The 60,948-nt window shown below is 42.4% G+C and overlaps 2 protein-coding genes across 7 annotated transcripts; both read left to right on the top strand.

The window, feature by feature from the left end:
* The first annotated feature begins 557 nt into the window (after positions 1–557).
* On the top strand, positions 558–12,623 carry kiaa0232 (KIAA0232 ortholog). 3 transcript variants are annotated; one of them, XM_039823424.1, is made up of 8 exons: positions 558–888; positions 2,958–3,527; positions 3,943–4,083; positions 7,203–7,272; positions 7,370–7,454; positions 7,603–10,993; positions 11,183–11,291; positions 12,463–12,623. In XM_039823424.1, exons 2-8 carry the CDS (start codon positions 3,291–3,293, stop codon positions 12,477–12,479), a joined length of 4,050 nt encoding a protein of 1,349 aa, XP_039679358.1. In that variant the 5' UTR covers positions 558–888; positions 2,958–3,290; the 3' UTR covers positions 12,480–12,623. The 3 variants fall into 3 exon arrangements, with proteins under 3 accessions (XP_039679358.1, XP_039679359.1, XP_039679360.1); XM_039823425.1 differs by lacking the exon at positions 558–888 and adding an exon at positions 1,059–1,080; XM_039823426.1 differs by lacking the exons at positions 558–888; positions 2,958–3,527; positions 3,943–4,083 and adding an exon at positions 5,914–6,023.
* A 4,075-nt stretch (positions 12,624–16,698) lies between these two features.
* On the top strand, positions 16,699–57,184 carry tbc1d14 (TBC1 domain family, member 14). Of its 4 annotated transcripts, XM_039823420.1 has the most exons (15): positions 16,699–16,772; positions 17,118–17,283; positions 20,939–21,704; positions 33,209–33,332; positions 44,052–44,176; positions 45,398–45,480; positions 46,206–46,323; positions 47,899–48,005; positions 49,814–49,894; positions 50,039–50,127; positions 50,239–50,310; positions 51,869–51,997; positions 52,998–53,107; positions 53,848–54,106; positions 54,471–57,184. In XM_039823420.1, the coding sequence occupies exons 2-15, from the start codon at positions 17,235–17,237 to the stop codon at positions 54,525–54,527; spliced, it is 2,169 nt and encodes a 722-aa protein (XP_039679354.1). In that variant the 5' UTR covers positions 16,699–16,772; positions 17,118–17,234; the 3' UTR covers positions 54,528–57,184. The 4 variants fall into 4 exon arrangements, with proteins under 4 accessions (XP_039679354.1, XP_039679353.1, XP_039679356.1 ...); XM_039823419.1 differs by having other exon boundaries at positions 16,704–17,283; XM_039823422.1 differs by lacking the exons at positions 16,699–16,772; positions 17,118–17,283; positions 20,939–21,704 and adding an exon at positions 27,109–27,382.
* The last annotated feature ends 3,764 nt before the right edge of the window (positions 57,185–60,948 follow it).

Genomic DNA, 60,948 nt, shown 5'->3' with positions numbered 1-60,948 from the left:
ATTTAAATAAAAACAAATCAATCTAAAATCCGTTTTGGTTGCTTTGTCAAAACTATAACTGAAAAAGGGGCATTTTCGAAGGCCAATAATTATCGGTTCATGCAAGAAGTCGAAAACTCAAAGCTATAGTCATACAAATGGCGTTATTGCACAGGAATTTGATTCCTGTTGTGGTTTCATTTATAAATGTTGACTATGTTGATTAGGCTAAAATGGACATTATATGAAAATACCATCATAAACACATTGTAGAGTAATTAATAATGACACAGTAAATAAACTATTTCGATCAACTGTAACGATATTATACTATACCATTGTGTATAGTGTCCCTCTAGCCATAACATAGTGCTAAGACAAGTTATTAAGTTGGTGTTTTTGTTTTTTTAATAATTCCTAAAACTTGAACCCAAAGGAGAAGATTGAATCGCTTATTCATTTTTTAGTTTTGAGTGTTGATTTGCTCAATGTCATTCATCATATGACTTTAGTTTGAAGAGTACTAGTTGGGCTTCTGATGCAATACCCTAGCGGAGGAATCAAACCTGAGTAGGACAGGGGAGGTTTGCCTTGTTGCCTAGATACGAACGCGGATGGTGGCGCATTTAGGAGTCCTTCCCTGAACGAAACTGGCTTTTCGATAGCGGACATTGTGGTTCTGGATGTAATTGTCATCGAGGAATGACCTTCCTCCTGCTTGAGCCGGAATGTCGCCGTTTTCCTCGACGCTGTTGAAGAAGCACTGGATGTGAAAACAGCGCCATTTCTGTCGGCGTCCATGATACGCGATGCTACCGCAGCGGATTCCAGAGCTCGAGCTCGGAACGGCAGCGGAAGAGAAATAGCCGCTCCTCTTTCGCGGCTCCTCTTTACTTCAGCCCGCGGCAGGTTTGTAACCAACTGGGAGTTTTCTTGTCAAACTGTGGTGTTTTTGTCCCTGTTAAGTGTTACTTGTTTAGTCAGTTTACTCTTTCGCTGTATGACGATATGGCGTACATTTTGAAGAGAAAACGTCTGACAGTCCTCCGGTAGCCCGCCGGGGCAGCCGCTCCTCCTCCCCTTTCGGTTACAACAACAAACGTACGTGAAAGCTAACGTTAGTTTAAATCTGAATCGCACATCTCTGCAATATTGTGTTGACGTTTGGCCATTTTGGGTGCTACGTTTCCGACTGAAAGTTTAGACTTGGCCTAACGTTAGCGTGTTGCTGTTTGCTAGCTAGTTAACTATTTAATGGAGAACCGTCAGGGCTCTAATGTCACTCTGCAGCCTCCGTTCACTGTCCGACATATAACACCAACTTAACGTTAGCTAGCTAGCCTTCGCGGGACGGGAAGAGGTCGTGATTAGCGTTAAAATTAATTCACGCTAGACTGCAATGTAACGTTCTTGTCTCACCCGAATGACGAACGTTAGGTTAACGTCAAAATAATAAACTGCCTAACAGGAGACGAGCAGCTCTCGGTAGCTAGCTAACTTGGCTAACTTAGCTAGCTCATTGGCTAACGTTAAAGGTCGGTGGTCCAGCTAACCTTGCCATTTGACTGCAAAGTGACGCTAGCTAACCGATGTTAATACCACAAGTCGGTACAACGTTACTTGACACTTCAGCCGTTACCAAATCACCAATGACATTAATGCTTCATCTTAAATATCGTTCCTGGCTGGTTCTGTAGCTAGTTGCATTGCCGCACTCGATAGCCCAGCAGTGTAACATTAATGTCAGTAAACCATAACGTTAAACATTTGCACAACGTTACAATGCACCCGAAGTAGGCTAAAGTATGTAACTCTGTTAACACGGCACAAACTGCACTTTTGTTATTTTCCATGTCAGAGAAATTGCCATAAGAAATCGGTTGTAGGATAAAGTTGGTTTGTGGGCAGGGCAGTCAAGCGCTAGCCGGCCGGGGCTAGTGTGCATACAAGAAACAGCTGGGTTGTAGACACTGGTCAGCCATGTTTAGCAATTATCGATGAAGCTAGCTAACCTTTTAGCTGTTGTATCTGTATTTATTTAACCGACAATGTTATTCCACGAAAGGGTGATGCCTGCTGAAATAGTATGGTGGCATATTATATCGCATATTATCTTGCCCTTTTGACGTATCTAATGGGTAAACCTATAATATCCTACTGTTGAGTGACGACCAGGCCAGCCAATCAAATCGGCGCAGCCTCCATTTGCTCCTCACGTCTGTCCCCTAATCCGCTGCTGCTATGTGAAACACATGCACTTGACAGCCACACAGTCATTCTAGCTAGAGTTTGCTTGTTGTTTGTTATTGGCACAAATCTAGGAGATATTTGGTTGTATTACTCACAATTGAAACTATACAGCTGTTATTTTGTGATTGTAATGAAGGGAATAATAAGCAAAGTGGTGCTTCCTGTTTAATACGTTTTATAAAGCCTTGTATCAGGTGTTTCAAAATTACGTGGTCATGGCCACCTCTCTCATTTAGTTCTTTTGTTATGTCACATTTACTTAACAGGTGGGTCATTACACATACAAATTTGAATAGTGTTTGAGGTACTTTCACATTAATGTCAGAGGTCACTTTGTAGTAAATATGCTGTATTTTGAGGACATTACTTTTTTAACATGTTAATCACTTTAAATACTGTAGGTCTTATACTATCTCAATAAGCTGTCATGATTGTGAGTGCTATTTGCATTATTTAAAGAGCTTGTGCTCTCTCAGGAGCCATTAGCTTGCTAGTAATCGAGGCTATTCACAGTCAACTTGTATGCTGTGTGGTAGGATCAGTCAACATTTGTCTCCCTATTTCCTTTCCCATTTATAAAAAAAAAAAAAAAAAAAATGCATTTATTTAGCTGTTTGGCTCTGTGCTGTGGTTATGTGTAAGGTCTTTGACTATATCTTTGCTTTCATTCAATATTGAAAATATTTATGAGAAACTGAAGCATGTTTTTTTTTCCCCCTCTGTTTCAGGTTGTGCCGGTGAAGTAAGACGTAGCCCCAAAATGGACCCCTCCGACTGAGACGCAAACACATTCTGTGTTTTGCTCAGCAGCTGAGATCTATCAGCAGCATAAGCCATGCCTGACGATTAAAATCCCCCGTTTGCTCAAAGCAATAATTAAAAAAAAACATCCTACATGCCTCCCCATGTAGAGCCCCTTCAGTGCGTCCTGCTGGAGTGACTGCCCTCTCTTCCCAAGGTTCTGCTTCATCCTCTCTCTGTACCCTTCTCCACCGACCACCCTACAGTAACTACCCATCACAATGCTGCTCCACCTGAGAATGGCCAACACCTGAGGTCCCATGCGTCCAGTGAGCACCGATTCAGACGGTCCTGCTCCTCCTGAAAACCTCTCTTGCCCCTACCCCCTCGCGGGCCCTCTGCCTGCCTCAGAGATGTCCGTGCTCCAGTCGCTGGGTCCAGTACAAAGCTGGCTCTGCCAGGAGCTTGAGAAGTGCGGGATTGATGCCATGATTTACACCCGCTACGTCCTCAGCCTTCTCCTGCATGACAGTTACGACTATGATCTGCAGGACCAGGTGGGCTCCCACAACCTTAAAGAAATATTTCTAGTCAAAGTCAAAACGCTTACAAAGTTTTTGTTTGTCATTGTTACGGTCAATGTTTTGCATTATCACATGAGTAATCGGTGGGCTTTATACAGGAGGGGAAGTTAGTGTGTAAATATAATGGCCTAGGTAGAGGAAAACATCAATTTGCCAGGAGAGGCTTTTCTTTCACATCATGGTACTTCTACCACTGACTAATTCCTCCTTTTGATTCCTGTCATTTGTCATTACAGTCATTGACATGCAGATTGCTGTGTTAGTGTGCTAATTTCTTCTATAGAAATGTTTAGAGTGTAATGTAAATGAGTAATGTTTCTGTGCTTTAAAAAAGGTTGTTTTGTCCTTTTGTGAGTGACTTTTTGTCTTTTCTCGGTATGTGTTAAAGGAAAATGACATCTTCTTGGGCTGGGAGAAGGGAACTGGGAAGAAATGGGGCAAGAGTAAGAAGAAAGGAGGGACCGACTTGAGTCTTGAGGAAATGAAGAAGCAAGCTGCTGTGCAATGCCTCCGCTCTGCATCTGATGAAGTAAGCAGCATTGTCACTCAAGCTGACTGTTGTAATCCTGTGATTTTCATGATTTATGAGGATGGTGTTAATCAAGTTATGCTTTTATTTTTCTGTAGTGTAAAATGATACTTACTTGAATCACTATGGCTTTGTAATAATAATGCAAACAAGTCATTAGTAATGCGTTGAAGCGATAACTCTTTGCCCTGCATCGTCTTATATGAAACTTTTGAATGAAAATAATTCTGAATACAGAAGGCATGTCAGAAATGTTAGTATTCTTTGTTGTATGTTAAGGTGCAGTCATGCAGATATTAATTGCATAAATCACGGTGAATAGACACTGAATGAAGCTATGTCAATGTGGGTGGCTAAAGCATTGAACAAGAGAAGATCTTCATTCTACATGCATTGTCAGCTCATTTGACTTCAATTAGTCGTCACTGAAAAGGTAGTCTATATCCTTGACGCTCCACTTCAGGAATTTCTCCGTTGCAACCGAGACGATTATGATGGTTTAAAGAAATGCCAATAAACAAATGATGTCATACGCTCAATTGCACACATTTGTTTGCATAAAGCGTCGTGGTTGTGTCGATTACCCAAAGCCATATAAAATAATTAGCCAAATAAGCACAAACTCACTACACTACAGTTTAGCCTATTTTAATTAAGTTAAAAAAACAAAAATCCTAAAGGTATAGTGCATAGCCCCAATGAGGAATTCTAAGTAATGACAACCACACGGTGCATCCACATGACGCAAGTAAATGAAATGGCAATAATTCCTACTCCCTAATACATTACAAAACCCATTGCTAACCTATTGAAGAGCAGCGTGTCTGACCTTTTTCAGCTTCTTCCAACTAGGAAAAGCCACAACAATGGTTATCCGTGTTTGTCTTCGCTGTCTGTCAATTTATTTTTGGGGATTTGGTCACTTTCTTTTTGGGGTTTTAGTCCTCCTGCTGAACGCGTAAGTCTTCTTAGCAGTACAATCACTGCGAAACATTTTGTGGGCCCTTTTTCGGGTCTTCACTTGTTGCAGCAGTCCTCTTAGTTTCCAGGGCTGCAGTTTTCTTTTTTAGCGGTGACGTATAACTCATCACTTGAGCTGCTGCGCGCGAATGTCGCCGAACTACACCATTTTGTAAACATAGCCATACTGCGAAATGCAGAGAGTTTTGTGGAGCTGATAGTCTAAATTAGCTTTGTATCAACTCATTTGGCAACGGCTTGAATGTAACGAACGTTCATTAACATTGAATAGTCGCGCACTGGAACTTTAAAGGGAAGGAGATTTAGATTCAATAGAAAAATCCTCAACAAAACATTTGAATGGCATGAGAGCTATGGCGCTTACAGCAACGAGGCATTATTATGCACCCGTTTTGCTTTGTAGGCAAGACCCGCCCTGCTTAGCTTTCAAGCGCTAAGATTGGCCAGGCATCCTGCTCGCGCAAAGTACTGGGACCCCATTTGTTGAGGTCCTATCCCTAAGACCCTAAGCCGTATAATGGCAGGGAGAGCCCTGCCTTGATATAAAACAATGCTATCCTCACTTATAATGCATGACATTCGAAGGAGTGTCATTTGCATGTAAGCATATTCATTTGATTCCATACCTATGACTTAAAAAAGCTACAGATAGATTTACAGTACTTAAACTTTCTTCAATGGCCTGCAGTAGTAAGGGAGGTGTGATTTAGTTGAGAATGACACAACATAAAGCTGGAGGGAGGGTAGGGGGAAGGGTCTGCAAGGCAAGAGGAGGAGTGTTGCGCTCCTCTCTCGGGACTGGATTCTGCAGTCTATTTTTTAACCAGTACACACTGCACAGGATTGCAGCAGTGAGCGGCAGAGTCGGTCGGCTGTCAGCTGACCGGCATTAGCACAATGATGCAAGAGGAAACGCAGGGCAAGAGAAAACTTTGCTTTGCTTTTCATGAAGTGGCATGGTAAGGAATATTATTTTCCGGGAGAGTGATCAGGAAATGAGTGAGCTAAAGTGTCAGGAGACTCAGGAGCAACTATGTTGTGATTTTTTTTTTTTTTTTTTTGAGGCCATTTGCCAGTGCCTACCTGATCTAAGCTTGCATTTGAACATTGTTGTTTTGTTTATTTCAAACCCTTGTTATGTTTTTTACGCATAATATTGCTCAATGTGAGAAGGCAATAAGCTAAACAGGATATGTAGTAAATTTCTAGTGTCTTAGGACATAGTGAGGTAATCACTTGTACTGTTGCTTAGCCCCTTTTTTTTAATTTTAAATTTTTTTGAAAGCATTTCTGCACCATAGCTAAATATAGGACAGTCATGGCAGAGCATGCCTAAGCTCAGCCATCAGCTGGTTTGACTTGGGTCAACCCCATGCCTTTCATTCTTAGTTTTGGGTCACATTAAGGGTCAATGTAGCTTTTAGAAACTTTGCATTCTTACCTAAGACTACTGGATCTTGTCAGTCATGTTGTTTTGAAGGTAGAAAAAGAAAATGATTGTTTTGTGTACATCACGGCTTGCTTCTTTTTATCTTAAAAAAAAAGTCTAAAGCAGGTATTCAGTGTCCCACTTAAAATACCTGGGTAGGATTTTGTTAAGTAGTTAACTAATCCCTATAATACAGTATATCACTACAATGTAGTACCGGTACTCTACCATGATATTGACATTGACATCAGTCATTCCTGTTCTACAGTACCTGTAAGATATGCCTCTTTTTTTTTTTTGGTAATTTCAGCCTTTAATGGAAAGAACAGCTAGATAGGAAACAGGAGAGAGAGGGGGGAGGACATGCAGGAAACTGCCACAGGTCGGACCCGAACCCTGTTCATACACGAGGCATACACCTCCACACATGTCCGCCCGCTCCACCAAGTGAGCCAACCCGGCCACATTTGATTACATTTTTACTTTTCATTTCAGATGTGTAACAATGTTTTTCACTCCCATTGCTGGGCATACAACTTTTGCCAAATATGTTTTGTATGTTGAAATGTGCTCAGACCAATTCCAACTATTGTTCAAGCTCAAAGTTTTGTCGCATTCACAAGTATACGAATACATCATGTAATCTGCTGTTCACAATATTTAGTTTGAGTTCTCAAAAATCTGTTTCTGTTTTGTCTCATTTGTGCAGAACTCTGGAATTGAGAGCCTGGTTGAAGAGCTTTGCTCTAAACTAAAGGACATCCAAAACAAACAGAAAGGTTTGGTTGAAGACCATTATTATCATATTTTTTTATATAAACAAAAGAAGTTAAATAATAATTGCTCTAATAAATTGTCTTAATGTGCTTTTTACAGAGGAAAAACAGATTCAAAAGAAATCTGATGGCTCTCAGTCTCCGGAGCGAGCTGAGTCCCCCTCTTCAAAGGACCAGGTGGAAATGTAAGCTACATCATGTATATTGTGGACCTATGAATATGCGCATTTACAAAAAGTGGCTGCAGAACACAACCCGTGCATTTGTTTATTTGAACTCTGCTGCTATGAATGGATTTAAATCAAGTTTTCTCTCTGTCTGTTTTGACTGCAGGTATTATGAAGCCTTTCCTCCTTTGTCAGAGAAACCTGTTTGTCTCCAAGAGATTATGACGGTGTGGAACAAAGCTAAGGCCTGCGCGTATTCAAGTTCATCATCTGCGGCCCCACAGACCAGCACAGACACCTCTTCCCCAAAAGATTGCAACAGTGAAGGTGAGGCTGCGAAGGAGCGAAACCTCGAAGCATGTGGTACCATCACTACTGTGACCAACGAGAGAGGCCAGCAACGACGAAGCAAGAGGGAGAAAGAAAATCGATACCATGGTGGTGCAGGAGCAGAGGAGAAATCTACCGTCCACTCGAAGAGACAGACGAGACACAGATCTGAGGGCAAGTACAGACCCAGATCTTGGTCTTCTGGCTCTAGTGAGGCGGGCTCCAGCTCAAGTGGGAACCAGGGTGACTTGAAGTCATCCAGAAGCAAGGCAGTTAGAATAAGGCACAAATCCAGGGAGGCTGCAAAGAATAAGCGAACACGCAACAGTGGGCAGGTGAAGCTACAGGTGAAGTTAATCGACAGAGAGGAGCGAAGAAACACAGGAGGGAGCAGTAGCAGTGCCATTGGAGGCGCTGCCAAACAACCACAGCTTTACAAAAAGGGGAAGAGACCTCTGAAGGAGATTCGTAAAGATCCAGGCTGGAAGGAAGGGAAAGAGTCCGGAGTTGAGGCCAGAAACAAAAAGGAATACATGGAGGAGCCACTTTGGTACACTGAGCCCATCACAGAGTATTTTGTACCTTTCAGCAGCAGACAAAGCAAGCTGGAAACAAAATACAGAAACAAGGTAGACTCTCCTGATGGCTTTGCTTTGTCAGCAGACATGGAGAGGCTGCCGGAGAGAATCCAGGGAATCTGCATTGCCAATGAGAGCTACCATAGAGCTTACCTAGCAGCAGGCTCCTTTGTAGATGGGCACTTTGTGGAAGGGCCTGGCGAAGCAGAAGATGAAACTGTTGAACTCACTGGGACCTCAAGCTGCCCTCAGCCAGAGGATAGTAGAGATTTAGATGACGAGCATCTGTCTGAATTCACTCACTTCTATGAAGTTGACATTTATCAATCCATATTGGATACTAGTGCCTCAGACTCTGTACAGGAAAGTCGAATCTTAAGCATGATTCGACAAAAAAGCAAAGAGCAAAGAGACGTTGAGGCAGAATGTTGTTTAGTGTTAGATGGCCTTGAGCAGCAAGGGAAAAGTGCAATACGGGCAGACTCGCAGGAAGCTTCGGGATCTATTGGATTCTTAATGGAGGATCTTGAAAACATGGCTCAAGTGTGGGGATGTTATTCGCCATCTACTTCAGAAGATATAGACGGAGAAAGCTTCGTAGGAGACTCTCCCGTTCGACTCTCCCCCCTTTTCGATAGTGTTTCGTTTACCCTGAGCACACTATCTGGAAATCTGGAGGAGCCACCTGTCCCTGAAGCCACCAGTGAACCGTCTGGTTTGAACTCGTCCTGCTTCTCTCTTTTTGAGCTGCAGTATGACAGCCCCACTTTTCCTTTTTCCCGTGACTCACTCACCATTGGTCATGAAAACAACACAGATTCTAGTAGCTGTCTTGACCCCCATCCGCATAAACAGTCTCGTTTGCTAATATGGACCAAAAATAGTGCCTTTGACGAAACTGAACACTGTTCGAACCTTTCAACACGAACTTGCAGTCCGTGGTCACATTCAGAGGAGACTCGTTCAGACAACGAGCAAGGAAATGTTCCAGCGGAGGATGCTGCTCAAATTGGCAACGAAGAGATTGTTTGTGTAATCCCTCCTCTCTCTGGTACATATCTGGAGGAGGAAATCTTGGATTTTTTGCAAGAAGACCCTGGCCGTAAGTGTGAGGATGTCAGTATTAGTACAGCATCCAATCAGACCTTCACCAAAAAATCTAAATTGGAGTCCATTTGTGGTATAGCATTGGAAGAGGATAAGAGTGAACAGTACAGCACTGGCATGTTTTCGGACAACACAAACCAACACAGTGATGACTACAGCTCAGGGATAATAAAGGATATTTGGACTGCAATAGGAGATGACAAATCTGTAACGTCAAAGCAAGGAGCAGAAAAACCAAGCGAGGGGCTATTCTCCGATGAGTCAGGCAGTTACTGCTGCAGCTGTCTGGAAGTGCAGGCAAAGGGAGTTCCAATTCAGGGACCTCAGAAAAAAGCAGTGCAGCGCTCAGAGTATCACCTTTGGGAAGGCAAGAAAGAAGAACAGGACTTAGCCAAAAACAAACTCTCCAAGGTAGATGGTGCCGGGGATTACATGACTCCGTCCAAGCCCTGGGACCTGAACTCTGACAAGGAGAATACATCATTCATCCTAGGAGGGGTGTATGGAGAGTTGAAGACACTAAGTGGTGATAAGAATTGGGCTGTTTTGCCGCCAAGTGACACCCAAGATAGCCTGCTGCAGTGTGCCGCTGCAGCTGCATCTGCATCTGCTTCCGCTTCCAGCTCAGATATGCTTACCATCACTGGCACAGATGTGTTCATGAACACTGGTAGCTGCTTTGCCCCTGGGCACAGGCCCCTGTGGAGGCCTCTTGTGTCCTTTGGGCAGAGTGACCAGGCCATTAAAGGAGGCGGAGATGGATTGAATAAGGGATTTTCTTTCATCTTCCATGAAGATTTGCTCGGATCTTACGGAGGCTTGCATGGTGAGGAGCAAGGTTTAGATTACCCGTTTGCATCCTTCAACCTGAACAATCCCTTCTCTCAAGTCCTCCATGTTGAGTGTTCGTTTGAGCCTGAGGACATGGCATCATTCAGTCCAGGGTTCAAGCCCAAATCTATCCTTTGCTCGGACTCTGAGAATGACGCCTTCCACCCACGAATATATGGCATCAACCGGACGCAGTACAGGGCAATTCGCATTTCCCCCAGGACTCATTTTCGACCAATCTCGGCCTCGGAGTTATCTCCTGGAGGAGTGAGTGATTCTGAGGCTGAAACTGACAAGGAGGAGATGAGTTTTCCCGTCCTGGCGCCGGTGGACGTCTTTGATGATCCTCAGGCAGACCTCAAACCTCTGGAGGAGGATGCAGAATGTGAGGGCCCTTATTACGGGAAGTCAGAACTGGAATCTGGTAAATTCTTACCCAGATTAAAGAAGTCTGGCATGGAGAAGAGTGCCCAGACCTCTCTGGATTCACAGGAGGGCTCCAGTACCCTCCTGCCAATTGCGGAGCAAGAGATATGCTTAGACTGCAAAACGGCAGCAGCTGCACCCACTGCAGGTGGACAGACAGATGTCTCTGTCGGCAAGATTCAAAAGGAGGAATCTTCAGGAGAAAAGCAGTCCTGCTTATCTGCACCAGCAGGTCAGATCCACAAGTATGGGATTGCTTATGACTTTGTTGGAGATGTGCCAGAGGTGAGGTTTTCTTAAAATGATCTCCTAAGAAATCAATATATTTTGTGATCTGTGTGCCTGAGAGTTTTTGACAAAAGTGTTGGCCTAACCACACGGTTTGTCATCAGCTGTAAAATGGGTTCCACCTGTGACGTCTCAGGCAGCGGTTTGCTAAAACACACTAACCACTTCTCCATTTGTCTTGTTCAGTTCCCTCTGTTAAATATAAGTGGACAGGGAGGAACTGGCACCCAGCAGGACGAGTGCTGGTGGCAGAGCACACTCTGTTCCCCCCTTTTCCCTGGATCTCAGTGTACAGGTAAACCAGTTTTCATAAACGACTTTCATTTTTTTTACCATTTTATTCACATAACATTCTTGCAACACATCAAACCAGTGAATTTAAACAGTTAATGTTTCATTATTTTATATTCTATTATTATAACAACATATTATTTGTATTAGTTCGTTATAGACAAATGTGTGGGCAACATCCAACACATACATATTGCATGTCTGTGCCCACAGAGTAGTGGCTGAAAACGGGTTCTGAAAGTGAGAAATCTTGCACCATGCATCGATCAACTCATTTAACCCTCTGCAGACGATATTTATTATTATTACTTAACATTATTATTATATAATATTTACATTTTTTTAATTGTATTCACTAGTAGGGCTAGGTCCCAATTCAATTACATTTCCGGAAAATGTCAGTTACAATACCAATTTTGCATGGATATAAAAGAGATTCTCAGAACTTCTGTTGTAAATTGTACAAGCAAGAAGCAACCCTCAAGTAGTTTTCATAATGCACCATGTTAATGTTTCCTTAAGAATTGACGACCACCCCCCCCGACCCCCCACTAAATTGGATCATTTCACCACATCCGTGGTGAAAAGGCAGATATTAAAAGAACGATTTGGGAATTTTATTAATTGATATCCAATCAATCCAACAAAGATCGATTTTCCTAAACCTTCCTCCCACAACCGATCCACACTGACACTCCACTCTTCATAGATGTTAATCAGTGCTATAGCGCTACATGAACAGCACATTCAAATACTTCATGAAATGTGTTGCTGGCATTACACTGAAATATGCAACCTCCCGACTATTATGACTCAAAAGGAGTTTCTCATGGGGAAGGATTGACCAAATATTGACAGGATCCTAGAGACTGACCTGTACACTACTGGCCAGCAGCGTCCCCTATAACAACCATCAAAATATGTGAGCTATCTAAATAGTATCCCCATTTTTGGTTAACTGCTATCAAAATCCACTGAGGGATTTTGAGAAAAACGTTGTCGGTGGCAATCAAGCTGAAATTCCTCGCAATGTCGCTTCGCCGGAATCTGAACCGTCAGTTGGAAAATACAACAGATGCCGGCGGTAAAGAAATCAACAGGACAGTCGGTCAGCTGCAGCATGGATATTCACGCGTGCAACAATCTAACCATTCTGCTTGACTTCTTTTCTCCAGGGAGCAGCAACATTTGAATACTCCAGTTTTGCAGAGGACACCTGTCATAGAGAGGAAACCTTCCTCTCCTTTTTGTGACTGGACCTCCTACCAGCAAAGATTCAGGGTCATCTCAGAGCTGGAAAAACCTAATGTAGGCTCATTTTCTGACACCCCTTCAAACAAACCTACACATAACCCTGCTGGTTTTCATTTACTAACTTAAAAACCTTGTGTAATCAACAATCAGATCAACAAAAAAAAAGCGAGAGAAAAATAGGAAAACTCAAAAAATATGTTCAGTCTTTGAGTGATGCAATGTGCAGACATGCATTTTAGGCATTTTAGAATGTGTTTAATTTGATTCTTCTGTACAATGGTCCTCATTCAAGTCTCACAGTTAGGTAGTAGGGACAATCTTTTGTTCTATTCTCGTCCGTTTTGTTCCCGCCATTTTGCTTTTGAGCTAGGATACTGGTTGTTGGTGGTATCTGAATGGTTGTGCATGTGTGTTCGTCCAGCCAGTCTCTCTCACTCTTTTCCCTAGTTGAACATAATCTTGTGTGAAACGACTGCTAGAGCATCCTCTACTTTCCATCTTGTGTTCAGAAAGACAATATAAGGATGTTGAGGTTTTTGAGTTGTGTAAGCATTTGAGAGTTTAATTTAAATAGTTTGTTTTGGAAGACTTTCTGAATGTGAAGTAGAGAATGTGTGCAGCTTTCTTCTTTCTATCCCGAAATTCCCCATGTGTGAAAAGTTATCATAAATGAGTCTGATTTTTGAATGGTGATAGTCCTACAGAAGCTAGTAGTAGAAATAGTATGGTTTGTGAGGCTAAAATAATAATAAAAAAATCCTTTAAAAATAAAAAAAACAGGAAATCAAAAGGAGTTTTGTTGGAAAGAATACTAATAATCTACTTGAAATGCAATGCTGTAAAAGAATTGGGGGATAAAAAGAAAAAAAAAAGTTTGTGTTTTGGGTTAAAACATCATAAAAAAAAACATGACTACAGCCATTTCTGCAGACACCTGTGTTGCAACTGAATGAAACCTTTTTGTTTTTAATTTTTTTGTAATTTCTATGGTACAGACTATTGGTGCTATGAATATGTTCAAAAACCTTTTTTGAATTTGCAGTTCCACAATACGGCTGTGAGAAGTAGATGGCATAGCCTAGTTTTGTTTGTAGTCCAGACAGTCAGACTCCATGAATATCTTTTTGCGAAAAATTGTGAAAAGAAGAAAAAAAGAGAGGAAAAAGTTTAGCCTGATCGCGGCTCTTGCTTAATGTGTCTTTTTTTTTTTTTCTCTTAATGTCAGGCCTGTAACAGCAGAAATAAGCCGAAATAACGTGCAGATAATACATCTCACGTTGCTACCCATCTTTTCAGTTACTTGTCCCCAAAGCAGAAAGGACAAACTCAGCATTGACTGATGGTTAATTGTCCATGCTGCAACTAATGTAACAAATGTCTAACAAAACCAGTGGCCGGGGTGGTGGTCAAACCAAAAACATGGCATAATTACACTAAGGTACAAAATGTTTGTTTGTTTATTTTCCCCATATGAGGTGTGTGTGTGTGTGTGTGTGTGTGTGTGTGTGTTTTTTTTTTTTTTTTTGGTTTACAATATATCTTGTTGAAATATTGAGTAATGTCTCACTGTTTGTGTGTTGGCAACAGAACTTGTAAAGGCACTGGTTCAGAATGAGTGCACTAGACCTTTTTATCTCCGAGAAACCTGAATGTATGCAGAAACATACAGTACATTCACGTGAAAAAATGCAAATGAGTAAGTGCCCCCCCCGCCCCCCCCTAAATTTGAAACAGCCTGAACAAATTAGCTATAAAACGATTGAGGTGTGGTTGGACTGGCCCCTCTTGTGACCTGTGCTTTGAAAATTAAATTTAAGTCCAAGCATCTGCAGAGAAATGCATTGTGCAATTTGTAATACATTTTTTTCTTACCTTTCGATTTAACTTTCAAACCGGTTACGAGGACAGTAGCAGGGTGACTTATTTGTCACACCATGAAACTGAAGCACAGACAACTGAAATCATCCCTCCTTTAGTGGGCAATGAAAAACCGGTCAGCAGTGTGAGCAGACTCTGTAATGCACTGTCGCAGGTAAAGGTGTCTCTATTGCGGGCATGGCTTTGGAAAATGGCTTCCTCATTTAAAAATGCAAAGCTTGTATGTATGGTTTGTTCAATCCAATGCCACTTCAATTGAAAAAGAAAAAGAAAAGCGACTCCCCCTCCCCGAAGTAGCTGAATGAAAGGTACTCCAACTTCTGGGTCTTGTCACCTTTCTTTGACAGTCATCAGACACTCAGGAATTTTTTAATATAAGCATTACTGCATAATCTACACTCAGACCTGTGACAGTGCATTGATGCATCAATGTAAAACCTTTCTTTGATTGTAGAGCAGAGATTATTGACAGGAGTAAACCACAGAGGTGACTGTCATTAACTTAGAGCTATAGCTTTAGGGAGAAAAAAAAAAGAACTAAGCCATTGTAGATTGCATTCGCAATGTGGAGGGGAATTAAAGAGCCCTGAGAGTCCTATGCAATACCTTGGCGCATGTAAACATCCAAGAATATATGGAGAAAAAGTCATTCTGTTCATTTTTGCATGTTGATTACTTTTGCGTGAGGGACGCCTGAGAGAAAACCGAAACCAATCATTGACGGTCTCTAAAAAATGCAGCATGCAAACATCACACTTGTTTTTTTTTTATGTTGGATTTAACAATATTTTGGTTGAATAAAAAAGAATAAAAAAATACAAGTGAGGTTAAATCGGTGATTGAAAGAATGTTGTGAGTGTGAATCTGTGAGCAAATGTGTGCAAGTGGTTAAGTCCCAAAAAGCACTTAACATGGGAGTCGAAAGGAATGCATCCCACCTTTCTTCATTTAATTCTTCCATTTTAATAGGCCATGTTGGGGGGGGAAAACAACAAAAACACGTATGATGAGAAAAATGCATTCAGTGAGGGTATATGCATTTGGAACGACACTGACGGGGTCAATCGCACCGTGGTCTGAAGAACATATCCAGCACTGAAAACTTCCTCATCTTTTCATTCCCACCTAGACGGTCCTTCACCCCCACCCCCCTTTCCTCCATGTCCCTAAATCCATCTATCCTGAGTAGATGTGTTCTAATTTCATGTACACCCTGAGTAAATTATTTTGTTTCATTGTGGATTTTTCTTAACATCTAATAAAGGAATAAACCAAACCTCAGCCTATGAATTCCCCTGTGTTTTTATTTTTTATTATAATTTTGAATTTAGTGTATTTTTGTAAGTGGTGACAACTTAGACAGGAAGCAAAAGCAGCTTGACATTTTCAAATCCACGACCTGACGCTAACACTAGAGGGCAGGGTGACGATGCTGTAGGAGGATCAGCCAGCTCATTTCTCATATCCCATATGATGCTTTAGTTAGGATTGGCTGCTGATGCGCAATAATATTGTAATGGAAGCATTTTAGGACATATCCATTTATTTTTGTTATTGTGGGTTGCCATTGGAGAAATTGTTCTATATATTGTTTAGTGGACACCATCCAAAAGGTTATAATGAAATAATATTAACATCACTTTTTCTTTTATCAGGCAATACATGTTATTTTTTGGAAACATTTTCTAGTATTTAAAATAGGGTTAGGAATGTGGTTATATATCTGATAGCTTGATACTCTTTTTGAAACACATTTATAAAATATAATAGATATAAAATTCAATATATTTTGTGTAATCTGGCAGTAATTATTGTTACAAAATAAGTGAAAGAAATCAATTATTTAATACCCGGCATTAAATTTCCTAATCACATTTGGTATACTTTATTTTTTTTATGTTTCAGTCACCAGTAAAACAAATTGAACTGCACAACAGGCGTATACAATCTAGATTGATTGATTGAATGGGATTAAACAGGTGGACATGTTTCATCCAATAATAATTATAATAATAATTTTGCCGCCCAATAATGTAGGCCAACATTTAGGAATAATATTCCTAATTTCTAAGAATAAAACTATTTTGAAGCCTTAAAAAGGAAACACACAATATTATACAAATATAATATATATTTTTTAACATTAACCAAAGTTATAACACATTGAAAATCTCGCGTAACAGTTCGAGTTCTTTCTTTCCAAAGTGTGTAGGTTGTCAGGTTGCGAGGTCGATTATTAATGCCTTCAGTCCCAGACAGGTGAATCTATCGAACGGTCAACATTCTTGACTCGATTACAACGCACTCAACGGTACAAGTTTGTTTTAAAATGGCGGCGGAAGCGTCAAAACAGGTACGAAATGTTAACGATACCGGATAAACTTGTGAAATGCGTCGGTTTAAATAACACCGGAGAAGCGGTTCCTCTCCTGTAGGGATGCTGTGAGAGCGGAAAAAAAAGAAAGAAGAAAAAAAAAGTCTCGCATTTGAACTTCATTTGGCTGCATATATGAGGAAACGCTGCTAAACCCATCGAGTTGGCGTCAGCAGCAAGTGCACTTTGCGAGCAAGTGTGCTTAGACGGGGTGTTTCTTGTTTACAGCCTCATGTCCCCCCTCCCACCCGTCCCGCTGAGGTGAATTTATGCGTTTGTCCCGACACATTGCCTCACACTGGTGCTGTTTGTGTGTGCTCTAAGCTGCGTTGAGGCGAAAGGGAGGTAGGGTGGTGCAGCAGCAGTCCCAGCATCATCACCACCATGCACCGTTCCAGCCGGCGGCTACCTGCCGCTCACCTGTAGCATCCAACCGGCATCATGGCGAACACGAGACACGGTACCCAGGACCGGAGAGACAGCCGCTGCGGTAGGTAACCGTGATGTGATGTATACTATCACTGTTTACATACGTAGGCTACCACATGAACTGTGACCCGATACTGGATGTGCAGTGTGCCCCCCATGGTAACATTACAAGTCACACCAAACTGCATTTTTAAATGACTTGGGTTAAATACGGCCTCAAATGTTGTACATTTTACACAGTTGATAAACCATGACGTAGCATTTTGTGATTTTATTTAACCCTTGTGTTGTCCTCGGGTCTAATTTGACCCCTTTTCAAAGTTTTTTTTATATCAGAAATATGGGTTTCTTAACAACCAAATTGCCCCAAAATAACTAGGATGCATCCATGTTTTATTTCATTTCACAGCATTTGAAAAAGAAAATGTTTTTAAATGCTTTCAAAACCGCATCCTGACCAAACTTTGACCAGTCTGTGATTCACTCAACATCCTCTGATCTTAACTATTCTTTTAGTCAAAATAATTCATAATTTCTGCTCTTTTTCAAACAAAAAATTCATTAAAGTCATTTAAATTAGGTTTATTTAACCTGGAATAAAAAAAGTGCTGAAAAGAGGGACAAAACGTTTACAAAAAGAACCAACGGCATTAAAAAAAAATGTTCCAAAGAGAGCGCAGTTTTCAGTTTTGACCCAGAATGACAAGTTCATGGCCGACGGTGAAGACAACACCAAGGGTTAAGCCGTTTTTTTTTATTCGGCATACATTTAATATACCAAAGGTTTCTGAGATTACATTTTAACTTTTAATCGCACAGTTAAAGGTCCAGTGTGTAACGTGTATAAGTTGTTCATTATCAAAATCGGTGTTGCCCGTTCACCAACTTGTCCTTTTTTCATGAATATTTACCTCCACCATCAATTCCAAGTATTCCTATTGGCTTGAAATTTTACATTTGCGTTTGCATGAACTGGGGTAGACGCTCCATATTCATGCGCCATCTTGAAATATGTAAGCTGGTAAGGGACATACAGGACATACTGCTCCGCCTTTCGCATTTTCGCTGTCACGTGATGAACTCACAGGTGCTGCTAATGCTGCTAATGCTGCTAATGCTGCTAATGGGTATCGTAGCTTCCAGGCCCGCGATATTACGAATCCCACTATGGCCACGCCAAGACCCGCCCTTCAATAGCATTCACACACTACTATTGGCCAGGCGTCCATGCTTACATGCACAGGTCCTATCCCCTGACCAATCCCCTAACCCTAACCACTCGAGGTGAAATGCCTAACCCCAACCAATCGAGCTGCTTCGTAGGGCGGGTCTTGGCGTGGCCATAGTGGGATTTGTAATTTTGCTCCCGGCCCCGGCAAGTAGGAAGAAGGAAACATGGAGGAGCACACGTATTCAAAATCCAAATTTCCTCTTCGCCCAGAAAAAGGAGATTGAAAAGAGCAAGAGACGGCGACATAAAAAAGCGTGAAGGCTACTGTAGCTGTAATACCTACTTTGAACCGCGTGGCGCGAGAGAGTTGATTGGGATATATGATCTCAACGTTGGACCTTAAAACGCACACGAGAACGTGTTGTGAATTGTTTAAAGCCAGTCATTAATTCAGCCAGAAAATGGTATTCATTTTGGCATACATTTAAAGTATCAAGTGGCACTTGCTGAGATTTAAACGTTTAACCCCCAAAGCTATTAAACAGTGACTCGTAACCTTTTTGTGAATTAATTGCTAAAGCCAGTCTTCCTTTCGGCATGTAAAAACCAATACAAAAACCAAACACTTGCTCCAATCCAGTTTCAACTTTTATCCACTAGGACTTTGTTTGCTCATCATCCTCCTGCAAGAAATGCAGCTGAATTGAAAGAGTCATGTAGGCTGGGGGAACGGGGACTTCTCAAATAGTTTTTATGTCATGTGCCCTGTATTATGTACGCATCACACACCATGCATTCCAATCTTTGGCTGAAGGAGTGTCTTAACCCTTGTGTGGTCCTTCGGGTCCTGGTGACCCGAAGGACCACACAAGGGTTAATGCAGCACCTTGGTGCTCGTTTGTACAGCATTTTGGTCAGCTTAAATGGTGTTTAAGTGTGTTAGGAAACAAACTTTACTTACTTACTGTACAAGAGACAGGGTTTAGAGAGCAATTCTCAACAAAATAAACGGAAGTACATCATCCTTGTGTGGTCCTTCGGGTCCCGGTGACCCAAAGGACCACACCCAAACCCAGAAACACTTTCTTAGAAAACCACTTAAGCATTTCCCACATAATTCAGAATTTGTGATGGCATAGTGTTAACCTTAAGTTGTGACCTAAGTTGAAAATAATTCTAGTGATGATGATGTCTAATAAGACTCGCAGAACAAGATTGCTGTGTGTGCTCAACCTGGGTGTTTTCAAGTTGAACAGACAATAAGAGCCACCCTTTGCTTTTATCATGACTTATTAAAACAAGAGCATACATGTCTATGCTGGCGTGGCCCTAACAGTTCACTGCTAATGCATTTAAATGCTGAGTGCCATTGCATTTATATTTTAAATCTAGATTTCAAAACCGTGCCCGTTTTACAGCAGCACGCGGCGCTAATATTAAAGACTCAGTTTGTACAGATTCAGACTTTTTATTTATTTATTTTTTTTTTTTAAAGTGACCTCTGGTTGTAGATGATTTCCACAGTGGCACAGGACCGACCTGTTGCTGTGTTTTGTGACAAAGTCTACCAGGCTCACATGACAACCCGCAGGTCAGGGTTTAGAGCTTGGCTAAGAATCTGGCTTTGTGTGTGTGAAGCATTTGGAGAACATTAGGCCCTGCTGCCGTTTAAAAAAAGAAAAAGTGTGTTCATACAGCTACAACAACGGTGCTGTGGTGCTTGTGTGCTCTCTGAAGTCATGGGGATTCATGACATTCTAAGTGTGAAACGGGAGCGGTACGCTCGTTTCTGTCCATGAGCGTCGCAAGCTTAAGGCCAGCTGCACCCTGGCTGCGTGGCGTGAGCGTGTCCGTTTGTATTTCGGCTCCCATGGTAACAGGTTAGAGCTCGCACACTGCCTGCGTGACACGCACGTCTCAGGCGTGGCTCGAAAACGCGTGCCTGCTAGAAATGGGAGCGACGCCTATTTTTCACGCGACACGCAAGCGTGTTGGAAACGTTTGCAGGCAAAATAGAACAGGAAAAGATGTTTATATGTCATTTTGACACAAATACATATTAATAAATGACGTAGCCTATAGCCTATTTTGCCGTCAATGCATTTTATCAATGGGAAACATAGATGTGTACAGATGAGGCCAGCAGCAGCAGCAGCGCCCCGTCCGACACGTTTCTGGTGTGTAAAGACATAGAAAATGCCACGCAGCTGACACGCAACAGAAACGCCATGCTAACGCCACGCAGCCAGTGTGCAGCCGGCCTAACGAATGCAGCCCGAGAGCCTGGCGCTTTAGCTTCCCAGCTGGTGTTGAAGCATGATGCTGCCCTACTGGGGCCCTGTTCACGTTACAGTACAGACTCCAGTTACAGCCTGGCTGCTGTGGGATTAGTTTTCACCTCTAAAGGCTTCCACACATCCTTTCTGATGCCCTGGTCAATCAGAAGAAACACTGAGTAATATTGAACTCAGTATAGCTGGTGTTCTCAATGTGAAAATATATCTCTTCAAAATCAAACTAATTGAATCTGCTGTTCTTTTTGAAGGTGTGTCTGGAGAGGCCATAGTGGAGAACGGCTGTGTAGTGACGGAGCTGACTCCCTCTGACCTGCACGATCACACCAACCACCAGGGCCGCGAGGCCAGCATGAACCCGTACAGCCAGCCCGTCCTGCCCAGCTACAAGCCGTCCTGCTCCTCCACCCCCATCTACTACTGCAGCCCCCAGAAGAGCTACTCCGACCTGAACCAGGACAGCAGCAGTTTGACTTCCCAGGACTCGGGCATCCCGACTCTGGAGATCAACCCTCCGGAGCCCATCCTCCACGCCCACCAACACCCAGGCGACGGGGACTCCAGTCACTACTCTCCTGCCACTCTAACTCTGGACGAGGATCCCTCCGATGGCGGCGCCATCCGCAAGTCCTCCACTTTCCCCCGCAGCGGCTACGACTCCATACGCCTCTTCAGCCCCGCCCTCAGGTTATCCGCCACCGCGGGGATGGGTCTCGGCGGCGGCGCTTTAAACCGCAGCGATGACATCTCTGTGTGCAGCGTGTCCAGCATGAGCACCGAGCTGTCGGCCTCCAACGAAGACATCTTGGATTTCACGGTCACGTCGAGCTCCAGCGCCATCGTGAACTTGGAGACGGATGACAGCGGCGGCGCTCATTTCTCAGACGTGACGCTGTCGTCGTCGTCGTCGTCGCCGGGACACCCCAGACACTTCTGGAGTCCGGGGTCGGGTGACGCGCAACAGGAAGAGGATGGCAGGCAAAAGAAACTGGGCCCTCTAGCAAGCTTATTCAACAGGTATGTTCAGAAAGGATCCCTCTTACTGTGTTTAGGCCGTTTTAAACTGACTCCACACACTGTAGGGGTTTGTTAAAATAGGTCTCAATCATGTATGGGAATTCATCTTCATTCATAACCAAAAATTATTTTAAATAATGCCCTTCCATTGAGTCATACGCACAAATATTTAAAATTCCATCCCTATCTACCATTTCTTCCACTACAGTGTTTCCTCTAGGATTTTTTTTACCCCCCGGACACTTCACTGCAACACAAACAAATATATTTATTCACCTCTATTCACACACAATGAGGCATATTTTCATTTCGTTTTGATTGAACTGTATTTTTGAGGAACTGTAGGTCTACAAAATGAATTTTACAAGAACTTCTTCATAGGGAAACCAAAACCGAAAGTAGGCTATAGTATGGAACCATTCATAATGAAACTAATTGCATATTTGCCTCAGTGGCAAAGTTGGCAGCCTTGCAGTGTGCATCAGATTTTTCTTGGCTTTTGGAAAAAAAACCTCCAAGGCTCGGTTACACTAGAACGGCCAGGACGGTCATTTTGACCGTTTTGAAATTTATATGTGTAATAACTTTGCTAAATAAAAAAATACAATCCTGCTGGTACCTGACTTTTCCTAAAAGAGTCTGTATTTTCATTTAAAATAGTTTTTATATACTGTACATTACACAAAAGGCAAAGAAAATACAATCACTTTGACCTATTTTGGCCATACACTGTCATAATGACCGCTCGGATTTTCGCAGTTTTGTTTGTGGTTGAAGATGCATCTTGGTTGTTTAGTAATAATCATAGCCTCTGTCAGAGAAACGTAACTAGTGGTCTCGAGTAACAAGTGTGGGCAATGCATCACCGATGGGCCGAAGGCAAAGCCAGAGTCGGTAACGTAGGCTACGGCGTGGATGGTTCTGAATCAGAAGAAAAGCACCGGGCGATCGCTCTGTGAAAGGCGCGGTACACGTAGACGGTAGCTGTCTACGTGTTCATATAACTTTATACATGCTACAACTGGCTGGAATCATTACACACATCCTCTCCAAGGAGTGCACCAGCTGTAAATTGTCCAGAGGAAGTTCATGCAGCGACTGGCAGAGGAGCTGAGAGCGGAGTTTATGGAGGAAAAAAAGGGCAGCGGCGCACGGTCCAAACAGCGCTGCGCACCGCAGCAGACACCAAATCAGAGGCAGTGCCTGCCAGGTTAGGTTATAAATGTTCAAATAACATACTTTTAATTGTTATTTGGCTGTGAATTATGTTGAATGAATTTCCCCCAATATGTTTCATGAATGTATGAAATAATCACGGTTTAGCTTACTATGCCACGATATGATATCAAGAATCAACAGCCACGTGCAATTTAGCTAGCAAAATGTGCAAGAACTATAGACTAATACAGATATTAAATAAACTGAAAACATAAGTTATACGACTTACAGTTGTAAAGAATACATGCCATCTCAACCGGGTCCTTTCAACCGGGTCTCTTTTTTCTTTCTCCCTTTTCTCCGAGGGGCACGCGTGCCCACTCGCGTTGTGAAGGGCGTGTCTGCGCGATTCTCCGTCGACGCGCTCTTTCCAATCACTGCTGATAGACGGCTTTTTGTATATATATTTCTGATACCGTGGCGGGAGAAATCTAACCGTGGCGGACCGCCACTTGCCAATCAACATAGAGGGAACACTGCACTATATAATTTGTTTGCAGGTTAAAGTAAAGTGTAAGAAGCAAAATGAGTAAATTGAATTGCCGGTAATCAAGAAATATGACAAAAATAATCGTTAGGGACAGCCCTGTGTTACATTTGCATTTGTCTTTTTATCCCACTGCACATTCCATCATTTGGATATAACAAGAAAAAAAGCATAGATTATCCTTCATGTTTCGGTGGCCAGCAAAAGAAGCATTGTGGTCAGCATCAGCCAGATAACTCTACTGTCTGCACTTCCTCTCATCACAGACTCTTTGTCCATGGCATACTTGTGTGCTTAAAGAAGAAGGCATTGCTTAAGGTTGCGTTACAGACCTCGCTTAGCCGAGACATCCCTCACCCCCTCCCACCACACGTGCATATTACAGCGCACCAAGAATGTGACCCTCTTTAAAACAAAAAGCTGCCTATTCTTGCTCCAGTATCACTCTAGTGGACTTCTGGCGAAGGAGTTTTCTCGAAGAAAGGACAGGAAGGCTAATAACAGAGAGCAACACATGAACACACCAATGGAACCTGATTGACGAGAAACGGAAAAAGAAGAGGGAAAAATAAGAATAACAGCTTGGCCTTTTATACGTTAGGGATTGCCCATTAGGGCTGGGCTATATATCAACATCGATACATGAGGCTAGATATCGTCTTCAATTTAAATTTATCGTTATTTGACATTTCCTGGTTTTAAAGGCTGCATTACAGTAAAGTGATGTCATTTTCTGAACTTACCAGACTGTTGTCACCGTTCTATTATTTGCCTTTACCCACTTAGTCATTATATCCACATTACTGATGGTTATTTATCACAAATCTCATTGTGTAAATATTTTGTGAAAGCACCGATAGTCAACCCTACAATATGGCCACAATGTCGATATCGAGGTATTTGGTCAAAAATATTGTGATATTTGAGTTTCTCCATATTGCACAGCTCCATCGCCCATCGTGTCCCAATACCCCAACCCCACCATCGCCATCTTGGCTGAGGACGTTCCTCAGTGCAGTGCTGGGTGATACAGAGACAGTCAAATATCACGATATTTTGGACCAAATACGTCTATCAATATCGTCACATAATATTCACACATTTTAATTGATAAATAACCATCAGTAATGTGGATATAATGACTAAGTGGGTAAAGGCAAATAATAGAAGAGCTACCACAGTCTGGTAAGTTCAGAAAATGACATCACTTGACTGTAATGCAGCCTTTAAAACCAGGACAACACTTCTGCCATATTATGATATGCAAAATCTAAGTATATTATTATATATAATATCTAGTCTTGTATGGACGATATCGATAAAATATTGCCATGTTGCCCAGGCTACAACATTGCAGCACTACACACTTTGCTTAGAAGTTCATGATTGGCCCATAGGGAGACTGCATCATTCTAGGGGACCACACCACTGCTCTGTTTGCAAAGAGGACACTGTCATGCTGTTGCATGTAGAGTGTTACTTCCCAGTTCTGTAGGTGTGGTGTTCCTTTCTCTTGCATAGCTACATGTATATTGCAGACAAAGCAGCGGGGGGGGAAACAGTAGGTTATCTTTCAGATGTTGCTGCTGCTGCTGCTGCTGCTGCAGCCATTGGCCACCCATTGATTTTAAAAACCTCTACCAATAGGGCAGGAGCATACGCATAACCACGCTTTAATGTATTGGTCTTTCTTAGATTCTCCGTTTGGTATCCTTAGTCTTTCAGTATTTTGTAGAGCTGAAACTGTTAGTCATTTAACGGATAAGTCATTTGACAGACAATCTGCAACTAGTTCGTTAACTGATCAACTGAACTGCGTTGTGTCTGAGCAGACATAATGCTCTCCGCATTTGGCAAAGTAATGAATTGGTAGTAATTCATTTTCTTTTTGAAGAAACTTTTCCCGAGGACATAGTCAAGAGAGCATTCTTCAAATAAATGGGAACAAAAGTAAAGGACAACTAGGCCTGTAACAATAATAGTCTAATTTTCAAAAAGTAATAAGTTTAGAGAAATTTGAAAGAAAAGTCAGCACACCTAAAAGCAATCAGCCAGGAGAGCAGAGCAGAGCAGCAAGCTACTAGGTCATGAGCCAAACTATTAAAAGGGATCAAACGAATCCAGAATAACTTGCAAGTTGCCACACGGTCCTTCGTTAGCAGTTTCTATTTCCCCTGAAAGACTCCTCCCTAGTTTTAATTAACATAGAGCAGTTAATGCGCTCTGCTCTGGCCGTTGTGATGGTGAATGATGATAGCTGCTGATGACTTTATAGTACCGCCTATGAGTGTGTTGAAATTGTATTGAAAATTCAGCGAAGTTAGTTTGGAGTTCCTCGAAGTGGTTCTAAAGTTGGTTTCACACTCATTGGCCTTGATCGCATCACATGTAGCCAATAATCGCCCAGCAGGCCTTCCACTTCCTCTCACTGCTTTGCCACATTCCACTTTCTATTGAGGCCCAGAGTCTCCTTTGAATGAACAGGGAAGGAGGTTACACAGCACCTTGTCCAACTTGGAATTAATATTATTTTAATTAAGTTTTAGACCAGGCTGTAAGGTGTGTGTGTGTGTGTGTGTGTGTGTGTGTGTGTGTGTGTGTGTGTGTGTGTGTGTGTGTGTGTGTGTGTGTGTGTGTGTGTGTGTGTGTGTGTGTGTGTGTGTGTGTGTGTGTGTGTGTGTGTGTGTGTGTGTGTGTGTGTGTGTGTGTGTAAAAAAATAACCTTAGTATTCGATGCAGGATTATTACATATTACTCACATAAATAAATACAATATATATAAAATGTAATATTAAATTGCATGCAGCAATATCAGGGCCCGTAATGACAACCCGTCTGGCCACAATAGCAGTGTGACTCTATGGATTGGTTGTTTCAACACTTGGTCCAGATTGAAATATCTCAACAACTATTGGATGGATTGCCCTGGAATGTGGTACATACCAGGGCTGCACAATAGATCGTCATCGCAATATCAACTGGCGCAATCAAAGCATCGCTAAAGGCTGGGACACATCACTAAAGACGCTCAGACATTTTGTATTAGTTGAAAGAGAGTATGAGTAGAAAATGACCTTTTTAAAATGGAACTGTCATTCTTTTTTATTAGTGCCCAATATCTGTTTATTTATCGCAAGTAATATCGTTATCGCTATATTTAACTTTACCCCATATCGCATATTTTCCTCATATCGTGCAGCCCTATTCCATATATCTATTAAGCCCAGAGAATGAATGCTAATACATTTGGGGATCATCTGAATTTTCTTTTGACGCCACCAGCAGGTCAAAGTTTTTGTCCAATATTTAAATTTTCTGACCAAATACTTAACGAATGATATTCATCTTCAGCTGTACTGTGTTCAGTGCTAATAAGCAAACGTTAGCATGCTAAAATGCTAAACTAAGATTATGAACATTATACCTGCTAAAAATGAGCATGTTAACATTGTCATTGAAAGTACAGCCTCACAGAGCCTCTTTTATGTTTCCACTGTACCTGATTTTTAAATAAAAAAAAAAATTTGGTCATACATCATACATACACGTTAAATAGCAGTACCTGCCTTCTCCATTCTGCCCACTTTTCTCTGTTATCCCTCCTTCCTCACATGGAGAAGTTACTCATTCCTTCAGTGCCCTTCAGACTCCTTCTTACACCCATTCCTCCCCTCCCGTTTCTTACGTCAGGCCTCTGTGCCTGTTCCTCCACAATCTCACTCTGTCTGAACATAGTGGCTGTGCAGGGCTTTTTTTCCCTCCGTGTAACTGAAACTATGGAAGATATGAGCCTGTAGCTTGACTGAAGGAGCGCTTCAGTTTTTGCTCAACTTTTTATTTACTCCTTTCTGCTCTGTGCGCTCAACCTCCCAGGCGCCTTTTTGTATTTTTGGGGGAGGAGAATTTTGATTCGGTGTTTTTGTGGCTGACGGAGCAGGATGGCAACCCCATCACTTCTTCTGTACATCGACAGGTAGGATACCAGCAGATGACATGTCTTCACCACTGTGACACGTAGTTGTTCATTTCTCTCTGTGTTTTGTATGCAAGCAAGCAACCGAGATGGGATCAGAAGTTAACGTGGCTTTTAAACGAGACGGCCTATGTTCTGTTGGACTAAATGCACACTGGTCTCTGGATTTAGTGTGTTTGACTGTCATAGAAAAAGAGCTTGGAGCAGCTCCACGTCCTGCTCACTGATGTGTTTTTCTGGAAAAACTTAACTGTATTTCTTCCTCTTCTTGTACAAGCTTGTTTGCTATTTCCATGCCAGGTGTGCTCATTGTTAGTTGAAGCGTACCGTGTGAACCACGGGGGACACCTTATTACCCAATTTGCACACACCAAGACTGAACACAAGCGTGTTGAAATCTAAAATTCTTTGGAGACTTAAAACCAGTGCCGTGCAACGCAATGCAACGCCTCAGCTCGAGTTCAACATGCAAACAAACAAGCACCACTTGCCCATCCACTTGAGCACTCGACCATAGCCGCAGCCATTCAGCTGTCCCGCTGACGCGTACTTTGCCTGGACCGAATGCAAATCCTGTTCCTGCTTTGTGAACATTTGTTTGGTGGCATAAACATGGTGCAAAAATCCGACCTTTTAAAGGTGTCACTCAGTTGGCCTCTGCACTTTGATCTAGTATGCGTCGTTTTATGGCGTAACCCTGAAGTTCACCACTCCCCCATAGTTCAAGGCCTGCTGGCACTTTATTTTTCCCCACCTCTATTAAACCCTGCTTTGCTGATGTTGATATGCTTGGATGATATGAAGTTCTATTTGTCTTGCACACTTCAAAACACTGGTTCGGCTTGAGAGTTCTCCATTGACCTTGGAAATGATTGTTTGACCAAAAGAGAGGAAGTCTTCGCACAAGGTTTCGAGCTTTTTCCAGAGCTTTCATCCGTGTTTCATGGTCTTCTTCAGCAGATGGAGGTGGTTAATCCCATAACCTAAGTATCCGTGCATGAGAGCATGGGTCATGAACGTATCTAAACGCTGATGAAGACCGTGAGAAGTGCAGTTAAAAGCTCTGATTAGAAGCTAGTAAGTGGACCTTGAGTTAATATTTCTTTTGTCAATGTATGGGTCACACTGTTCTTTCTATTATCAGCCTCTCTTAAGATCACATTTTCAGATCCTTTTGATTCTCCCATTGCGGTTTTGTGAACTGAAATCTGACGTTTGCTTCATTTTTATTTCCTCTGGCTGGAGTTAGGTTACTGCGATTACAACAGATAGTCCCGTATTCAGATGTTGACTTCCTTATCAGCTCAGTAAGTGGTGTAAAATGTTGCTCTGCAAGTGTCTAATGGCTCGTGTCTTCCAGCATTTGTCTGTTATCTTTCTCAGAAAAGAAACATTGTTACAAAGCTGGTGGATTTCCGTTCTGTTTCCAATGTGTGCAGCTCTAAAAAATAGCTGAATAAGATGAGCCCAAATGTCACTGATAGAACACTGTCACTACATGTTGCACAGTGCTCACACTCCGTACCATAGCTCAAATATCTGTTGTTATGCAAAGATTCACCCGCACAATGAAGAAATACCTTCCGCTTCTTGCGTTATCTTTGTGTATCGGTTAGCAGAGTGGAAATATGCAGGACTGACTTGCAACGTGCCAAGAGTGAGTTGTTATCGCTGGAGAGTAAATAAAGGTAAAGGTGATGTGCTGTCCCACACAGCCACAGGCTTGTTGACTGTGACTAACCTTTGGTGGAATTCAAGGATTTGGTCGAGGTTATTGTGGGACAGAAGAGACAAGGTTCTTGTCCACAGGTTGACACATTACAGATAAACTGGTGTCCTCCCATACAGTAGTGGAATGTGGTTAATGTACAATTTGTGGTTAGTGGTAAGTCATTGCTGGTCAGGATAATTGACTTTGACCCGTCACACTGGAATGGAGCCATTGCTTTATCGGCTCGTTTTGGTCAATAACTTGCAGCTCGATTGTTTAATGCTCCTGGCTTAGTTGGTCCTGTTTTTACATGGCTGCAAATGGCTTTGCAAGGGTTGCAACATTCAACAAAGAGATATTATTGTTTACAAATAATTATTCATTGAATATTTAGTTATTGACCATCTTTTGACAACAATAATGACCTGCATCTCTTGTGACTCTAGCATTAATATAATTTATAATTGATAAATAACCCTGAAGCAGTAACTGCTGCTGAGTTTCAGTGTTGATCAGTGAACATTCTACAACACGGGCAACATCTACTGCAAGGTGAAGCATATTTTAAATATGCCTCAGGTGTTCCACACATTGCCTTGTAAACTCTACAGCACATTAGTCTGGCCGGGATAGAAATACTCGGGTTTTGCTGCAGGTCATACCCATCTGTCTCCTCTGTAACTCAGGCATAGATAGATATCTATGATCTCACGTGTCACTACTAAATAAAGGCCAAAAACAATCTTTACAAAATGGGGGGGAAAAAAATACAAATGGTAATTTAAGAGTGATCGTATCTCTTTGTACATTTTTCTTCATTGTTTTGTAGCCATTTGTTCGGTAATGGTTGTTTTTATGACTAAAAGTATTTTCTGGGCCCCGAGTGCATCCAGTCACCTGCAGTTTCACTGTGACCCAGTTGCCAAAAGTGGTCACACAGCCTGGTGCTGTTGCTGTGCGATCGGTGCTGATAGTTGTGTAACGGGCGGTGTGGTTTGACTGGTGGCTGCTTGGCGGAGCGCTGACCAGAAAGCTGCGATGATTGATTGGCAGGGAAGCACAATGGCCGTACGTGGGATTTGGTGCAGCGTCCCCAGCGAAACTAAAATGACATGTTTCAGTATTCACTGAAATGTGCGGCATTCTAAACCAATCAGTAGTTCAAGTGTCATAGTTAAGCCAGTTGGTGTCATTTTGTAGCCTGACGGGGTCATACTCAGATTCTAGTCAGAATATGAGTCTGATACCGCTCCACTGGGCTGTGATTACGGGGTGTGTCTCAACCGAACCAGGAAAGAAAACGCCTCTGCACTCAATTGGATAGACCTACAACCAATCAGAGCAACGGAGACAGACGTCCCAGAAGCTGCGAGTCAAAGGCAGGCTTCGACAGCGCAAAGGCCGAGGCGGCAGTTTCCGCGTCGTGCAGACGGGTGTGGCGATGTGTATACATGCGTGACCACGGTTCTCTGTTGCTCTTTTTAAAATGAATGCGCTGTCGATATCTTCTATAACGGATGCGATGGTGGCCATCTTTGTTGTAAACAAATTCAACCCAAGCGCGCTTTGTTGACGTGGTTGATTACGTTACTGATGATCATCTGTCCATCATCGTATAAAGCCCGCTCTGACAATTTGATTGGCCCGAACAGCTCTGGTTGGAGCATAGTTGCTGCACAACGGATCAAGTCCAGACCGAACTTCCCGACCTCAAATGTTAATTATTTTAACATTTCGTCAAAATGTGATTCCGAATTCACAGTAAGAAACAAAATGGACCCGTTTTGTATTGTTCTCCATCCATCACTGCTGTGGTTATCCGTATGGAAATGTATCACGAGGAATCATTTTGCCACAAGTCATTAGTGAGCTCAGCAGAAGGCCTCTCGTGTCTTGATGGCAGCTGTCTCCAAAACAAACAGAAGCCTGCAGCAGACCGGGTCAGCTGCAGCTGTGGCTGCTCAGTGTTTGGAAGGCGGCTTCCTGTCCTCACTTCCCTGGAGGCGACCCAGAGAGGTCGACGCACACGGTGTAGCAGTCGGCGGCCAAAAAAACAGCTTGATCCAACTGAGACAGCTTGTGTAGTCAGACCTCCTTTCCACCTCTCCAGGGTCCGCTGGGTTAGGCCTCATTAACTGTCAACGCAGAAAGGTTGATCAATTACTAGAGCTGTAACAATTCCAAATTTTGCTGTACAATTAATTGTCTCAGAAATAATTGCGATTAACTATATCATTGTATCTTTCGCTCAAATAAAAAAACAAAAAGATGTATTAATGTATTACTTTATTAAACAAATAAAAGTTTTCAATGAATTCCAGGATACATCCTTTGGTTATATCAATATCATGTGACCCTAATAATAATAATAATAATAATAATAACACAAAACGCCTGTTTATTATCATAAAACATGTTTTCTAACTGTATCCACCCTTGTCATTTTTGTTAAGAACGTGTATGTGGTCAAGTGCGAACAACAATTGAAGTAATAATAAAAATATATAGTCCGACCATATGGATGGATGGATAGATAGCTAGATAGCTAGCTTATATAATTATAATTTGGCATATCTAAACAAAATCAACAATTACCAGTCATACGCCTTAAGACTTAGCTAATGTTAGCAATTAATTGCGGTTAACAAAGAAACCACGATTTAAAAAAAATAATAATAGACAATTATGTAATAATTGTTACAGGCCTAGTAGTCAAGACATCCTTTCCACCTCTCCAGTGTCCACTGTGTTGGGGCCAAGAGGTATCAATGCAACTTGTTTAGCAGAAAGGTTGAATAATGACAAATGTTGAATATAGAAAATGTCATTAATTGATGTGTAAACCTCATTAGATAAGGCAGTTGCCTCTCGATGAGATTCCACCTAGACAAACAGCAGAATTTGGACTCTTTGATGTTACAGCCCTTTATGTCAGCCCAGATTTGTCATGTGGGCCTGGTCAGAAGAGGCTTTTTATTTGACCACTTTATTCATGTCTTTTCACAGCAGACTCTATTCAGGCTTTTAACTAAAGCCCCCGCTAACAGCTCTGCCACCATACCACACTGATCAGTGAAAGGAATAGCTGGAGAAATGATCCGCTGCTGAAAAGAGGAAGGCTTTTCAGCAGCGTTGCAGGTGGTATTTAAACACCAAGTGGATGGAAGCTCTCTCTTCCGTTCAAGCATTCAGGTGATTTTTTTTAGTTTAGAGTGTTGAGCAAACGGTCCAGTGGTTATTTCAGGGTTTCCACGGGGTGTTAAAAAAAGTCTTAAATTTGCTGAAGTATTGTAATGCTCTTTTTTATTATTTATTCCGTGGTGTTATAGTTCTTTCTGTCGCTAGTCCAAAATATAATTTTGCTGTATTATGACTACAAATGAGACCAACGTGCAACTTAAATTGCAGCAAATCAGCTTTTGTGTTCTTGGCGCGAGTCTCTCTCTCGGATTGTACCACAGACATAAACAGATTTTATTCTTCAGCTATGAGGAAGTGCAAGTTTACCGATACTTGGCTTGCTTTAAACTCAGACTCAGTGCTCAGTTGTTGTGATGAAGGACTTAAATTCCATTCATAATGGTCTTAAAAAATCTTAAATTCTACTTGGTGAAACCCTGTTATTTGAAGGAGAAATATGAATAGAATATTCTTCAGTTAAAGCCACAAAGATGTCTTTTTTTTTTTTTATCACCTTTTTAGCAGCCATCATGGCTGTGATGATTAATAAAAGGCAAATTATGGTTGATTATTGCCACATTTATCATGCTGGCGTCTCCAAATGCTGCTGTGTCATGTGTTCCATGTCTAGTTTTATTAGTCCTATGACCGTGACCAGCCTGCCAGCTCACATGATGTCCCACAGGTTGTTAATGTTTTTTCTGTGTGGCCTCCATGCTTTTGTTCTTCAATCCACAGATTCCTTTTGTGAGCATATCTCAGTAGGGAGGTTGAGTAGTTGCGAGGACACAGACACTTATTGCATCTCTGGGGGCCCCAACAGTGACCCAGTGAAGACTGTAATCACAGCTTGTGTTACTACGTTTGGCTCTTGTGTTCTAATGGCCTAATATGTTAATCCCACCCCCCACCCCCCCTCTGCATTCGTCCCTCAGGAGCCTGTTTGCCAGGAGGGTGAAGGACAGTCGGCCAGTGGAGCAGAGGGATCCAGGCTGGAAGCTGTTTGGGAAAGTCCCACTGCGGGAAGGCCCCATTAAGGACCCTAAGAGAATACAGAAGGTAGAATCTTAATTTTGGGGATCACAGCATTGTTGCATTGTAAATGAATACAGGGTTTTTCCTGCATAAAGGAATTTTTGGCACCCCCCAAAGAGGTTTTAGCCTGTCCTTAGCCTGTGTTTAGACTTCTAGTGCTAAAATGATAAGAATTGAGAAAAAAATTACAAATCCGATCTTCTCTAAGTGTGTTTATCACCAGTTTATCCAACAACTGTTGAAATAGCAGAACATAGACTTGAATAGGAGCCCAAATCTCAGTTTTATCTCCAAAGTCAGGCTGTACCGGACTCTCAAATGATTTTAGTGGCAGTATTTAAATGTTATTTTTTTTTAAGCGGTTTTGTTAATTGGGGCTTAATTTACTCAAGCATAATGAGCATTTTTGGTTTTGAAATTGTCAGAAAAAACAGGCAAATGCATGTAAATTTCTGTCAAATAAGGTAATACAGACTCATTGCCTTTACTGTACACAAACCAATCATGCTTGCTGTGCGTAGAAACCCCCTGTGGAAGAAACTTTGATAAATTTCTGTTATCTCCCCGTCTTTTTTTCCCTTAGTGTCGGTACGTTTTATAAAACAAAATACATAAAGCTCCAGGATCTACTCTAATTTTCACTCAAGTTAAAAGATTTTCTTGTGAAGTTGCGTCTGCGTGTCAGTTTGCGTTGCTATGGGCAAGTAAGCATCTACTTACAGCTTTCCATTGACTTTGTACGCAATTGCACTGCGTCTGAAATTCACTCTGCATTCTGTCTGAACACACAGTAAAGCTGCACTGGTCTCTTCCTCTTGTCTGTTATCTCATCCAGCTCAAGTGTGGTTTGACTCCAGCATTCAGAATTTCTCACAAAAGCAGTAATATGTCCACTTAAACTTTAAAATCAGCCGGATGCGGCCCTCATAAGCATACTTTGTTGTGTTTACATAGCAACATCTGAAGCTCCGCTCAGAGGCGCTTTGTGTTCTGTCCTAGATTAGATATTAGTCGCATGAACCAACAATGGGCTTGCTTGTTTTACAGAGCATGTGTTTGCTTTTCTGTGTATTTAGTTTGAGTTCATAGAGAACATGGCTTTCCTGACTGATAGAACAGAGGAGCTGTCTCCTCTAGGCTGCTGATCCCCTCTGACTGGGGTATAAAAGGAAACTATTGGATGTATCAAAATACTGGAAGAGAATCCAACTGTAAAGAAAATATAAAAGCACCTTCAATCTTTACTTAATTACCTTTTTTTTGATAGTTTTTTTTGTGATTAACAATTTTATTAATTTTTTTAAACGTACAAAACCTACCATTTGCAACATGAGTACTGGCAAACCGTTATATGCCTCTTTTTTTTTTTCAAACGCAGCCACCCTAGCCATCTCACAAGCCCACTCCTGGACTGACGGCACCCCTCCATTCTTCCATCCCCTTAAAAGAATCTGTCTGGCTATCATTAGACTAGTCTGGACCCAGCTTCTTATGTGCTTATCCATCCCATTTAGGATTGACCCATCTCCAATTACAAATAATCTTGGGCTGAATGGAACCTGGGTCCCTGCAATTTGACATCGGTAATCCTGTATCCTGGTCCAAAATTCCTGGACCTTATCACAGGACCACAGGACATGAAGTAATTGGCCGTCCCCTGTCTTACATTTCCCACAATTTGGTGTGTCTTTCAGACCAGTTCTAAACAATCTGGAGGATGTCCAATAAAAGCAATGCATATTCTTGAACTGAATGAGGCGCACCCTCACATCGCGTGACATAGTTTTAATATTCGTACAGATTCTGTCCCACTCCTCATCACCTGATAAAGACATTGTTCCCACACTGTCCGCCAGCCATCTTTTAAAACAAGCCCTCCACGTGTATTATATGAATTGGATTTATCTGGCCTTGTCAGCTGTGGTTTGTGGTGCTGCAGGTGGGCAGGTGAGCTCAGGGTCAGGCAAAAATGTACAGCTGCCGGGTCAATTAAACCACCTGCGCTATGTTGAGAAACTGCATGGACAGCATCATGAACAGCAACATTAGCTCGGTAATGCAGGCTTCTATTTAAATGGACCGCTTTTGGATAATGCAGTTGTCTTTTTATGATTTTACCACATTCATTAGCTATCTTAAAACAGAAGTTTTAGGCTTCTATGGTCTGTTTTTATTTTGGATTTTAATAGGTATTCAATTATTATTTATTCTGAAGTGTTACATTTAACTTCCTATTAATTTAAAAGGTATAATATGCAGCGCTTTCCTCAAAAAACAATGTATAGACCAAAGCCAAACTAATCCCTCATCACTTATGACCCACTAGAAGTGTGTGTGGTGGTGTCTGTATCTGCAGAGAGCCTGCCTTGTGCCTGTGTTTTGTCTCTTCTTCTTTGAAAAGTGTGGGACGTTTATGGGGGTCAGCAAAGAGCCTTTGGCTCCTATGTGGGTGTGTTACCCCCAGCCAACTAGCCATGCTCGCAACATATTCTGCCTTTTAAAGTGTAGTTGACTTCAACATTGGATTTTGAACTCCATGGAAATGGCCCTGCAGCAGTTTGTGCTGCAGAACAGCTGTTCAAAAGTCAAACGGATGAGCCACTGGCTTTTGATGCAATAATGCCTTTTAGCAGAGCTTATCACTGTACCATGGGACAATAAAGACCACGAAGTACAACATTATGACTCATGCTTACATACCAACTGATGGCTAAGACTCTGTTACGTAATGGCTCTGTGGTCCAGGACTTTTAAAATATCAGGAACAAACTGTAACTGAGTACAATCTCAGTGGTGTTTTGAATACCAAGAGCACAATGCCCTGAGCAACAACCCTACCCAACAGTGACCTTTAGGTTATTTAGCTATTTTTAGAATGCTGCATGCTAAAAAGCAAACAACCACTCACAGTTCTTAGAAACGTAATGGAAAGGACAGGGCTGAATGTTTACTAAACCACAATGGGTCTTTGGAAAATTTTTACTTAAACTACTTTCCAATAAACACTTTATTAGGCGAGTCAGATTAGGATTGCGATTCTACACATAGCCGGTAGCGTTGCTAAATGCAGTGATACCAAAGTTAAACTACATTTCCCGGAAGCCGTCGACAGCATAGCTATTTTTAAAATCATGTAGCGGTTTTCATGTAGCCATTTTCAAAATTGTGTAGCTGTTTTCGTGTAGCCATTGTTGTTTTCAAAGTCATGTAGCCATGACTGACTGGTGCCAAGGCAGTCAGGGAAGTGTCTCAGAGCCAATTGAAGAGCACGACATCTCCCCGACTGGTAAAATGAACCAACTAACACGATGGCAGGTTGTAATTAGAGCCTGAAGCAGCCTGTTACTGTACTATTATTTACCCTGTGTTTAACACCTGGGAAGTACAGTTGCTCTTCTCTGCTATTTGTGCTGTTGAAACCTGGTTGAAAGGCCTGTTAACGTCCACTTCCTACAGTTTACATATCAGCCCTTTTGCATGTCACACATTGGCTTTAAATAGCGGATGTTGACTAGCTTGTTGTATTGGTTAGAAATTAGAACCCTAGGATTGACATGCCGTCTCCTACACAATTGCAGGTGCACACACACACACACACACACACACACACACACACACACACACACACACACACACACACACACACACACACACACACGCTTCCTATCTGAAGTCCATCTCATCTGTGGTTGTAACCCTATATTGAACCTTAGGAATCGGTTAACAAGGCTAGGTTTTCAAGCCTTTGTCTTGCCACTGACGCTGCTGTTCAAAGGCGGGGTCAGTAAAGTGTGTGTGCGTGCGTGTGCGTGCGACGCTTTATTTGCCATTGTTCAGTTGCCAAGAGACACACTGTTCCAGCCAAATTTCCACCAGCAACATTTCCCCTTTGAGAACACTGAATCAAGTTTTACATTGTACTTTACACCTCTTCAGTTTGGGGACTTCAGTAAATCTGAAGGCTTCAATACAATGTCTGGTCACAGTGAACTGTTGCCTGCTGAAAATAAATAAATGTGAATGTTCGGTTACCTGCTGAGTCTCTAAATCACATTGTGTAGCAGCCTAGGCATGTCTGAGTTACTGACATTTGGGAGTGGGGCTGAATTAAAATTGGACAAAGTTCCCAGCAGCAGTTTTATTATAAAGCAGAAAGTAGGCCTAGCAACAGAAATAAGTTATCGAAATTATCGTCATGGGAAAAATACGTCGATAACAGCTTCAGAATTTGGATGTTGATACATTTTCGATTAATCGTCCAGCCCTAGTAGAAACTGCCGCTACAGTGCCGTTACAGTATTTTCCAGGCTGCAAATACAGTCCATAGACTCCAAGAGTGCAGATGCAGAAGACCCGGAAACACTGACCAATCAGAGCAGACTGGGCTTTTCGGGAGGGAGGCTTAAAGAGACAGACGCTAAAACAAAGCATTTCAGACATAAAGTGAATACAGGTATATTTAGAAAGAACATTAAAGCATGTAAACATGTTCTAGTATAAACCTGAAATGTATGAACCTGAAAATTAGCATAATATGGGAAGTTTAATTTGAATGGAAAGTCATTTAAATCTATTCCAATAAGGGATTTTGATGACCAATAATGCTAGTTTTGCATAAATTGGGCTGACGCTGAATGAGTAAAAACTTGTAATGCTTCTTGGGAAAGCTGTACATCTCCTACAAGTCTGATTGCTGTGTTGGTAGGCATCATTTAATAAGCAGGAAACCAGAGGAAACCTTCTCCCAGAGCACAAGATGTGTAACTTATATCAGCACTTGAGCTGCGGCTGCTTGTTTAGTCCTGACCGGATTAAAGTGGCTGAAACCTGATCCATTGCTCTGGGATTGACTAGAACGGCTGCCAGGGCACAGCAGAGCGCAGAGCTCCTTTCAGTGCAGCGATGGTGACTAATAACATACGGCGGTGCTGATTTGCTGACACACACGCACAGCAGCAGCAACAGACCTGATGCAGAGCTGTACAGCGTAGCGTCACTGCTCAGAGAGAGAGAGAGAGAGAGAGAGCGAGCGGGGGAGGAAAAAAGGGGTATCATGCTGCTGCATCGTTTCCAATGCGGGGTGTGTCCCTCCGTTGGCAGCTTGACTGTCCCTCTGCCCTCCTTTTTGATCTGCTCCTCCTCCTTGTCTTCTCGCTCCTGGGTGTCTTGTTGCCAGGAGTGATCCCCCCCAGGAGCGGTGATGACGCTAGGCTAAGGTTTTTGGAAACAAACCCCCACCGGAGGACTGGCCGCCTGTAAGGAACAGCAGCGTTCATGGTGAGTGAGCATTTGCACTGCGAGGACAAGCGGGCGAGCTCGGTGACCCACTGTCTCTCTCCCCTTGTCTGGCAGAACCAGAGGGCATTGGTCGTCGGAGCGTGAAAGAGACGCAGCAGAGGACGAGAATGGCTCGGGTTTCACATAAAAGCCTCTTTCAGCTTGTCGAGCTCTGCGCTTCGTAGTGGGAAGCGGGCTGACGGTCAGGATGTCTCTAGAAAGATGAAAATGTATTCGTTTCCAGAATGTGTTGATGGACTGAATGTCCACCCAGGAAGGGGACCCATCTTCATTGTATGTAACTCGGCATAAAGCCTTCACTTTAGTACAACAAAAGCACGTGCAGCGGCGACTTTTTATTTTGGCTTTATGGAGCATGTCGAGGGATATCCTCCTGCTGTTGTCACTGATGCAATCAGGGGACTCTGTTTATTTCCGCTTTCCAGTAAAACATGCTTGCATTTAAAAAAAAAAAACGCTGGATTGTATCTGAGCGTTTGGTGCCAGTGCTCATGATTCCATCTGTTTGTCTGGATATTGTACTTTTTCTTCAATGTGTCTCAACAAAGCTACCAGATCTTTGCAGCCTTACCAACAGACTCCTCAGCTCCCCTGTGGTAACTACATTATCATTCAGCGGTCTGTGTGTCGGCTGCTGTGTGCCAAGAATACTACAAATTTAAATCAGTGTTTGAAATAGATTTATATATTACCTAAAAAATATTGTATCAGCTCTCTTCATTTACAGTTTTCTGTTACTATGAATAACCAGATATAACTGAGTGACTAAAGCATTTGCACACTCTGTATTAAGTGGATTTGGTTGATTAAGTTAATTTCTCAAATGATATGTGTAAAATTTGACAGTGTCAGAAGTTTAGGAGTAAAATCCCACAATTGGACTCCTGCAATGACCCACATTCACAAGTCAACCAGTCCGAATCTGCCTCAAGCAGTTTCCAGTTAAAAGCGGTGTGCTGGGCATGTAGTGAAACCACAGCAACTCGACATCATCTTCGGAGTGCTGCTTCCTAGCTTCTATAGTTTTAAAGCATAAAGGCCATTAGCAGCCAGCCAGCCAGTGCAGCCAGCCAGCCAGCCAGTGCAGCCAGCCAGCCAGCCAGTGCAGCCAGAGAGCTCTTCACACCACTACCAGGAAATTTGAGGGCAACTGATAGTACGGCTGTGCAATTAATCAAATGTTGAATCGTGCTTATGATTTTGGCTCCTAACGATCACAAAAACAGAGTAATCGAGAAAAATTATTGTTTTTGCACATTACCTTTTGCTAGTAATCTCTTATTTTGTCAGGCAAAGTATGTAGGAAAATGTCAGTTAAAGTTTTTTTTTATTCAATAATTGCAACATCTTTTTAAAAGTCAATTAGTAATCATGTTCAATAATCGTGATTTCAATATTGACCCAAAAAATTGTGATTATGATTTTTTTTATTTTTTATTTTTCATACTCTAGCAGCCCTAACTGAAAGCCAGCGTGACAGAACTGGTTGCCGTGGAGGCAGGTTATAGGATACAGTTGCTATTCCAGCAGCTAAAAGCTACTATCCCATATACAGAAAGAGTTAAGTTCCACCCTAGAAGTGAGGGGATAGGAGTTTCTTACCATGGTTGAAAAATATAGAACATAGTAAGTTTTTGGGAAAGTTAACCGTGTGAACTGTTTTGCAGAATATATGCATGCATTCATTCTGTCGAGTAGATCCGGCCGCCGCTAAATTAAAGGGAGAATTTCACAGATATTACACATTAAAGTCTGTTTACAGGTCTACGGAAGTACTAATGCATAGTGGAAAAAGGTGTACAGTATAAAGCCTTTTGTGTTTGTGGCTCCAGAGGGAACTGTGTGATGAACTTGATACTCATCTTAAGTGCTGATTCCCCAGTAGGACTAGTTGTTGAGAGCTAGAGGAATGTACAGTAATGTGGTTAGCCCTTACTGGAGTTTGCTGTAGCACCGTCATTCAATTGTTATTTCATTAGTTATTATTTTACCTAATCATTATAGGTCGTTTTCAAACTCACATGATACTTTTACACCACTCCTTTCACTATCTGCACCGTACGTTTTCTCACGTACATACCTTCCCTTCCATACACACCTCTCAGGACAGCTTCTCATGCGTCCTGTCTTGTGTTTCACCTTGTTGGTAGCACCTGCATTGCTGCTGCACAGAGCCAAAATGCTCCTTCCCTCCCAATCTACCTCCCTCTTATTTTCCTCCCCCTCCCTCTTTCTGCAGCCTCCATGTAGTCTTCTCAGGACCAAAACTCTGGCTAACCCTTTTCATCGACCTGCAGTTGTTCCTTCGGGTACACACCGCAAGCAGCAGTACGTGCATGTTACCTGTTCATTAAAGCACAAAGCAATATTGACTAAAGGCAAACCTGACCAGCCATATACATAAGGCAAATATTGTTTTGTGAATCTGTATTTTTTGCTTCACCTATAAATGAAAAGGTTTAGATCATCTGGTTAAACTGGGGATTTGTTTACTACCTTTTATGAGCCCAATTTCACTAAAACTGATGAACAAATGATGGACAAAACTACAAAAATAAGTGTTTAAATGTTGAGATAAACTGTCAGTCATTAGTTCTTATTCTTATATCATTACCTCCTCTCCTCTCTTGAATAAACCGTGCAAGCTTAGTGTCCTGTTAGTGAACAACGTGTTAGCTTTCTGGCTAACTGACCATAAACAAGCTACCTATAGGGCTATTGTGACTGACTAGTGCTAGCATGTCCCCAGCTCACTAGCTTGATAGAGGTTAGCTTGCCAGCTACAGTAGTTAAACTACTGGCACCACAAGTAGTCAATAAGTCGCAACGCTTCTATGGGATTGAGGGAAGTATAGAGCAGTTGGAAAAAGTGAGGATATGGACATGAGAATGCTGACTCAGCCTGTGTGTAGCGCTCCACTCTCTTCTAAAATTTCCCTCGGGATGAATAAAGTATCTATCTATCTATCTATCTATCTATCTATCTATCTATCTATCTATCTCTCATCCCAATGCTGAGTGCAGTTACCCATGAATCACCTCTATAGCACTCCTAACTTCCAGCCTCACTTTTCCTCCATCATTGCCCTCATTTGTTTGTCTTCTGTGTCAACTGCTCTCCCTTAATGCCCTATCCTATCGAGATGTTTTAGGCATTCTACTCAAAGGCAGCTTATTTGGACCTGAGTAGCTTCCCTGCTGTGTGCAAATAAGATGCTGCTATCACTTTGAAATGTGGCCACCTTCATCATAGCGAGATAAGAGAAGTACTTTGTGTTGACTTCCCCCTTTTTAAAGCTTGATTCTCTGCATTCTTTGCTTTTTTAAGTTTTTCAGCTATTTAATTCACTCTTTTTTTATGGTTCTTTGAAAGGAGTTGGATGAGAAGCTTAATGCCAATCTCAGATCTCTGTCCGTTAGATACAAAGAATGTCCTGCACCTGCCCACCGTAAAGCCACAACTTGTCGTTTTTAAACTTTGGTTTTTGTACTGATGGACAAACTTGAATATACCATGTTAATTAATAAGCTTAATGTGTTGTTTTTCTTCCTTTTGGACAGAGTCAGCCAGGCTAGCTGTTTTTCCCTTTCATCCAGTTTTTATACTAAGCTAAGCTAATTGTCTCCTAGCTTTACAGAGTTTGGACTTTTAATGTACCACAAGTCTTAGCCAGAAAGAAAATTAGTGTATGTTCTACATGTCAGACTATTCCTTAAAACTAAGAGACCTGCTCAACATCCGAATGTTAGCATTGTCATTGTGAGCATGTTAGCACACTGACGTTAACATTTAGCTCAAAGCGCCATAGTGCGTAAGTACAGCCTCACAGAGCTTCTAGCATGGCTGCAGACTTTTGTTACTGCTTTTTGGCATTTCTATTGGTCTTGTAAAGAACTTAGCTTTCTGGTAGACACTCTAGGCCAGATGTACTAACACATTTGTGCCCACTTCAGGCATATTTGTTTGGCAACGTGCGAACAGCATTCAAATTCCATTCCAGCAGTTGTTAAACTCCTCGCTACATTACAAATATTGGCATCAGGATCATTTCAAACAGTCATAGCATCAGCAGTGATCCATGATGGAAAAATGTGCGCAATTTACGGTATAGTGGGTGGGAAAAGGCGGCGAATAGCAGTTGAAATCTGGATGTGCGGCAGGTTTGGTAAACTCGACGCCATACATTACAAATATGGCATCACTATACATTCTCAAATTACATACATACATGGCCCCCCCCTGAGTAAACTAAGGTTATGGTTATTAGTTATTGATGGTGGCTTTACATCTTTTTATGTTTCTCCTCTTACTTTTGCCCTCCTGAAACTGATTCAATTACTTATTATTTGTCCCCCAGGCTCTGGAACAATGGACAGGAACCCAAAGACAGATTAATAACATGAGCTGCGACACGAACAGTCGCGCATGCACACTCGCATACACTCCTATTGTAGGAATAGATTTTCCTGTCTGTAATGTGGCCTGTGCTGATCGATGTGAATGTCCCTGGGGCAGCACTGTGTTAAGCTTATTGCTTTCCAGCCTCAGCCTGCATTATTAACCAGCCCAACACACACTGGAGGCCATTTTGGTGTGTGTGTGTGTGTGTGTGTGTGTGTGTGTGTGTGTGTGTGTGTGTGTGTGTGTGTGTGTGTGTGTGTGTGTGTGTGTGTGTGTGTGTGTGTGTGTGTGTGTGTGTGTGTGTGTGTGTGTGTGTGTGTGTGTGTGTGTGTGTGTGTGTGTGTGTGTGTGTGTGTGTGTGTGTGTTGCACTTGCCCTATTTACAGTAGCTTCCTAATGAACTAGTTAGACAATGTAGTATCTTCCAACGGTTTCCTCTGAAGGTCTTCCCTGAACTATTTGTGTTTTATCAGCATCTAATTCTGGATTTAAGCTCAGAGCTGCTACCAAACACATCACCTGTCAATCAGCTGATAGTTGGCCTTGTGGTAAACTGCTCTTTGGCTGTAACAGACTGAGAGTCACATGGCCTTCTCTTTCTATAGGCCTGTATCATACTCCCGGTGGTGGAGCAGAAACCGCACACTCCTTAGACTCCAGCTGACAAATGCTCTGAGGCCAAAAGAGCGTTGTCACACGGTTGTCAAGACATTCCTCAGGGTGACTTAATGTACACATAAAGTCCCGTCTCGTTATTTTTCAACTCTTATTTTCCTCTTCCTAACCATTAAAGCCTAGCAGTCTGTGTCGTACCTGTGTCGTATTAGTTTTGATGTCAGCTGTGGCCCTTGTGGCACTTTTCTTTGGAGCCGCGTTCATTCTTTCACGTTGAATATAGAGCAACTAATCCACCAATTCTCCCTTTTCGTGTGAGTGTTTAAATGTTGCAGGACTCTCATGAAAAGAAAAAGAACTTGGTTTCCCTGTAACGCTGTTGTAATTCAAACTAGTTTCTGTGTCTGAATGTGCGTTTGTGTTGCCAGGAATATGAAACAAAGAGTGGCAGAGCTGGACCTGGCAACCCGACATCTCCCAGGCACAGTGTGAGGAAGAACCTGGACTTTGAGCCCCTCTCCACCACCGCACTTATACTGGAGGACAGGCCTGCGTATGTAAACGCACACACACACTGTCTGTCTTCAGTCTTCGGGATATTTAGACTATCCCACATTTTTCGTTCTCTCTCACTGCCAGTGGAGTTTACTTATCGGACAGTAAAGCAAGTCAGTTGTCTTCCTATCTTCATCTTCCCGTCATTCCTTCTTTATCAGTCCTCCTTCCTCTGTCATTACACTCCATTCAGTATTGTTCCAGCTCTCCCTGTGTCCCTGTTTGTATCACAGGCGGTGAAAGAGAAGTGCTGCTGAAAGTTTAATGGCCCTCCTCAGACTGGCTCCATTACCCTGCTTTTTATTTTAGCATTTTTTTTCATTTTGTTAACATGCATACAGGCATACAGACTGACCAGACATATGCTGGACAAGATTAGCACTTCTGTTCTGAGAACATGGTGAATGAAAACAAAAGTATAATTTAGCCTGATTTCCTGTGTTAAACACAAGGAAGTTTATTCACCATGACTGGCAAAACTGTGAGTCCAGCCACTGCATGCAACCTCCCACCTCTTTTCCTTCTTTACTGTCACCCCCTACTGGTAAAAAAAGAAAGAAAGAAAAGTGCACATACTTTATATTTAAAAGTGCTAGTGTTATTGGCTTAGTCAAATTGGAGTGCACCGTGTATCTGTACTTGTAGAATAGAAGAAGAGTACTTAATTTAGGTGTAATTAGCTTTGGAAAGAACAAGCACTGGAATCATGTGTCATTCATACACGACCCAAGTATTCCACACTGAGATTTAGCATGCTGAAGCAGAAAACCCTCTAGAATCACATGAACCTCTACTGACCCAATACAACATTTCATTGTAAGAAGAGTAAAAGTAGATCCTATTTGCAGTAAATAAACAAGTACTAAAATTCCTTTCTGTCACCTAAATTCAGAGCATGAGCATGTTATAAAATGACAAAGGCAAAGACATTTTTTTTTTAAACTAGTATTTCCGTTTGACAAAGTTCTATGTTGTCTAGTAGCTGTTCTGGAGCTTTCACTCATGTGACATGATCTTCAACAGCACTAATGGCCCAGTTTTCTTACAATGTGTATTATGATCTGAGCACATTAGGGTTGCGAGATGAATGAAAGCTCCAGAAAAGCTACCAAATGGACCTTGAGGACTGTTATACCACACGAGCTTGCTCAACATGAATAATGCAGGCAACACATAGTTGCTAATCCATTTCCTTGTGTTTGATGTATGTGTGTTACAGCAATCTGCCTGCCAAGCCAGCCGAGGAGGCACAGAAACACAGACAGCAGTATGAAGAGATGGTGGCCCAGGCCAAGAAGAGAGGTGAGGTCATTCGACAAAGTAATCGCGGTTCCTTACTGAACCGACTCTGAATCTAGAGTCCCTTTCACACATGCACTGCAAACCTAAAATGATTTAGACAATAACCCGGCAGAGCTGTATGTGACAACGCAAATGTCAGAATCAGTTGGATCAGACATCAAGCCCAGGGCCCAAGCCCCCTCAGTTACCCTGCCAGCTCCCTGGTAAAAAGTTGTGTGTTCTCCGATTGCGCCCAAAGTGTGAGAATTCACAGCGAGCGAGTGGGCGTGTTGATGACATTTCATGCGCAAACATCCAAGGGTGAAGAAGAAGGGTCGCTTACACGAAGACGCAAACAAAAATGGCTAACTGAAGAGTAACACTTTCTGTCGGGAAGGCTGAAGCCAAAGTCTTCAGACAACGTCAAGATACAGACAAGATACTCGTTGTTGTTCATGATCAACTTACGAAGTGTAAACCGCGTCAGGTCGTGCCACTTGGCTCTACCCAGCGCCACCCCTCGCCACAACCACAACAAAGTATTTCCAGTAGGTGAGAACGCGTCTTGACACAGACGATATCCGCTACATGTGACAAAGGGAAACTGCGGACTATGTCGGGACCGGATTCTGCTGGCATTGTCCGGAGTTTATACGTGAAAACGACTTGCTGTACTTTCCACGTCTTCTATTCACCTTCCCTCTGTCTTGTATGGTGACCACCTCTCTCCACACTTCTGTCTGTAGAGTTGAAGGAGGCTCAGAAGAGAAGGAAGCAGCTGGAGGATCGGTGTAAGCTTGAGGAAAGCATCGGCACAGCCGCCCAGATCTGGAACCAAGAGATCTTACCTAACTGGAGTACAACGTGAGTACAAACGACTGAGTTTAGAATGAAAGAAATACTCCCAAGTATTTTTCTCTGGAAGCTTTGTAATTGTAGCTTGATTTTTAAAACCTGAATTTAATCAAAGAAGTCTGTAATTGTCGCAAAAAAGATTCTTAACTGTTTTGGGTTATTTATTTTTTTATACTGGACCTGGACTTTTCCACTAAAATATCAAACTTAAATCATCACATTTGTCGATTACCCCTTGCAAAACAGTGACGTGTAGCATGTGCAGCTTTGTGTTAATAATACCCCACCACTGCCTGATACATTGGCAGGAATTTATACACCATCAATGCCGGATACTGATCAATTTATGACTAGCACTAAAAAATCTTGGCAAACGTATGAGGATGTTATCACCCTGATGGCACCATTTTAAGTGCCTGTACATCTTAGTGTAGGTTTTTTTTTTTTTTTTTAAACCTACTTTTTTAAAAGTATATGTTGGCATACAGTTAGCACTGGATGGCCAAGCGCACAGTTTATTATATGAAATGAATGTTCAAGTGCGTTGCCCTGAGCATAACATTTATTCATATCTCAGTCATCCATTAAGTCATCTGTAAAATAAGATATTAGGAGCTTAAGGCCGACATGGGGAACACTAATTGCCTGTCTTCTTTACAGTGCATCAAAACATAACACGGCCATTTTGGCATTCATTGTGATGTCACCGTCGGCAGCACATGGGGAGCATATACCGGACGGCTGCTGTAGACGAGCACTGCAGAGAAAGGACATTGTATGCAAACATAGTGATTTCATTATTAGATTAACAAAACACAACCGGTTTTACGAGCTCAGCTGGCACATATTCATTCCTGCGTGTTGATTTGAATTGATATCAATGTCAGTGCCTCTTTCATACAGCCATGTATTATTGCAAATAAGTATCACCACTCCTACAGTACATGTGTAATACCTTGGACTAAGATTAGTACTTATTGTGGCCAGGTTGTTTCAGTGGGTAGAACAGGCGCACATACACTGAGAGGTTTACGCCTCGACGCAGAGGTCCAGGGTTCGAATCTGACCTGTGACGATTTCCTGCAAGTCAGTAACCGTTCCACCTCGTCGCCAATCCAAGCCAATAAATCCCTGCTCTTACTTTTCGCCACTGTTGTTCTTTCTCCAAAGTATTTTCTGTATTTTTTTAACTTCTGCATCGTTGATTTTCAACCGCAGAGTAACGTCAGACAGTCTGCTTCCTGTTTACACCGGCGCGCACATGCCCAGTGTGTACAAATGGTCATGTGATACAGTATGCGTTGTCAGACGTGTTAATATGGACAGAGATTAGTTTCTGCTACTGGAGCTAAAACCCCTGTGTGGACGGAGATCGTTTTTGTTTCAAAATGCCGTTTTAAAAAAATGCAAACGTAGCAGTGTGTACGTAGCCTTTACGTAGAACCAGTGACGGGAGTAGTGGAAGGAATGACCGCCACCTTGTCACTCTGCTCAGTAAACGATGGTTTCCTCTATGGAACCCAGTTATTAAGCAGCCCCCCTGGTGTCCTTTCAACATGTAACCCACATTTCACCTTCCTCCAGGTGTACATCTCGACGAGTGAGAGACCTCTGGTGGCAGGGCATCCCCCCCAGTGTGAGAGGCAAAGTGTGGAGCCTGGCTGTGGGCAACGAGCTTAACATCACACACGGTACACTCATGAGTGTGTTATTGATGGCTCATTATTGCCGTAACTGTACTTAACCTGTGAGTGACTGTCATGTCCTGAGCTGCACGTTTACCTGACTGCTCTATGTTCATCACTTCAAAACACACCAGTATGCACACACACACACACACACACACACACACACACACACACACACACACACACACACACACAGATGGGTGTAGCACTTTGTATCCGTGTTAATTTAATAAGGCAGTGAGATATTTAGAATAGGAAGGGAGAGTGTGTGCATTAAGGAGCATGGTTCAATGATTCCCCCAGTACAAGAGGGAACAAGTAGCATTTCAATGAGTTCTCAATTCTGGATGGAGATTATACACACACACACACACACACACACACACAGCCACACAGCCACACACAGCAAATTAATTCTCCCCATGCTGCTTGGTGCTACAGGCTGCTTGGAGATAAGAGCTCGCTGACTGCTGAGCTCGTCCACTCAGCCTTTTTAAATGGAGCACAGTCCTGTGCATTATCGCTCCACACACACACACACACACACACACACACACACACACACACAGCTCAGTCACCTTCAAAGATGTCCATCTTTTCATAAGTAGCAGCTCAGTGACGGTATTCCATTACTGCTGCTAATGCTTATACTAGCATCTCTACTGTTGCTAAGTCTGCTACTTCTAGTGGTACTGTGGTTATTACTGCTAGTACTTCCATTACTGCTACAGTACTGCCAGCCTACTACTTCCTCTACTACTTCTAATGCAAATGAAAAGCTAAACTCTTGGATACGACTGCTCGGTGGTGGGGATTATTACTACTACCTTTTGGGACAGAACTGTAGCGAGTTAGGGGTGAATTCTAAACACACCGACATGATACACATATTTTTTCGATTCAGTGCGACTCGTGCTTCCTGAGGATGTCCCCTCTATTGTCTCTGATTTCCATCGCAAGTAAACGTCCATGAATCTGCGTAGAAATCCTAGACGAAAGGCAGCCCATGTTACTCCAGAACTTGCCTGAAAGTCATCGTGTTTTTAAGTTTTCTTCACTATCAAAGGAAGTCAGTGAGACTTGGGTATGTTGTAAACAGGAACTGCTAATGACTGTTTCAGCATGATTTCAATGGTGCCACTTTGCCAAAATGTAAATGTTGCCTTTTTAATTATAGGAACTGTAGCTCCAAAACTTAGAGCCGGATTATCCCCAAAATGGAAGTAAGACAAAGAATAATACTATGAGTGAGAACATCTTTTTCTTTCTTTTTTTCTGTTCCATCAACATAAAAGGATTTTTGGAATCTGTGACTCAATTCAGAATCGTGAAAGATTAGAATCATATCCTAATAAAAGTACAGCTTAATCACGTGTGTAAATATATACTATGTATCTTTACAGTAGACTGCTGTTCTCCTCTTGCTCATTGCAAGTCTGTTAAGCATGGCCAGTGGTTGCCAGTTGCAGTTATTATATGAATCTGCCGGTGCTGTGTACTGTCAGGGCCACCGGTGCAGAGCTCCATGTCATGTCTCAGAAAGGTTATTTCATCGATCCAGCATCTCATCACTAGAGGGCAGCCACAGATCAAAGCCCAGGCTGGGAGATTCCGCAAACCCCAACAAAATAAATGTCTCCTGAGAATGGAGGGAGAGCTCCTTACTGTAATCCCCTTCAGTGTTACCGCTGGAGAGGAACGTGAAGAGCTGAATCCTTTTATTATCACCTGAAGTGGTTTCGGTCCAGTCATCATGTTCTCCACTCAGTGTGTTCTCTCATATTGATTGTGCTGTGATGTGTCCCCTGCAGAGCTGTATAGCATCTGTCTGTCCCGGGCAAAAGAGAAGTGGAGCACCACGCCAGCACCTTCCTTAGAGACTGAAGCGGAAGGTACGGACACAATAGAAAGTCTTCAGGGCTTGTTTCTATATTGTTGGCCATATTGACTCCCAAAGCGATGTGACTGCAGTCATCTTGGCTGAACAAGTTACTGATTTCCTTTTGTGTTTCTTAATGTCTTGCGATGTCTTCCAGATGCTGGTTCGTCAAACCGGGAGTCGAGCCTGGAGCTGATCAAGCTGGACATTTCAAGAACCTTCCCCCAACTGTGTATCTTCCAGCAGGTCAGTGAGAGGAGCTCAGCCATACTTACTGTATGTGTAAATTGTACAAAAAATGTTTGTGTGTGTGTGTGTGTTCTCCATTGACTTCATGATTTCTTTGTCTATCATCAGGGCGGGCCATATCATGATGTGCTGCACAGCATTCTGGGAGCATACACTTGTTACCGGCCAGACGTTGGCTACGTAAGTCCCACACACATAACATCCTGCTGTGATACATATGCACATTTGGTACTTTATCTTTTTTTAAAGCCACTTTGTCTACTGCATCTTTTTAAGAGTTGCTTAGCCTCACAAGTGTATAAACCTACAGTGCTAAGTGAATACACCCATGCTAAAGTTGACTAAAAAGAGGAATAAAAAAAATCATCTTTTGGAAATTGATCTTAATGCCTTAATTAAAAAAAAAATAGGAAAAATCCAACCTTTTAAGGACACCAATTTTATTTGTGAATGAATAATGTATCGTAAATAAATAAATGTTCTTAATACAAGGGGCATAATTATACACACCCCTATGTTAAATTCCTATAGAGGCAGGCAGATTTTTATTTTTAAAGGCCAGTTATTTCATGGATCCAGGATAGTATGCTTCCCTTGGCCTTTGGAATTTAAATAGTCCCACATCATCACATAGCCTTCACCATACCTAGAGATTGGAATGGGGTACTGTACTTTCCATAAGATCATCTCTCTATGCAAATCAAACCAGCTATTAGGCTAACTGAAATAAAACCATGCCAATCTCTAGGTATGGTGAAGGCTATGTGATGATGTGGGGCTATTTGAATTCCAAATGCCAAGGGAACTTTATCAGGAAGCATAGTATCCTGGATCCATGAAATAACTGGCCTTTAAAAATAAACATTTGCCTGCCTCTATAGGAATTTAACATAGGGGTGTCTATACTTATATACTTATATATTTATTTTTATTCTTCTCTTTAGTAAACTTTAGCATGGGTGTATTCACTTATGCTTAGCACTGAGTAAGGGTTGACCCTCAACACTCAGCCTCTAAACTAATCTAGAAGTAGAATAACACACAAGGGACATTTTTTGTCAGTATTTATGTTCTTTATTCTGTTTTAAATTAGATATTGTCAGGTAGGTATACATTTTTAATTGCCGTTATTAATAACAAATCACATGCCCATGACTGAACTACGGTCAGTGACAGATTCACGGTGATGGTTGTGGTCAATTTCTCTGAATTTCCACATCATCGGTGTCCAGCATGAAACTCTCATTAGCCAGTGGTATGAAATACGTGTTGGATGTTCTTTGATGCCGCGCTCTGGCATTGAACCCGTGTTTGCACTACAGTCTATTTCTTTAAAGCCACATGGTGCTCAGCATGTGAGCAGAGGCTGCGGTTTGCCCCGCTCGCTGCTCCTCACTGCAGTCCCACGCTGTGTATGCATAGGTAGAAATGACTGTGACTTCCTGCACTGACCCCAACCCATCTCAAACACACACACACACACACACACACACACACACACACACACACACACACAGGTTTTGGTTCTCTGCAGCTGTCTGCGTCAGCACTTCGTCTCGCTTTCCATCTTAAATTTATCAGCAGTGAAAATGAGGGCGTAGGGCAAAATTCAGCTTTAGCAGGGGTGTGAACTTGCCGCCAGTGTCTCTTCTCTGCCCTCGCTTTCAAAAAATGTCAAGGTGTACGCTTCATAAGCCCACAGTAAGACCACGGTTTTTTTTTTCCGTGTTGTGTTTAGGTGCAGGGAATGTCGTTCATCGCAGCAGTGTTGATCCTGAACCTGGACACAGCTGATGCCTTCATAGCTTTCGCCAACCTGCTCAACAAGCCCTGTCAGATGGCCTTCTTCAGAGTCGACCACAGCCTTGTCAGTACACACACACACACACACACACACACACAGACACACAGACACACACAGACACTTATGAGTGCCTGCAAGTACACATTACACACATGGCTTTAGAATCATTACAACTCGGTTGCATAATAGATCAGATTGTTTAGGTTTACGGTTTACATATTTGGGAGTGTGAAAGTAAATTCTTGACCTTTTTTTAGAAGCAATATGTATAAGCAGCAAGGTAGTTGTGTGCACACCCCCTCTTAAATTCAGTCACAAACCCAAAGATATTCAGTTTGAAATTGTAGACGACTCAGGAAACAAGCAAATAATCATAATTAAGTTGGAACCAGATTATTTGGTCTTTTTATTTCCTCAAAATTATAAATCGATTAACAAGGAGACTTCCAATGAAGCGTCATAAGGGACCACGGCAGCATAAGACCGAGCTCCTACCAGTCGAGGGCAAAAGTACCCCTCGATACCTTTTTGTTTAGGGAACCTCACAGAATCCCTTTTATTGGCCAAGTGTCCTTGCATACACAAGGAATTTGACTTTGGTAGGTGTTAACTCTATACATTCAACAAATAGACATGTAGCAGTAAACATTCAGTAGACAAATAGTAATATAGACACATACTGTACAATAAAGACAACAATATCCATATAGGCACATATCAACATAATATACAAAAATACAAATGAGACCTAATATCAAGACAAGTACACATGGAGTGGGATGTAAAGTGCAAAAGGCAATAGTGCAAAGTAGTGTGCACGGTGCGTATTGGAACGATACACAGGAACATATGCAACAATAGCTCATTAAAGTGGAGGTGTGAGTGGGTGTGTGAGCGCAGCTTTAATGAAAACCTTCCACACACAGATCTCTGACACATCGCCGCCACAGAAATCACTGGTCCTCTCCCACAGACGGCTCGCTGCCTTGCTTCTTAAACCCAATCCTGTGGTTTCTCTCTGTGTGTGTCACCTCTAAGACCACCTTCTCCTCTCTCTCCGCAGATGTTGACTTACTTTGCTGCATTTGAAGTGTTCTTTGAAGAAAACCTACCAAAGCTCTTTGCACATTTCCAGAAAAACAACTTGACCCCCGATATTTATTTGATCGACTGGTGAGTTTCTGTGTTTATGTTTTGACGGCGTGTGGGTTCCTCCGGTACCTGAACCTCACACTGGTGCACAGGACAAAGAAGCTACAGACTAAAACGCAACGCCATGCTTGAGAAGCAGTGGTGGAATGTAACTAAGTACATCTACTCCAGTACTGTACTTAAGGACAAATGTTGAGCTACTTGTACTTTACTTGAGTCTTTTCTTTTCATGCCACTTTCTCCTTCTACTCCGCTACATTTCAGAGAGAAATATTGGACTTTTTACTCCACTACATTCATCTGTTACAGCTTTAGTTACTAGTTACTTTACAGATTAAGATTTCTGCACATGTAGTTTTATAAAATCTGATGTTTTATTCTAAAGTAAACTAGCCAACAGTATGACGGCCTACAAGTCCAGCGGAGATGATTAGACCATTAAACACACAACTGGTTGGATCCTTTACTCTTTCTACAATGGGAGGATTTTTACTTCTAATACTTTAAGTACATTTTCCTGATGATACTTACATACTTTTACTTGAGGAACATTTTCAATGCAGGGCATTAACTTTGTTTACAGTGTGGTATTAGTACTTTTACGTAAGTAAAGGATCTGAATACTTCTTCCACCACTGTTGAGCAGACGTAGAACTTAAAAAAAAGCTTATGAAATGCTTAGTAATGTGTCTAGATGCAGTTGCAGATGTTTTGTGCATCTGTTTGCATTGAGTGACTGTATCATCTTTTCCGTGTCCCAGGATCTTCACCCTGTACAGCAAGTCTCTGCCGTTGGACCTGGCGTGCCGGGTGTGGGACGTGTTCTGCCGAGACAACGAGGAGTTCCTGTTCCGCACGGGCCTGGGCCTGCTGCGCCTCTACCAGGACGTCCTGACCACCATGGACTTCATCCACATGGCTCAGTTCCTCACGCGCCTGCCCGACCACATCCCCGCCGAGCAGCTCTTCCAGCACATCGCCGCCATCCACATGACCAGCCGCAACAGGAAGTGGGCGCAGGTAGGGTCTTGCCGCTTCACGATACATGGGTGCCGGTTTGATTTGTATTGCGATTTTCATTTATTGTGATTCCAGAAGAATAGAGATTAGTATTGAGATTTTCTGAGATGAATAATAAACTTCTAGAGACCATAGATCAGGAGACATTTCTAGAAACTAGTTGTTTTCTAAGAAGAATGCACATCACGTGTCAGTCAGTCAGTCAGTCAGTCAGTCAGTCAGTCAGTCAGACATTTAGTTCATCTGTAAAGAACAACAACATGGATTTTCTGCTTTCACTCTGTTGATTCGATTGATATTCTCCCCCACCACCCCCACCCTACTGGTTCTTCCTTTCTAACCGTACCTCCCTCCGTCTGCTCAGGTCCTGCAGGCGTTACAGAAAGATCCGGAGCGAGGCAGCCCGGTGCTGAAGCGCTGAGCTGAGATCAGAGGAAAAGCATCACACATTACCAGACTCGAGCAGACCGACCCCCCCACCCCCCCTCCACCCCCCACCCCCCCTCCACCCCCGGGGACGGCCCCATGCACCTGAGAAAAGACGTTTCACTTCAACGGGGGACATATCGGGTCTTAGCCGCTGTGATAAACCTCTTCCCCAGAGCCGTGTCACCGCTTTAACCGGAACCAGCACCCTGGACAGGGGAGGCGGGGGGAGGGGGGGTGGGGTCTGTCGGTGAGACGTGAGCGGTGTGAAAAGGAATACGAGGCCTTATTTATCTCCCACCACCTGCCCTCTGCTCAGAGGCCCAGGCCTGGACTGTGAAGTGGAGCTGGCAGAGGCTGAAGAATGTATCATACACTCCCACCCACGGACCCGCGGGACCCACACAGATACCAGTTACTGCTCGAATCCTCAACTTCGATTTGAAATTCCTCTGCTGTCAGCGCTCTTTCTAGCTACACTTCTGCTCGTCTTCTCTTTAAATGTGGCTATTTCTGCGACAAAAACCATACGTGTGAATCCCCAGTCTCGAAACGGTTTGGGTCAGGGAAAGAAATAGTCAAGTCCTTTTTTAAAAGGCATCTCCAGAGTCCGAATCTGCTGATGTGAGTTTTTAAATATGTTAGGCGGAATCTCAGCTATTTGTTTCTGCACCTTCCCCCCTCAGAACTTCAGTCATTCCTTCATTGTCCTCTGCGTTTGATTCTGTCCTCAGTGTGCTTTTTCCTTGGGGTGTTTCCCAGTTTGGTACAGATCTGTCTCCTGAATCATTCCATGAAGCCAGCCCTCAGTCTCGGAACGGGCTTTTGAGTCTAGAAAACCGGAAATTCCCACAACGTTCCCGCTGAAGACTATATCGGGTGTCTCTGAGAGCGCCGCGTTGCTGCATTTGTTGTGACCCTCTGGAAAGCGGTCATCCGCCGCCTGTAGAAAAAAAAGAGTTTTATAATATATTTATGTCAATCAAACTGGAGTAAATCATGAGGTGAACTGCTGTTAGACACACACGCACCATACAGTGTCAGACAGGGACCCCCCCCCCCTTGCCCTGAACGTCTGAGGTACATTTCAGCTGGTTGGTGTTCCGCTTCTTGGTGCGAGTGTGGCGTCTTTAAAATGTTGTATTTATTTAATATTTATCAGAAGGACACAAACGGGACTTGTTCGAGTCGAATGAAGGGTCGTTGCTGAGCCTCTCCTGCCTGTTTTCTCTCGGCCTTTTTATCTCAAGCAAGAGAGACCGATTCACAGATCGACCGTGGTAGGAAAACCGATGGCACCTTTTTAGTTTTTCAAGTGGCGTTTGCATCGCAGAGTCTGATTTCCGCAGTCAGTGGTCACCTGGCCCTCGGCCGCAACTCACCGGTTACAGCTTTGTGGCCGCTGGTCTGCGTCAGTGACGCTTGTGTTCACGCTGTGGTTAATGTGTCACTTCATCCTGAGCAGTGGGCGGGGCCAGCATTTACAGCACATGTTGGTTGGGGTTTTTTTTTTTTTTGCCCAGCCAAGTTTTGATGAGTTAAGATAGGCTAGACAGTGTTAAGTTAGTAGGCTACACAGCTTTTCTTGATAATCCGATAAAAACAAGTGAAGTACCATCGTACTGTTGATCCCAACTTTTTTGTGAGTTGCACCTTTTGCACAGACTTGTTCATCAAATGAAATAAGTGCAGAAATCTCATCAGCTGTTAATGTCTGAGGAGTTATTAGATGTGTGTTGTGCTGCTGACTTTCCGTTTGTTGGACTTTACCCTGTTCTGTAACATTGGTGATGTGTATTTGCCTCTCGTTCCCACTGAAGCTAGACTAGTGTCTTTGTGTGCCTGGACCACAGCCGAAGTACAACACGTTTAAAAACAGGAAGCGCCTGTCCTCTGTAAATCATCGTCATCGTCATCTCGGCCGGTTCATGCTGCCTGCTAAAAGACGCACTTTCTGTGTGTTTCAGTGTGTGTGCATCAGCTCAGCACCATGCAGCGCACTTTCAGATTACTCAATGCACTCCCCCCCCCCCAACTCCCCCAGTGTGGTGACACACCGCAGGACTCTGCAATAAAGCTTTTTGCACATGACATGTAAGCCTTTGAGTTGTGCCTCGCATCACCACTTTATGTCACCAGCCGCAGGTTTAAACAGGTTGTCTGTTTGTCATCCTTTTGATTTTTTTTTTTTTTTTTTTTTGGTGCTTAAGTAGTGTTAAAGTGTGTGTGTGTGTGTGTGTGTGTGTGTGTTTCATGTGTTTGTGTTAAGTGGCATTTTCAGAATGACATCTGTTAGTTACTGGTTAGTTGTGACATTCAAGGCTGGTCCGTGTTTGAATTGGCCCTCCCAGCTCTACAAACACTACCTGCTCCCCTTCCCAAAACACACACCTACGTCACCGTATGATCCCACCAGAAACTAAATTCAAACTACATATGAATAAAAGCAGTGTAATATGCTAGAATTTCTTGGGTTTTGTTTCTTTTTGCATTGTCTTGTTGTGTTTCTTCTTTAAGAGACCTGTTGTACTGTAGAGGACTGGTGGACATACATGGAGACAGCAGAGGGTTACCATGCAACTTTGTCTCACTTGAACTGTATATAAATAATGGTTTTATTAAAATAAAGAGCTGTACATATTCAACCAGGAACAGTTCCGTGTGTCTTTGTTCACATTTGATGGAAAAGGATGCATTTAACTCCCCTTAACAAACTGCAAATTGCAAGTGAAAGCACATTTCCTCTGGTCACCTCTAAGTAACAGACAAACTAATATGAGAACAGAGTCTTTAAAGGAGCACGCCACCATTTTTTCTTTGTCAATTTTGAAAATATTTGTGCATTTAATATTTTTCTTCAAGTATGTATTAGAGATTTCCAATAATGAAGCTCTTTTTATTTGTATTTTCAGTAATCAAACATATTCATCTTTGCATGTGGACACATTAATTCAGTGTCCCTCCCATAGCCTGTATAATAGAAGTGGACGTAGCCATGGTGACGTCACCCATTGGTTTGTGGTCTCCCATTTATTTATTTTTTCTTTCATTTTTTAATCATTAAATTAGGAGAAAAATGGCATGAAATAAGCTTCTTTAGAATAAACGCCAGGTATTTAAAGCCATTAAGACCCCTCAATTTACATTTAACAGTTTAGTATTTTGAAACTATGTAATGTGTAAAATAGATGCAAGTACAGTTTCGGAGCCTAGAAAAAATACAAAAACTCCCATATCCAACAACCCCTGTGATCTTTATCATTGGCTCAAAATGGCTTCAGTTCCGGATAATGGATCCAGTTGTAGGTGATGAGACCAGGACCAGGCTGAAGGGGAACCTCAGGCCTGAACCACGCTCTCCTGCAGGCTGACCTGTCCCCCCCCCCCCCAATACAGAGCATATCCTGTTTCCTCTCAACGCATCCTTTCACAACACTGGGTGGGGTGGGGGGGGGGACAGTGTAAATAGTGCATTCATTACCCTGCATACTGAACGTCCTACAACAACAAAAAACAAAGTCCAGCAGAAATGTGTTTTTTGCTTCATGCCTATTATGGAAAGTGGCTTTTGTTTTTAATGAAAATATGATTGAGAGAGTGATAGGAAATGCACTTAAAAAAAGGTGCAATATGTTATAGTCTATATTTACTTTATTAAATCCCAAAATGACCACAATATGTCATCAGATAGTAAGGAAACATGCAAAATTGAAATACTATCTTTTCTGACAACAATGCTAAAGTTTGTTTCTCCTTTGGATATTCTATCTTCGTTTGGCCTGTCTGTTATCTGTTGTCATAGATATTGATAACCGCCTGTTTTGACAGCCATGGCCGGGTTGCCAGATATACCTGTAAAAAAAATGCAAACCCATGGCGCTACAGCTGGAGTACAGCCATGGAAGCAGTAGTCTCGCGTTGCCAGACCTTCCTCCACATGGAAACTGCAAACAAACAAACAGCTGATCAACGGAGATATAGATTCTACCCGACCTTAAAAAAACAACAAAAAAAACCTTGACATGTTTCTAAAACAGAGATCTTCAACAGGGGGTGCGGGACCCCTAGGGGGTCCTCAGAGTCACTGCAGGGGGGCCTCCAAATTATTGTCAAAAACCTTTTTTTCATACATTAAAATGTCTTAACATAATTCTAACATATTATTAGCTAATGTAAATCCCCACTGATGATAGGCTCACTGGCCTATAGGTAAGGTAGTCACTAAGATAGCCCTCACAGGTAATCCTAAGATTTTTGTGCCACATGTATGTTTAACATTAAAAGATGATTTATAGAATCATGCCAACAATTATTGTTTTAATAGCTTGGTATTCTATGCAAAAAAAGATGTATATAAAGGCTTTAGGTCGCCTACACGTTACAGACCTTTTTCACAGCAGACATGTTGACTTGTCATAGTAGGAAAAGCACAGCTGAGATTGATAACCTTAACAATGCCTCAGTTCCATCAAGTGTCCCAGTAAGATATTTCAGTGAGTCAGCATACACAATACCAGGACCTCTCCTAAGTGGAATGCAGCCATCATTAATGGTTTAAATACCAGGACCTCTCCTAAGTGGAATGCAGCCATCATTAATGGTTTAAATACCAGGACCTCTCCTAAGTGGGATGCAGCCATCATTAATGGTTTAAATACCAGGACCTCTCCTAAGTGGAATGCAGCCATCAGTAATGGTTTAATACCAGGACCTCTGCTAAGTGGAATGCAGCCATCAGTAATGGTTTAATACCAGGGCCTCTCCTAAGTGGAATGCAGCCATCAGTAATGGTTTAATACCAGGACCTCTCCTAAGTGGAATGCAGCCATCATTAATGGTTTAATACCAGGACCTCTCCTAAGTGGAATGCAGCCATCATTAATGGTTTAATACCAGGACCTCTCCTAAGTGGAATGGGGCCATCAGTAATGGTTTAATACCAGGACCTCTCCTAAGTGGAATGCAGCCATCAGTAATGGTTTAATACCAGGACCTCTCCTAAGTGGAATGCAGCCATCAGTAATGGTTTAATACCAGGACCTCTCCTAAGTGGAATGCAGCCATCAGTAATGGTTTAATACCAGGACCTCTCCTAAGTGGAATGCGGCCATCATTAATGGTTTAATACCAGGACCTCTACTAAGTGGAATGCGGCCACCAGTAATGGTTTAATACCAGGGTCTCTCCTAAGTGGAATGCAGCCATCAGTAATAGTTTAATACCAGGGTCTCTCCTAAGTGGAATGGGGCCATCATTAATGGTTTAATACCAGGGTCTCTCCTAAGTGGAATGCAGCCATCATTAATGGTTTAATACCAGGACCTCTCCTAAGTGGAATGCAGCCATCAGTAATGGTTTAATACCAGGACCTCTCCTAAGTGGAATGCGCCATCATTAATGGTTTTAATACCAGGACCTCTCCTAAGTGAAATGGGGGCCATCAGTAATGGTTTAATACCAGGACCTCTCCTAAGTGGAATGCAGCCATCAGTAATGGTTTAATACCAGGACCTCTCCTAAGTGGAATGCAGCCATCATTAATGGTTTAATACCAGGACCTCTCCTAAGTGGAATGGGGACATCATTAATGGTTTAATACCAGGACCTCTCCTAAGTGGAATGCAGCCATCATTAATGGTTTAATACCAGGACCTCTACTAAGTGGAATGCGGCCACCAGTAATGGTTTAATACCAGGGTCTCTCCTAAGTGGAATGCAGCCATCAGTAATGGTTTAATACCAGGGTCTCTCCTAAGTGGAATGGGGCCATCATTAATGGTTTAATACCAGGGTCTCTCCTAAGTGGAATGCAGCCATCATTAATGGTTTAATACCAGGACCTCTCCTAAGTGGAATGCAGCCATCATTAATGGTTTAATACCAGGACCTCTCCTAAGTGGAATGCAGCCATCATTAATGGTTTAATACCAGGACCTCTCCTAAGTGGAATGCAGCCATCAGTAATGGTTTAATACCAGGACCTCTCCTAAGTGGAATGCAGCCATCAGTAATGGTTTAATACCAGGACCTCTCCTAAGTGGAATGCAGCCATCATTAATGGTTTAATACCAGGACCTCTCCTAAGTGGAATGCAGCCATCATTAATGGTTTAATACCAGGGCCTTTCCTAAGTGGAATGCAGCCATCAGTAATGGTTTAATACCAGGGCCTTTCCTAAGTGGAATGCAGCCATCAGTAATGGTTTAATACCAGGGCCTTTCCTAAGTGGAATGCAGCCATCATTAATGGTTTAATACCAGGACCTCTCCTAAGTGGAATGCAGCCATCATTAATGGTTTAATACCAGGACCTCTCCTAAGTGGAATGCAGCCATCAGTAATGGTTTAATACCAGGACCTCTCCTAAGTGGAATGCAGCCATCAGTAATGGTTTAATACCAGGGCCTTTCCTAAGTG

The sequence above is a fragment of the Perca fluviatilis genome, chromosome 14 (genome assembly GCF_010015445.1).
Source record: "Perca fluviatilis chromosome 14, GENO_Pfluv_1.0, whole genome shotgun sequence".
NCBI classification, from domain to species: Eukaryota; Metazoa; Chordata; class Actinopteri; order Perciformes; family Percidae; genus Perca; species Perca fluviatilis.
Note: the sequence above shows the minus strand (reverse complement) of the source record. Positions and strands in the feature narration are given on the sequence as shown.

What these genes read in the sequence shown, in the direction of transcription:
- kiaa0232 (XM_039823424.1), top strand. Translation starts at nt 3,291, where the DNA reads ATGCGTCCAGTGAGCACCGATTCAGACGGTCCTGCTCCTCCTGAAAAC. An exon ending in ACTATGATCTGCAGGACCAG is followed by an intron (nt 3,528 to 3,942) that starts GTGGGCTCCCAC and finishes TATGTGTTAAAG; the next exon opens with GAAAATGACATCTTCTTGGG. An exon ending in TTGTTGGAGATGTGCCAGAG is followed by an intron (nt 10,994 to 11,182) that starts GTGAGGTTTTCT and finishes TGTCTTGTTCAG; the next exon opens with TTCCCTCTGTTAAATATAAG.
- tbc1d14 (XM_039823420.1), top strand. Translation starts at nt 17,235, where the DNA reads ATGGCGAACACGAGACACGGTACCCAGGACCGGAGAGACAGCCGCTGC. An exon ending in ACCCTAAGAGAATACAGAAG is followed by an intron (nt 33,333 to 44,051) that starts GTAGAATCTTAA and finishes TTGTGTTGCCAG; the next exon opens with GAATATGAAACAAAGAGTGG. An exon ending in AACTGTGTATCTTCCAGCAG is followed by an intron (nt 50,128 to 50,238) that starts GTCAGTGAGAGG and finishes GTCTATCATCAG; the next exon opens with GGCGGGCCATATCATGATGT.